Source organism: Glycine max, chromosome 2 (assembly GCF_000004515.6).
Source record: "Glycine max cultivar Williams 82 chromosome 2, Glycine_max_v4.0, whole genome shotgun sequence".
In the NCBI taxonomy this organism is placed as follows: Eukaryota; Viridiplantae; Streptophyta; class Magnoliopsida; order Fabales; family Fabaceae; genus Glycine; species Glycine max.
In genome coordinates this window covers 28,465,924-28,528,058 of record NC_016089.4, presented here as the reverse complement: position 1 = coordinate 28,528,058, position 62,135 = coordinate 28,465,924, and the positions used below count along the sequence as shown (strand labels likewise).

Below are 62,135 nucleotides of genomic sequence, written 5' to 3'. Positions count from 1 at the left end.
AATCAGGTCAAATTGAAGAAGAATAATTTTTTTTCATTCTTCTACATTCAAAGACTATTTTTTGAAAAAATCATCTTAGAATCCTCAAAATATTTTAAAGAATCGTCTTAGAAGAACAACAAAATATTAATAGTTTACGTTGTTATATATTGACATATGTATATTAATTTTATTTCGTTATTGTAATTTTTTTTATTAAAATGAAAATATATTTTCTTAATTTATGTTATTATGCATTGCATTGACATATGTATATTAATTTTAGTTTGTTTTTTTAATACATATTTATATATACAAAATCTCTACAGTGTGATAATATCCTAATTTAATATGTTATTTATGTAGAAGCAAATGACTTTCATGTTTTGATGATGATCATGATGATTTGATGCAAATGCGCTTTTCAAGTTTAATTCAAGACAATGATTCAAGAATAAAAGACACAACATCAAGATGATCACTAGTATTTTAGGAAGGGAATTCCTAATTGAAATAGAAAAAGGTTTGGCCAAGTAATTTAAGTTAAAAAGTGTTTTTCAAGAGATTTACTCTCTGGTAATCGATTACCAGAGGATGTAATCGATTACCAGTGGCCAAAAATGGTTTACAACAACTATTAAAAATTTGAATTCAAATTTTAAACTGTGTAATCGATTACACAATATTGGTAATCGATTACCAGTAGTTAATAAAAGTTTTAATTCAAATTTTAAAACCTGTAATCGATTACACAAATCCTGTAATCGATTACCAGAGGAGATCTTCAGAAAATAACTTCCAAGAGTCACATCTATTCAAATGGTTTATGAATGGCCATCAAAGGTCTATTTATATGTGACTTGGAAACACGAATTGTGAGAGATTTTTCATTGCCCAAAAAGTTTTATCCTTTCAAAAGATTAAGAGGGTTTTTCTGAATTGAAATGTCTTATCCTCTCAAAAATTCCTTGGTCAAACACTTGCATATTCAATAAGGAATTGTGATTGATCTTCATTGTACAAATCTATCTCTTTCAAGAGAGATTTCTTCTTCTCTTCTTCTTACTTCTGAAATGGGATTAAGAGACCGAGGGTCTCTTGTTGTAAAGGATTCCTGAACACAAGGGAAGGGTTGCCCTTGTGTGGTTCAGACTTTGTAAAAGGAGTTTTACAAAGAGAGTGGGAAATCTCAAGTAGGTTGCTTGAGGACTGGACGTAGGCACGGGAAGTAGTCGAACCAGTATAAATCAAGTTTGCATTTCTCTCTTCCCTTAAACTTCTTTTATTTATTGCTATTTATCTTTGGTTTGAAAGAAGTTTATTTTGAATTGTCTTTTGAGTAATTCATGTTAAGGGTGAATTGTTAATCTAAAAAGAGAGAGTGAAATTTTAATTGGGGAATAGTTCTTGTTATCTTAATTCAACCCCCCTTCCCTTAAACTTCTTTTATTTATTGCTATTTATCTTTGGTTTGAAAGAAGTTTATTTTGAATTGTCTTTTGAGTAATTCATGTTAAGGGTGCATTGTTAATCTAAAAGAGAGAGTGAAATTTTAATTGGGGAATAGTTCTTGTTATCTTAATTCAACCCCCCTTCTTAAGATAACTGAGGTCATTTGTCTAACAATTTAAATGTTGAGCACCTGGAATAACTAGTGAATTAGAACTCTATTGCACTGCAATTGGTGCATTGGTCTTTGCAACCTTAATGCTTCTTGCTAGTTGGTTTCATTATCACAAAGCTACTTCAAAATTGGCTATGTTCCAAGATGTAGAATCTATATTGAATCACCATTTGACAGGGCTCCTGGGTTGGAGTCTCTTTCTTGGACAGGACATCAAATACACGTATCTTTATCAATTAACCAATTTCTAAATGCTATAGTAGATCACAAAGAGATTTCACTTCCTCATGAATTTATCTTCAATTGGAATCAATTGGCTCAACTTTATCCAAGTTTTGCCGAGGGAACAATCTTTTTTCACCCTGAATTTGTTAAAATACACACAAAAATTTACTTTTCGTAGAGGATTAGATTCAGTGTGGCTGACCGATATTATAGACCATCATTTAACTATTGCAATACATCAATTCAGATTACTAATGTTTGATAAAAAAGTATGGAACACTACCAAAGAAATATGAAACTAAAACAACCAAATAATAAGGAAAATAAAAACACTAACTTTCTCTTTGATTCGAAATTACAAACTGTATGTTTAGTTAATTAAAAAATATTAATAATAAACTGAAAATAAATAAAATATATCATTAATTAATTACATTTTATAGTTTTCTTTTATTATAATTATTGAATCTTATGATGAATTGAATATCATGAGAAAGAATATAACGTTGGTGGAGAAAGCCATTTATTATTGAAAATGAGAAAAATGAGTTAAAACTACAGAGAGAACTCTATTGAGGTTTTTATACATACAAGAGCATAACATAAATTAACTAACAAACTAACTATAATCCCTATAACTAATTATTATCCCAATACCCCCCTCCCCCCTCAAGATGGGAGGAAGATATTCTCGATGCCAAGCTTGGAGATGATACTAAGAAAAACACTTAGAGGAAAAGACTTTGTGAAAACATCTGCTAGTTGATGATGTTTTCTGACATGAATTTGCTTTAGTGCTCCTCTGTCAACTTGCTCTCTGACATAATGCAGATCTATCTCTAGATGCTTGGTTCTTTCCTGATATGTGGGGTTTGTTGCAATGTGGATTGCTGCTTTGTTGTCACAATAGATAGATGCAAATAATGTCTTGATGTTTAAATCATTTAGCAAGTTTCGTAGCCAAGTAAGCTCACTTGACACAGATGATAAAGCTTTATATTATGCTTCTGCAAATGATTTACTAACTGTCTTCTGTTTCTTTGCCTTCTAGGAAATCAATGAATTTCCTAAGCAAATACAATATCCAGTTGTTGATTTCCGACTGTCAATGCATGAACCCCAATCTGCATCTACATATGCATGGAGGGATGTGTCTAACGTGGCTTTAAAAAGGATCCCTTGTCCAGCTGTGTGCTTGAGGTATCTGAGCAGAATGTTTGCTGCATTTATGTGTCCTGAGCGAGGATCAAATACAAACTGACTTAGTTTGTGAACAGTGTAACAAATATCGGGCCTTGAGATGGTTAGGTATAGAAGTCTTCCTATGAGTCTTCTGTAAGTTCCTGGATCTGCAAGTTGTGATCCTGATTCTGCATTCAATTTGAGATCAGCCTCCATAGGTACCGTAGATGGCTTACAAGCAAGCATTCTAGTATCCTCCAAAATAGACATAGTGTAATGTCTCTGACACATGAATATTCCTACTTGAGATCTTGGGAGTTCTAGGCCAAGGAAGAATTTTAGATCACCCAAATATTTTAATTTGAAGTAGTGCTGAAGCATGAACTTTGCAAAATTAATTGCTATCTTATCAGGGCTGGCAATGACAATGTCATCAACATAGACCAAAATGGCTATGAATGATGAACTTTTTCCTTTGGTGAACAAGGTGTAATCATACTTTGACTGAGTGTAGTTTTGAGATGTCAATGTGGTTCTAAACTTATTGAACCAGCTTCTTGAAGCTTACTTTAGGCCATAAATTGACTTATTCGGCTTGCAATTTGAGGTGCAGATGATCTAGAAGGAGGTTCATGGTTGTAGCCTTGATGTATCTACATGTAGATTTCTTCATCCAAGTTGCCATTAAGGAATGCATTGTTCACATCTAGTTGAGCTAGGTGCCAATGCTGAGAAGCAGCAAGAGACAAAAGGAGTCTGAGAGTAGTAATCTTAGCCACAGGGGAAAATGTCTCTAGTTAATCTAGGCCATATTGTTGTGTGAAGCCACGCGCTACAAGTTTTGCCTTGTGTTTTGCGACAGTTCCATCAGAGTTCAATTTCAGTTTGAATAACCATTTGCAGCTGATAGGCTTCTTGTTAGGCGAGAATTGAGTGATTGTCCAAGTGTTGTTGAGATCCATGGCTGTAAGTTCATCTTGAATAGCTTGTTTCCAGTGAGGAAACCTGACGGCTTGCTTGTATGTCTATGGTTCATGATTTTCAGAAATTTGACAGATATAATGGGTATGAGTTGCTGTAAGTTTTGAGTAATTAATGTAGTTTTGGATAGGATATAGAGGTTTGGAATCTATAGTTACATTGTAACAATGGTAATCAGCAAGGTATCCTGGTGTGCCACATTGTCTAGTTGATCTTCTGAGCTGATTTTTTGAAAGAGGGTTAGGCTGAGGATGGTTTTGTATAATTGGTTGGTTTTCTGGATGTTGTTGTGTGTGTATAGGGTCAGGATCATCACAAATGTCTGGAGTAATCAAATTTGGAGTAATGTGAGGGCAGAATGGATCAGTGGAACTTGTTGTAGAGTCTTTGTCTTTGAAAGGAAAGATGTGTTCATAGAACTTCACGTCCCTTGATATGAAAGTTTCGAAAGTGGTCAATCCAACAACTTGTAGGATTTATATCCATGAGGATATCCTGTGAATACTGTTGCAGTAGCTCTTGGACTGAACTTGTGTCATGTGGACAGAAGAGTTGATGCATAACATAAAGTTCCAAAAGTCCTGAAATCAGAATAGTTAGGTAGTTGTTGATGCAGAATTTCATAAGGAGATTTGTGTTGTAGAATAGGACTTGGTGTTCTATTCATAAAAAATAGTTGTTTTAACATATTCTCCCCACATTTTTATAGGAACATTAGATTGATACAATAAAGTCCTAGCAATGTTTAATATATGTAAGTGCTTTCTTTCCACCACACTATTCTGTTGGGGTCTCTCTACAGGAAAATTGATGTAAGACACCTTTTTGAAGGAAAAATTCTTTAAAAACTAGCTCTCTAGCATTATTAGACCTGAATGCCTTAATAGTAGTTTTGAATTGATTTTCAACATAGGAAAAGAACTGTGGTATGATAGTTATACAATCAGATTTATTTTTAAGCATATATATCCATGTGAACCTACTTTTATCATTAACTAATGTTAAGAACTAACTAAAGCCATCATGAGTGGGTTGCCTAAAAGGTCCCCATATGTTAGCATGAATCAAGTCAAAACAGTGATTACTAAATTATTTATTGGGATTTGGGAAAGAGAGCCTATTTTTTTGGCAATATGGCAAGTACTACAATGATAATTGGAATCGACAGAAGTAAGATCCATTTTATTTGAAATTATTTTGTATACAGAAATGGGAATATGGCCTAATCCTCTATGCCATGTTTCATATGAAACACTATTACATATATTCACATATTTAGAACAAAAGTGTTTTGGGAACTCAAAAACCAGTAATCCTTGGTTTTGCTTAGCAATGCCAATCCTCCTCAAAGTCTTGAGGTCCTGTAGAATAAAGGAGTCAGGTTCCATTGTAAATCGAAAAAGATTAGCATTAATCAGGGTGACAAGGGATAAAAGATTAAATTTGAATGTAGGTATGAACAAAACATTATGAAGAAAAATGGCTTCATTAATCTTAATACTGTATATTCCTTCTACTTTAACTTTCGTGGAATTAGGCAGAAGAACATGAGAGTTAAAAATGGTAGTATATGAATTAAACAGCTCTTTGAGACAACAAATGTGAGAAGTATCCCTAGTGTCAATGATCCAAGTGCGGTAATCATTATTAAAATCAACATTCATACAGATACCTGTAACATTTGTGGCTACTACATCAATGGTGTTTTCGGTTTTCATGTGATTGGTTAAGAAAGAGATCAATTGTTGACACTGAGTAGCAGTTAAAGTTGGTGCCTGAGCATAAGTTGAACTTTCGGGTGTGTCATTTAGTTGATTCACAAAGTTGCTAGTGCGATTTTTGAAGTAATTTGGAGGGTAACCCACAAGCTTGTAGCATTTGTCCTTTGTGTGTCCCAACATGTCACAGTGAGCACATTTGGGTCTTTCTTTCTTGATGTATTTCCCTTTATTGATATCACATTGGTTCTTTGATGCAGAATTAACAGAAAATACTATATTTTCTAAAGTATTGGTGGGTGGGTGAGTAACAACAATCTCCCTTTGAGCTTTTTCTTGAAGGATTAGGGAGAAAACATTACCAATTGAAGGCAAAGGATCAGAGATCAGGATCTGACCTCGTATTTGAGAGAAAGAATCATTCAAACCCATCAAGAATGACATTACATACTCAGATTCGTTGTGAGTTTGGAGTTGTTGAAGACCTTCGCAAGTGCATGGAAAGGTTGGTTTGTAACTGGTCAATTCTTCCCTAATTGACTTAAGTTTTGTGTAATACGTGCTGATATCGTCAGTTCCTTGTTGCAAAGACATTAATTGGTGCTTCAATTGGAAGATTCTAGGGCCATTTTTCCTCGAAAACCTAGTTTTCAAGTCGTCCCAAATTTCTTTCGCGGTGTTTGCAAACAAGATGTTGGTGATGATTTCTTTAGATACCGAATTGTAGAGCCATGAGATGACAACATTGTTTGCATGTGTCCAAGCAACGTAGGTGGGAGCTTTTTCTTCAAGCTTTGAGAGGGTGTCGTCGATGAACGTCGTTTTGTTCTTGATAGAGAGAGCTACCTTCATCACTCTGCTCTAGGTGGTGTAGTTCTTGTGATCAAGGGGTTGAGATGTGAGAACGAGGCAAAGCCCATCTAAATGATGAAGGTGAAGAGGGTTGGTTGGATCTTGACTTGGATCGGTGGTTGGTGTAGTCATTAAAACTAGCAGAATCAAATCATGAATATGTTGTAAGGAAAGGACAGGTTGGATCGATGTTAGAGTGGAATTCTCTAATCTGATACCATATTGAATCTTATGATGAATTGAATATCATGAGAAAGAATCTAAGGTTGCTGGAGAAAGACATCAATTATTGAAAATGAAAAAAATGAGTTAAAACTAGAGAGAGAACTCTATTGAGATTTTTATACATACAAGAAGTATAACAAAAATTAACTAACGAACTAACTATAATCCCTATAACTAATTATTATCCCAATAATAATAATTATTAAATTTTAATACATATTTATGATTGAGCTTGGTTTAGTCAATGTTGTATTTATATACTGAATGATTTGAAATTAGTTTTAAACTATAATTTTAGTTTTTATTTAATTTAAAATGAGTATTATTTTTATTTAATGCAATTTAAAATGAGCATTATAAAGTGCCCAAAAAAGCATAAGCATTATAATAACACACAACATGCTTAAACGAAATGGTTTGAAACATATAATATTGATTTTATCTATACTTGATTGAAGGTATTTTTTTTCTCACCAAAAAAGAAAAGAAGATTGAAGGTTTTTTTTTAAATTTAATGCAGTGGTATGATTCACTTTAATATAGTGATGTTAAATTCGATTAACTTAAAATGGATTGGAATTGGAGAGAGGTAGGAGATGGAAGTTATTATAAAAAAAAAGGTAGGGCGTGAGTGCGAGCGGCGTGACAGGATTAGTTTTGTGACGTGATAGGGGACGAGGCACAACAAAATGGGTAAAATGATATTATGTGATTGACTCATTTTGTATCTTTTGTGTCAAAAATTACTTGATTTAATATTTCATTTTATTTTTATAAATTTCTTTTCATGTAGTTTTATGAATTTTTTTGAACTAATAAGAGTTAATTTGTTCACAAAATTAGTGTTTCAATTATTAAAAAACCTGTGAAATTCTAAAGTACTTTATTTCATTTTAATTATTGTACCTATTTTATTTGTCAGGTTAGTTGTGTTACTTTTTCTTTCCCACTTGATCTCGTATTTTATATAATTCATTTTATTTTTGTTTCATGATTATTTTTTATTTTTTATTTATTATATTTTGTCTTTATGTTTCTTTTTGTTCTTATTCTTTTATTGTTAAGTATTTAAATTTTTCATGTTTTATATCATCCTTTAAACAAAGAAAAATGTTAAAGAAAGAAAAATTTGTAGATGCCTATAAAAAAAGAAATTATTAAAGAATACAAAAAGATAAATAGAATAAGGTTGATAATATATCTGAATCGTATTATGTGTGCAGTTTATAGTAGGGGTTTTGTAGTTAATTGATGGGAAGAATTAAAGAATTACAAGTTTGAGAGAAAAATATAAAATAGAAATAAAAATAAGTAAAAAAAGGTAATATTAAGAGAGGAATAAGATAAAAAAATGACTATAAATTAATTTCTTAAAAATCAAAATTACCCCAAAACTTGATAAATTCCTTTGAATCTGGTGGTTAATCAATTGATTAAAGAACCTCTTTGAAGTTTGTGTGTTGTGATAAATGTAAAATGCACATAAATATTAAAAAAAATAGAAACACAAATAATTAGAAGAAATTATATGATATCGTCCATTTAAAAAAACCTCTCATATTAAAAGGAAGTTTGTGTGTTGTGATAAACCTGAAATGCACATAAATATAAAAAAAATAGAAACACAAACAATTAGAAGAAATTATATGATATTGTCCGTGTAAAAAAACCTCTCCTATTCAAAGGAAGTAACAATACCAGTTGAATGAGATCACAAAGTAGGTGATAGAGGACTGAGATTAGAAAGAAAGAAAGAGAAACTACAATTGAGCTAAGTTCAGACTTATTTCATTTCTTTGTTATTTGTGAATTTATACAAAATGAGATTCTCACTGGAGTTCCACAATTTGTTGTAACAGGATTAACTGCCTAGCTGCCTGAGATCTCTTATACAACAACTCACATATACTCCTGCAGGTATGTGGGTTTTCTAATGACCCTCCTTGGCTTGTTATTGCTGCTAGCTACTACATTGTTCCCTGTTATCTGGTTATCATCTAGCCTATCATTGCTATCAACACTCTCATCCCTGAAAGCAACCTTGTCCTCAAGGTTGTGAGTGTGACGTAACTCATCCCAACGTTCCCATGTGGACTCCTCGGGAGCCAGTCCTTCCCACTAAACGAGCACTTGTGGGACTGGTGGCAAGACTGAATGATCGAGTTTCCAGTCCAGAACATGAAGTGGTGAAGGGAGCGGATGATTATCCATGAATGCAATCGGGAGGCTTGCCGGAGTCAAAGGTAAGGGGCCCTTGTGGAGCTTGAGAAGGGATATATGGAAGATGGGATGGATGCGTGAAGACTCTGGCAAGAGTAGTTTGTAGGCTACTGGCCCAATATGTTCTACGACTTCAAAGGGCCCGTAGAAACGTTTGGCCAGCTTGTGATATGTAGGGGCCAACGAGGTTTGACGATATGGTCGGAGGCACACATAAACCTAATCGCCGATATCAAATACAAGATCCCAGCGATGTTTGTCCGCTGTAGCCTTCATTGACTCCTAGACCTTGCGGAGGAGGCGGCGTTGGAGAGTCTCATGCATGGCCTTCTGAGAAACTAGTAAGTGATCAACGGCCTCGATGGAAGAAGAGCCTTGCAGGTATTGGGCGACCATCAACGGGGGTTTGCTGTAGACCACCTCAAACGGTAACAATCCTGTCCCTGAGTGTGTGGCCGTATTGTATGACCATTCCGCCAAGGACAGGAAATGAAACCATTAGGAGGGAAACTGATGAACGTATGCACGAAGGTACTGTTCCAAGGTCCGATTAAGTACCTCTGTTTGACCATTGGTCTGTGGGTGGTAAGCAGTGCTCATTCAGAGCTTGGTGCCACTCAACTTGAACAATTTGTGCAAAAAATTACTAACAAAATATGATCGCGATCAGATACAAGGCTACAAGGAAATCCATGTAGCTTGCAAATGGTATCGAGGAAAAGGATGGCGACTTTATATGTAGAATAGTGCATTGGAAGAGCACCGAAATGGGCAGCCTTGGAGTAACGATCAACGATGACCATTACTACGGTGAACCCATGGGAGGAGGGAAGGCCCGTGATAAAATCCAGTGCCAAATCTTCCCAAACGTTGACCAGAATGGGTAGGTACTGAAGCAAACCGGCGGGTTTCCTTGTTTCATATTTTGTTTGTTGACAGACTGGACATTAAGCCACGAATCAACAAACGTCTGCTTGGATAATGGGCCAATCGAAGTTCTGGCGCAGGCGATGAAGTGTCTTGGCCACGCCGGTATGGCCCCCAATGGGTGAAGAGTGGAATTCCTCTAGTAATGTGTCTGTAAACGAACAAGGAAAAGGAATCCAGATGCGGCCCTATCTGAGAATAAGGTCCTGGTGAAGACCGAGGTCGGAATGATTCTCCAGCTTTGCCCGGATGTCATTTAGAAGACTGACATACCGAGGATCCTGTAATAATGATTGCCGTAGTTGCTTTAGAAAAATGAAATGTAGCATAGTCAATGCGAGACAGGTGGCATCCGCCGGAACGATGCGTGATAAAGCATCGACAACAACATCGGTGGTGCCAGGCTTATATTTGATAGTGTAATCAAAGCCAAGAAGTTTAGACAGGTATGCCTATTGCTCTGGGGTTTGAATGATTTGTGTCATAAGATCCTTCGAACTCCTATGGTCCATGAGGATTGTGAACAAGGTGCTTAGCAGGTAATGGCACCATTTCTGAACAGAGGATGTAATGGCGTGTAGTTCTCGTATGTAAGCCAAAGCTTTCTATAGTCATGGGCAAAACACTTTGCTATAAAAGGCTATCAGATGATCCCCCTGGAGTAACACAGCTCCCATTGCGGCCACTGACGCATCTGTTTCAATAGTGAAGGGCAAGGAAAAGTTGGGATTGGACAAAACAGGGGCGCTTACCATCGCTTGTTGGAGAGTGGTGAAGGCCTGGTGTGCTTTGGGTGACCAGCAGAACTTATCCTTGCATAAGAGGGAAGTGAGAGGGGAAGCAACGGTGGCGTGCCCTTTGATAAATTTCCGGCAAAACCCTGTTAACCCCAAAAAATCGTGAAGAGCCGTCGGGGACGTTGGTATCGGCCAAGCGAGCATGGTGGAAATTTTGTCAGGGTCTGGGGTGCTAGACAAATGGCCTCAGTTATCTTAAGAAGGGGGGGTTGAATTAAGATAACAAGAACTATTCCCCAATTAAAATTTCGCTCTCTCTTTTTAGATTAACAATGCACCCTTAACATGAATCACTCAAAAGACAATTCAGAATAAACTTCTTTAAAGCAAAAGATAAATGGCAATAAATAAAAGAGGTTTAAGGGAAGAGAGAAATGCAAACTGATTTATACTGGTTCGGCCACTTCCTGTGCCTACGTCCAGTCCTCATGCAACCCACTTGAGATTTTCCACTCTCTTGTAAAATCCTTTTACAAGTTCTGAACACACAAGGACAATCCTTCCTTTGTGTTCATAATTTTTTTACAACAAGAGACCCTTAGTCTCTTAATCCCTTTTCAGAAGTAAGAAGAAGAGAAGAAGAAATCTCTCTTGAAAGAGATAGATTGTACAATGAAGATCAATCACAATTCCTTATTGAATATGCAAGTGTTTGACCAAGGAATCTTTGAGAGGATAAGACATTTCAATTTAGAAAAACTCTCTTAATCTATTGAGAGGATAAAAAATTTTGGGCAATGAAAACTCTCTCACAATTCGTGTTTCCAAGTCACATATAAATAGCCCTTTGATGGCCATTCATAAACCATTTGAATAGATGTGACTCTTGGAAGTTATTTTCTAAAAATCTCCTCTGGTAATCGATTACAGGATTTGTGTAATCGATTACAACTTTTAAAATTTGAATTAGAACGTTTATTAACTGCTGGTAATCGATTACCAATATGTTGTAATCGATTACACAGTCTAAAATTTGAATTCAAATATTTAGTAGTTGTTGTAAATCATTTTTGGCCACTGGTAATCGATTACATCCTCTGGTAATCGATTACCAGAGAGTAAATCTCTTGAAAAACACTTTTTAACATGCATTACTTGGCCAAACCTTTTGCTATATCAATTAGGAATTTCCTTCCTAATGTACTAGTGATCATCGTAATGTTTGTGTCTTGTATTCTTGAATCATTGTCTTGAATTTAAACTTGAAAAGCGCATTTGCATCAAATCATCATGATCATCATCAAAACATCAAAGTCATTTTCTTCTACATAGGGCTATGCCTTTGGCCGAGATTATATGGCCCAAATAATTGAGCTGGTTTTGTGCGAATAGGCACTTTGATTGTCGGAGAAGAAATTGCCAGTCAGATAAGGTGGCTAGCACCGACTCCAAGTGTGTGGCATGTGAGGCCAAGTCTGAGTTGTAGACAAGTATGTCATCAAAGAATATTGCAACATACTTTCTCAAGAAGGGGCGGAGAGTATCATTCATGGCCAATTGGAACGTTGATGGTGCGTTACACAGGCCAAAAGGCATGACCCTGAACTCGTAAACCCTGGTGAGTTCGAAAGGCAGTTTATGTATGTCTTCCTTGGCCATTCTGATTTGGTGGAATCCTTGACGTAAGTCAAGCTTTGAAAACCAAGATGCCTGGCCCAGGTCATCCAGTAGTTCATCTATGGTAGGCATTGAAAAACGGTCTTTAATGGTGACCGCGTTCAAGGCTCAATAGTCTACACAACATCACCAAGAACCATCTTTCTTTTTCACTAAAAGAATGGGTGATGATAATGGGCTATGACTAGGTTGTATGAGGTTAGCATCAAGCATGGCTGAAATCTGCTTCTCAATTTCCATTTTCTGGAAATGTGGATACCGATAGGGGCGGACATTGACTGGGGTGGTCTGGGGAAGAAGATGAATATGGTGTTGAATGTTTCGTGGGGGAGAAAATTGAGTTGATTCTGCAAAAATATTAGGATAACGGGCTAGAACAGTGTTTATCGGAGGTGGAATGGGTGTGATTGATGAAGGGGATGAAGGGGGTAAGGATTGAAGCGGAGTAGTGGTGATATGAAATAGAGCCGAGATGCTCTGGGTCTAGGCAAGTCATTTTATTTGATGGGCTGAGGTTGTGGATGGGGTGGAGGGGGCGTTTGCGCTAAGGGTAATGTGTTGGCCCATATGAACGAAAGTCATGGTCAACGTTTGGTAGTTTTTAGTGATTGGGCCCAAAAGTTTTAACCATTGGACACCCAAAACAATATTTGCACCGCAAAGGGGTAAATGGTACAGATCAAGCGTAAACTCATGGCCTTGAATGAAAATTGGAACCTGAAATGACAACGTGTCACAGTCGAGGGTGTGGCTGTTTCCCACCATGATTCGCAGAGCTGATGTTGGAGTTGATGACAAAGCAAGGAACTTGGCCACGCGCGACTAAATGATGTTATGCATGCTGCCGCCGTCCATGAGAATGACCACTTGGTGGTGGCTCAGAGACCTAAGGAGGCGGAAGGTTTGCAGCTTTGGGGTACCCTCCATAGCATTCAAGCTGATTTATAGAGTCAGAGGGGTGTTAATCGTGGAACCAGTGTGTGAATCGAGGGCCGAGGGACCTGACGAAGGTTCTAGATCTTCGTCCACGATGAGAATGTGTAAGCGCGGCTTGCATCAGTGGCCATGCAACCACTTCTCATCGCAATGATAGCAAAGCCCTTGATCACGGCGGATCGCCATTTCCTCTATCGTGAGTCATTTGAGCGGAATCTTAGAAAGGAGTGTCAGGGAATGCGTTGGTGGTTTATTCGAAAAATTAGGGTTTGGTGGATGTGAAGAGGAACGGTTTCCGCAGCGGCGATCCAACATTTTGTCTTCCTGTAATCGTGCGAGCTTAGTCGCCTGGGGTAAGGATAATGGGCGGAGGGCCTGAACTTCGTGGCGGAGCTCCGGTATCAGTCCTGACACAAAGCAACTCAACAAACATGAAGGAGGAAGGCTTATAGTCCTATTCGCGAGCCTCTCAAAACTGTGCCGGTTTGCTGGAGCTTGAACAGAGCTCCCTGTGGATCGTCATAATATGACGGAGCGAATCGCTATTCTAGCGCCTGCAACATCGCCGCTCAGGAAGGGAAAAATCCATTTCGAGCCATCCACTGGTACCAAGACAACGCCGGTCCATCCATGTAGAAAGACGCAACCGTGAGGCACTCGTGGTCAGGAATCCCCTAATAGTCGAAAAATTGGGATATTTTGAATATCCATCCAAGAGCTTCATGGCCGTCAAAGTGTGGCACATCGAGCCTCATGTGGTGGTAGTGAGCTGGTGCAGGTGGCGGACCGGGGGATGAGGACGGAGACTGTGTAGGTGCTGCTATGGTGGCGAATCGCTCGACGAGGGAATCAAATTTTGTAGTAAGCGAGGTATGAATTGATTCAATTTTGTTGTCGAGGTTGGTTTGGCCAAGGTTGAGGCGACTGATAGCCTCTTTCGAGTTTATCGGTAGTAACTTGGCGAGTGTGGTGTTCAGGCATGGTGGATGTGGTGGTTGTAACCATTGCAGTTGAAGGTGGTGGTGGTGGTAGGTAGGTCGGACTAGTTGATAGAGGACTGAGATTAGAGAGAAAGAAAGAGAAACTACAATTGAGCTAAGTTCAGACTTATTTAATTTTTGTTATTTTTGAATTTATACAAAATGGGATTCTCACTGGAGTTCCACAATTTGTTGTAACAGGATTAACTGCCTAGCTGTCTGAGATCTCTTATACAACCACTCACACATACTCCTACAGGTATGTGGGTTTTCTAATGACCCTCCTTGGCCTGTTATTGCTGCTAGCTACTACATTGTTCACTGTTATCTGATTATCATTTAGCCTATTAATGCAGAGGGAGATGTGGATGAGTATCGAATGTATTGTGGTAGAAGAAACAATTGGGTTGACAAAGACAATTTCATTGCATATTGTAAAACATCTTGTAAATTGCAACTTTTTGTTGTTCTTTGCCAATGAAAAATAGGTAAAAAGAAGAAGTGTAAAAGAATCTACAAAGTGCATGAGATTTTTTCTCTTTGCACATTGTTGCTTCTGTTTTCTCTTTCAAATTTTGTTTTGTTCTTTTTTTCAAGCTCCAAAATGCAATTGTTGCCTCTGTTATCAAGAATTGGGTAATATTGAAAAGAGAAAAAAAACCATTTCTTCAAGAGTTAAGAATGATTACTCAATTTTTTTGAAATATAATTAAAAATTCTAAAAAACCTTTTTAACGACGGTTAAATTAAACTTTCAACGATGGTTGTCAACCGTCATTGTTGGCAACGACGTTAGAAAGTCTGTCAGACCATGCTTTCTAAGATGATTATTACATCATAACCGTCTTAGAAAGCATGTTTTATTAGACTTTCTAAGACGGTAATTACAAAATAACCGTCTTAGAAAGTTTGACATACTATGCTTTCTAATTGTAATAACCGTCTTAGAAGGCATACATTCTAAGATGGTTATTACAACACAATCGTCTTAGAAAGCATAGAATGCCAGACTTTCTAAGACGGTTATTTTGTAATAACCATCTTAGATATTTAATCGCATATAATATTTTATATATACTTATGTCATGTACCGATGCACAAAACATTCAAATTCAGAAACTAAAATAGAGTTGAGATTGAAAGTAAGATATACACACCATAAACCAAACTTTCTAAGATGGTTATCATGTAATAACCGTCTTAGAATGTTGTCAAACAAGCTATTCAAAAGATTCATAAACTATATGTATAACTATTTGTGCACAACTCATCTAAGCAAGCTTGCTTTAATTTAAAACAAAAGTTAGTAGCTGTAAATTTTTAAAAATAATCATTCTTGTGCACTAACCTAAAATAAGTATTAAAAAAATATCTTTTCTTAGATACACTTTCTTGTGCAGTAACCTAAAATACATATTAAAAAAATAAACATGTTTATTCTAAAAAATGTCAATGACGATTAATTTGAAAACTGATTGGTGGTTACTCTTTAATTTTATCTTCACATCATAAATTTTTTTATAATCCAAGTAGACTTTAACCAAATTTAAAATTGTATAAACCCTTGGCCCTCAAGGATGAATACTATTTTAAATAAAAAAACACAAGAAAACAAAAGCACAAATGGACTTAAAAGTGCACCTTGAATCTGTTCAGTTACAAATGCCAAGTTTACCTTTACTAATACTAACAGAGTAACAATGTCTATTATTCACATCCAATAATGGATAGAATCATAAAGATAATAGAAAGCACACATAACACATGCAAACACACGGGAAAGGAGGAAACATTTATATATAGGATCCAAAGATCAACATGCACAAACTTATGTTCTACCTGTATAAAGCACAATAGTGTCCTTAGCACGGCCATCCACAACAATTACTCCACTGGAATTATGACTCCACCTAGTTGAATGGTGGGGAACAATCCAACCAATATCCCCAGTATTCAGCCAGCCATCCCTATCTAAGACTTGATTTGTAGCTGAAGGATTCTGATACAAGAATAAGACATGTAACTGAATATAGAACAAAAAGTTTGCATTCCTACATTTTTATGCTTTTATTTGTGTAAATTTCTTATTATTTTCACACATAACATGCTAGAACAATTAAAGGATTAGTATATTTTCTGCAAAGTAGTTGCACAAGTGAAAATGGATAAACACGAAGTATTTGCAATTTAAAGTGTGGTGAAACCAAAGGGGGAGTACAATCAAATACGGGAGGATTTATATATATATATATATATATATATATATATATATATATATATATATATATAAAGGAAAATGGGAGTATTTTAGCAATTAGGAAGAGTGTAAACAGGAATTGCCTCCATTGAGTACTTCTTCATGCTTGTTGTTTTGTGTTGGGTATGTTGGGTCTTCTAACACCTAAGCAATTGAGATGTGACTCATGCTTATGAGTATCAAGCATCTGTCCAATGAACTCTAGTTTAACTCTAAATCAAGAGTGGTCTGTATTGATTATTGAGAAATTGAATCCTTAGGGAATAAAAATGCAAAAAAAAAATAGCATGCAAATTCACTACAAGGAAATTTAACCAATATGTAAATTAAATGAAAACCATCCAACAATCCTAACCCATCTATTCGACTCAAGTACTCATGAATCGTGACAAAAAACTTTGGAAACTTTATACAAGTTGTCGCAACCTACCCTTCGGCAGGAGGGCGACACGTGACTCACGGGTGCATCTTCCAAGAAAGGAATACGCACGGAGTCGCCACCAACGTTTATTTGAGGAAAACGTCGGAAAAACCGAAAAAGACATGGTCTATGAACTTTAAGTGTGAAAGGTTCGGGAGTTATATTTACGCACGGGGAAGGTATTAGCACCCTACGCGTCCGTCACAAGGGACGACAGCCTTTAATCAAATGTGCAAACATGACTTCAATTTGTTTTATTTTTCCTTTCTTACGTTCTTACGTTCTTATGTCTTTTTATGTCTTTTTTGTATTTTTTATCTTTTTGTGGTCGACAAAGGTGTTTCCCTTGCTCCTACGTATTCCTCAATTGTGATAAGAAAATCAGACCTACGTAGTTCTTTGAGAACTAAACGTTGGTTAAGTTGTTTTTATCTTTTTTGCAAGATATTTTTTTGATTGAATAAAAGGTCATTTAAGGCGTTGGACCATTAAACGATTTTTCGATTCTTTTGAAAGGAGAGAAAACATTAAGGCATTGGACCATTAATTATTTCTTGGTTTTTTTTTAAAGAAGTGACAAAGCTACGTGTTGATTTTAGGCTTTTAAAAATCCACGTTTAACCAATAAAAGCGGAAAAGACCATTTCAAGGCATTGGACCTTAAAAATGGCTCTTTTAGGTGATGACAAAAGCTTGGTTTATGAATTGATTTTAGCCTTAGTTTTACTTTGGTTATTAGTCAATTTGATTAAGGAAGAAAAATCCCAAAGAAAAAAACGTCCAATTGATTTTTTTGATTATTTTATTTAAAAGATATTCTTTTATTATTATATTATTATTTTGCCTCTTTTTGGTTTTAAACGTGGTTACGGCATGACAAAACGGTCGGATTTTATTTTAACAGAAATTAAAAGATGTTACAATTTAAATGATCAGTGGAAATTTATTTTATTTTTGATTAGGCGAGAAAATGACTTAAATAAATGACTAAAGCACGTCAAAATGGGGTACGAAATGTAAATGAAATAAAAATAAAAGCATGAGAAACAAGTGGGGACCACTAAGGGCACATAGAATGAATTGAAAAGTTCGATTTCGGGAACTTACCGGTTGAAGACCGAAGAACGACGAAGAACGAACGAAGAATGGTGGAAAATCTTCGCGAAATCACCCACGGAAACGTCTCGGAAGCGTTACGGAAGCGCCTCGGCTTGGATTTTCTTCATGGAAACAATTTTTCTCATTAATTTTAAGTGATTCTCAGATACCAGGAGGGTTGAACATTTTTGTTCTGCCCTCCTCCCCCTATTTATAGGGAAAAGAGGGTGGTGGTTGCCGCCCAGCTCGCCCAGGCGAGCTGGGTTGCTTCCACCAGAAGGCACCGCCTTCTGTTGGAAGATCCTGGAAGGCCCAAGTGGGCCTAATTGCTATTTGTACCCCCCTGTTTACTAAATACGTCCCCTGCCTTTTTTTGCTGATTCTTTTTCCGTAACATTACGGAACTTTATGAATTACGTAACAATACTTGTTTTCTTTCCGTAATGTCACGAAACCTTACGGATTACGCAATCATCCCTTCTTTGGCTTCCGGAATGTTACAGAACTTTACGGATTGCGCCTTAGCACGTCCTTTCAACTCCCGACATGTCGCAGAACTTCACAGATTGCCTAACGATGGGTGTCAAGTACCTCAAAGTGGTCAAGCGAGGGTCGCATCCCAACAAACAGATGGTCCCTGAACGAAATTAGGGTATGACACAAGTAAATCCAAAAGGGCAAAGTAGAAAGAAACTTAAAATAGAAATAGACCAACGATTTGTCATAATCTTGTCAAAGCTATAATGTAAATGCATCTAGAGGTTTAGAGAGAATTAAGCTCAATCATTGAGAGCTAATAACTACACATCAGAAGCTATTTTTTACATACCAAATCATAATACAAGAAAGTTACAGCAACATTCAGTTTGTATTTTGAAGATGTAATGAAAAAAAAAATAGAGAATATGAGTTAACAGCTTGAATAAAATTGTTTTATATTATTGTATTCTATATCAACTACATATGTCAAATCTCGACATGAGTGTGTTTGTAGTCAAGTGTCAATATTTGCCCATTTACATAAAGAAAGAAGTAGACATGTGCAGAGAAATACTTATTAATCATTCTAGGAAAACATGGCAGTCCTTATGGATCGATCTACATCTATCTCTTGCCAATGTCAGGTTATGTTGTTATGTGATAAAAAAATTGCATCCCAAATTGTGTACACCTTCACTAAATGGAAATAAAAGTTGAAAAATGAAAGTTGTTAAGGGAGTGGTATAAAGTATATAGTAAGAGACTAGACTAGAGTGTGTAGTGCAATGAGTAGTGTCTATAGCATTTTTTATAGTCCTCATGTTTTAGTTGTTAGTTTTTTAATCATGTTCTTCCATGTTGAAATGCAAATTATGCCCCTTCTAGAGGAGTTGCGAGTTCACGATGAATAATGTTTCTAACTATAAAATAATGTTTTATAAAGATAGAGATGTTTCAAACTAACAATGACACGTTTTCTTGCGGTTAGTAGAATCAAATTGTCATTTGAATCAAGTTTAAAAGTTGCTGCAAATTTTTTCACTAGAAGACAAACTAAATTAAGTAAATAATAAGCTTAATATACATATTAATATACGAAAATATTTCAATTTTAATATAGAAAGAGTGATAGTAAAATACAAATATAGACACAAAGACACACAAACATGATAGTACTTGTATTTCCCCTAGTTAATTAATAAAAGTAAAAGAGAACAAATGAATTAGTTACATGAACATAATTTGAGAGTGGTTTACACATGAGCAATTGAGGGCAAGAAGAATAGTTGGTATTTTACTAATTATTTAGGGGCAAAATCAGTCAAATAAAGCATACACCATATGAGTAATTTCCATTATTAATAGTTATAGATAATTAAATTTAAAATAATTTTGAAACACTGATTTCACGATTAATAGTGTGGGTGTTGTTACACACACACACACACACACACACACACACACACACACACACATATATATATATATAATTTATGTGTAAATGGTGTAGAGTTCCAAGCCCAAAGATCATGTGCATTTAATGCATAGTGGGAATTCAATTTTTATCGTTAAGGTTTAGGAGATTTAAATGTAAAATGAAAATATTATATTTTACTAAATGAAACTTATTTGAGTGGATGCATTAGAAGTTATTTTTGTTTCAACTTCCAAGATAACTTATTTATTATAGTTAGTGACAATCTTCACTATAAATAGATAAGAGAATTAGTGGAGAAGAGACGCATAAAGAGAGTGTGTAAGAAGAGAGATTGTGAAACAAAGTCACTTTGTTGAGAGAAAAGTATTTGTGTGTGTGAGTGTTATCATTTCTTGTAACCATTGAGTAGGGTACTCGAGTTTGTAGAGTGATACACTATTTGGGATGGGTTACAATCTTGTAATCATTTTTGTGATAGGGAAATACTTTTGAGATGGTCCTATGGACGAAGGCAAGAGGTTCCGAATCATGTTAAATTCTTGTGTTTGTTATTATTTTTTATACGGTGTAAATTTTCTTGTGTCCTCATGATCCTTTGTGGATGGGGATAATTTTGTTTATGGGAGTGTTGATTACCCAACAGTGGTATCAGAGCTATGGTCGGGAGCACACAAAGGCTCGAGATATCGTTGTTTGATGGAAAAATAAATTTTATGAATTGACATAGTACTATTCAAGACCTTTTGGTGCAACAAGGTCTTGATCATGCGTTAGAACATGAAAGATTGGCTTCTATAAATGAAACCAAGTGGACTAAGATCCAAAAGAGAGTTGTGAGCACGATTCAGTTAGCCCTTGCTCTTGAGATAAAACATAACGTGTTGAAGGAGACAACACCGAAGGCCATGTGGGAGAAGCTCGAAAATATATATGTGTCAAAGTCACTGACCAATCGCCTTTGTTTGAAGATGGAGTTGTATCAACTCAAAATGGAGATGGGAGGAGATCTCCATGACCACATCAACAAGTTTAATCAACTAGTAAGTCAATTGTTAAATGCAGATGATAAACTCTCTAATGAGGAACAAGTTTTGTTGTTGTTGGCCTCACTACCAAGGTCCTTCAAAGCTTTGGTTCAAACGTTGCTTGTGGGAAAGTCAACTTTGAATTTGGATGAGGTGATCGCCACTCTTAGAGAAAATGAGAGAATGATGAGAACTAAAAATGTTGATGATGAACACAATGCAATAGTTGTGGTGGAGTTTGAGCTAGGGAAGAATCAATCAAGGAGACATGATGGGCCAAGAGGAAGATCAAAATCGCAATCGCGTCCGCAACGAGATATGAGTAACCTAAAATGTTACTATTGTGGTGAGAATGGTCATGTGCAAGTGAGGTTCAAAAAAATGAAGGACTTGAAAAAATAGAGACATATGAACAAAGATGGCGCCAACTCCCAAACTAATGTAGTAAAAAGTGTTCAAGATGAAGATGATTTGTTTTTTGGCAACAAACGATGAGGTTGCTAAAATAAAATGGGTGATGGTGGAAAAATGAAGGTTGAAGGCATAGGGAAGCGTGAGGATGAAACTCCATGATGACGTTATTCAAACTTTCTCAAATGTGAGGTTTGTACCTTCTGTTGTTGTCAATATGATTTCTATGGGAGAGATGACATCACAATGGTACAAGTATGTTGGTTCAAAGAGGGGATGCAAGGTGTACAAGGGAAGACACTTGGTGTTGCAAGGATAGAAAAATAAAGGTAACATTTGTTATTTGGATGGACAAGCCTTGAAGAGGAACCATGATAGCAAAGTGAAGAAGAAAGTGAAATTTTCTAATGTTGTAGAAGTGTTAGGAGATACTTCCGTTGGAGGGGGAGTATGTTCATTTTCAAATTGATCGAAGGATATTTCTCTTTTAGCTTGAGGGGGAGAATTGTAAAGTTCCAAGCCAAAAGATAAGGTGCATTTAATGCATAGTGGGAATTGAATTTTTATCCCTAAGGTTTAGGTGGTTTAAATGCAAAGTGCAAGATTGCATTTTACTAAATGAAGCTTATTTGAATGGATGCATTTGAAGTTGTTTTTGTTTCAAATTCCAAGATAACTTATTTATTATAATTGATGACAATCTTCACTATAAATAGAGAAGAGAATTAGTGGAGAAGAGGCACATGAAGAGAGTGTGTGAGAAGAGAGATTCTGAAACAAAGTCACTTTGTTGAGAGAAAAATATTTTTCTGTGAGAGTGTTATCATTTCTTGTAACCATTGAGTATGGTACTCGGATTTGTAGAATGATACACTATTTGGGGTAGGTTACAATATTGTAATCATTTTTGTGATAGGAAAATACTTTTGAGACGGTTCCATGTATATAGGCAAGAGGTGTCGAACCATGTTAAATTCTTGTGTTTATTATTATTTTTCTTACGGTGTAATCTTTATTGTGTTCTCATGATCCTTTGTGAGTGTGGATAATTTTGTTTGTGCAAGTGTTGATTACCTAACAAATAGGATTGGTTTTGAAAATCTTCTGAGTTTATTCAAGAAAAACTCCACATTTCCCATTTGTCACAAGGGTAAGTGATTTCCTTTCCATTCTTTATTTTATTTTTATTGTTTTGAAATTCACTCTTAATTATAGATCTATTTGCGTATATGTCATTCTATAGGTTTCTTTCCTCTAGAAGTTACATATTTTGTTTGAATGTTTTTTCTAGATAAATGGTCTAAATTATTGGTTTCTTTACTGTTATTATTTTCAAGATGAATTTCCTAAGCAATTGTAGATTCAATTGAAATTCTTATTAGAGATATCGTACTCACTGGAATTCTATATTTTCTATAGGTTTTATTTTTGAACTCAGTGTAATTCTTAACATTGTTGTAAGTTCTTACGAGAAAAAAATTATCTAAGATATGTTCTTATGATTTTTTATTTTGTATTTTTTCAGTTGGTGTTCAACAACTACATAAACATTTCAAAAACGTTTGAGTGAGCTTTGTCTATCTCTCCTCTTTTTTCTATTAATTCTGTTTTTTCTTATTAGATTTTTTTTGTCTTCCAATGTTTGCATTAAACTTTTACTATACCACATAGATGAAAGAATATATTAGATTTATCTATTCTTTTTCTCTTATTTATTTTTCTTTTGTTTTTCTTTGATGTTATATTATAGATTAACCTTTTTATTTAAATTTTGACTTTAAGAATGATAATGAAAAAAAACTGAGACAAAAGCTGCAAGGATTTGAACTACATGAAAACAAGAGGCTCGTCAAAAATATATGGTAAAGAATTTTATTCGAGATAGTAAAAGGTTGTCAATTATGTATCCCTTTATTGGATTATAAGTATGATTTCCTTAAGAGACAAGTTGTCATACCAAAGGGTTGAAAGTTGATATATATAATTCTTTGACAACATTTATAATTATGATTTTGTTATTATCATAACCATAATATATTATAAAATTTTATTCTAATTAAATGATTAGATTAAATGTTTCAATGAATATTTTTCCCCTTCCTCTATGTCATCTATCTTAAGAAAGTTTTATATTAAGTATTTAAATTTTTTTAACATTTAAAAAGCATTTGTTATTACTATTAAAATATATATTATTCTTTTTAACCTAATAAAAATTGAATTTTTAAATCAAACTTTTGGGATGAATATTTTTTATTAAATCAAGTAGGGGGAAAAATACATAAAACTATAATAACAATTAAATTATTAGGATTAAATTATTTTTTATTTTGTATACATATATTCAAAAAATGAAAAAATATGTATATTTTATTGAATTTATACATAACAATGATTAAAGCAATACCCCGACATGATACGGCTACAAAAACTAGTAATAAAAAAAATTGTGAATCCTTTCACAGGTATCGAATCCACGTGACACTTCCAGAGTGACTCTCAAGGTGTGGAGTTCACATATCAGACTAAAAAGAGATTCAGATGACATATCATGATATGTTATTTCATCAATATTTGATTCGGTTACGAATCATATTTATTGTGATTGTAATAATCATATTAATGGCTTTTAAATAGCTATATTTGAATCTAATCTAATCTAATATTTGTTGTGATGAAGATCAATATCAATATATACTATACATTTGTGAGTTAATTTTTGAAAGTTGTCATTTGTCTTATTTTTCTTTTGACATTTGACTTCTTGTGTTGTAATTCCTTCATTTGTACTCTTCTTTTTATTTTTATTTTTTAAAATTGTAATTGATTTAAAAGATAATCACACTTACTTTTTAAATCGTAAATGACACATCCTTTTCTTTTAAAAAAAAATAGTTTCATTTGTAACTATCCACTTACAATCACCGACCATAAACTTTCTACGATTGTGGAGTCTCACCCTCAAAATTTTACTTCTCCCACAACGGTACACTCATTCTCTTCCAATACTTACTGTTACAATTTCTTTTTCCATAATTCATTCTCTATTCTCATCATTTGTGTCTTCATTTCTTTATTTCACATATTTTCTATTTTTTTTTTTGAATTCAAATTGCTTTTAGTATTGATTTTATCTTTTATTATGTTTTTGTTCTGATTGATCAAGTATGATTATGTGGTACTTTTTTTATTACTCCTATAAATACTTTTTTAACAAGTAGATAAAATATCTCTATGAGACAATCTTCAGCAAGACCTACATTAGACAATCATAACTAAACAAATTTTTGAGAAATAATTGTTGCCTTTCTTTATATTGATTTTTAAATAGTTAGTTTCTTATATAATATCTAAAAATTATCGTTTGATATAGGATTTGTTTTGGTGACAGAAATTTTTATTACATTTTTTCATTTTTATCATTTGAAATAATGGTTTTATGTGTAAAACCAAAAAAATATTTTTCTGAAAGTTGTTATTTATTAAAATTTGTATATTTAAATAATTATAAAGGGAAAAAAAATCACCCCCTACACATCTCTAGATTCGTCCCTGATTTTGGTTCATCTAAAACAGTTAAATAGTTTACAACAATCCACAAGTGTAGCTAGCGAGTCTAAATGCATTACTAATCTTCATATCTATAGCTATTGCATTATGACGTGTATATACATAGCATTTATTATTTAATGAAGTAAAGAAAAAATTAAATGAGATGAATTATGTGACTTCAAAAACATCAACATTTTCAAAACAAAAAACAAATAAGAATCTCTTTGAAAAATCTTGTTAAGTGTTAAATAGCATTAACTCAGTTTGAATCTATATATTTTTCGATAGTTATAATGAAAATGCATCATTATATATAAAGTATTATTATAATAAGCTTCACAAAACAAAACCATACTCCACTTTTCTTTTTTTTTTTTTTTTTGTTTCCTGTTTCATTATGTGTATGGATGGTTCGTAGTAGGCTTTAGCATTTTCGTTCTTATGTGATTTGTGTTAACAATGGTATTTAGAAGGGGAAATAAATGAAAGGATAGCTAGGGGGGAAGCACACATCATTTGTAGTTACTGGAAACCCTTTCTAGGGATCAATACCAAAAGGCACACTTTCCTGTTAACAATCATTGCACACCTCTCGCTCAAATCCTTCCCACTGAAATCCAATTGTCATAATGGATTAACTTAAATCTACCAATACAATACAAGATCATATCAATGTCAAACATCAGTGTCAGCTCCCTGTGACTTTTTTAGCTTTGCTACAAGAACCCACATGTTGGCAAGCTCATTTTCCAGGTATGCTTCTCTTTGCTTTGATTCTTCAATTCTCCTTTGAAGCTCGGCTTCTTTATGATCCCTATCTAAAAGAGCAGATTCGTATGAAAGTTCCCTTTCTTTACTCGAGGCGAGTTCTCTCTTGATATCAGAGTTTGACCCACCCTGATGATCATTTCGTCTAACATGACTTTCTCTTCGTGCATTTCGGACTGTTCCAGTTCCACTATTTCTAAGTTGAGCGGGAGAATTCTTTGGTGCTGCCAGCTCAGCTGATAATCTCTCATTCTGGTTCATGAGTTTGGCAACTTCTTCTGACAAAGCCTTAAGCTCCACTGCAGCAGCTGAAGCTAGCCCTTTAGCATATGAACTCTCTTCTGCCAGTTTCTGATTCCGAAGTTCTAATTGTTCTTTTGATTCCAATAGTTCCGCCAACTTTTGCTTCATCCCTTCTATCTCGCTTGCCTAATTGAGGGGAACAAGACGCATAATAGCTTAAATATATAGAAAATACTACTTGTAAATGTCACTTGATGATGAAAATATACGACACTGCAGCACTAAAAGGCAAGTACGAGCAATTCAGTTAATACAGTTCTTATCTGTCTAATTGTGTTTTCTTCTCCTTGAGCGTAAAGAAATTTTAAGTAAAAAATTTGAAACAGGATGGGAGCTTTTCGCTTGCTCTTGGATTTTAAAATTCATTCGGCATCACATGATTCATACACAAGGAATTAATTTGGTAAGTATAGTGGTCCAAAGATGACTAATCTGTCGGATGAATTTCATTATTAAACAGAAAGCGGAAAAGGGGAAGAAATAAAAACAACAAATGAAATATAGCAACTACCAAACACAGAACTTGCATGGCAAATTTTAGAAAACTCAAACAAGATTAGGTCCTGATTAAGTGGTTAATATTTCCATTTAAAAAAAATATATTCCAGTTTTAAGATGTTTATGAATGACAGATGATTTTGGATTAATGTGAAATTCCAAGACCTAACAGCAACTGCGTGGTATAAGTATACAACTACTACTATAAAAAGTAGCGCTAATCACCCCTCCTAGAGTGGAATAAAAAATTTAAGAGAAATCACATGGGATTAGCCTGTCTAAATTAAAATAGCACCACTCAATGTAGATCCCACAATGAAAATAAAAAATAAAAATACCTGCTCTTGCAAAAGAATCTTTTCATTGGTATTGGTTATCATGGCACTTTCCTTGTCAAGGTGAGGTTCACCATGGTAGTCTTTGGTTACAGAGAAATGATGAGGACTGAAGTTTCTCAACTCTAATGCGTCTGCCAGCTGCTGTTTCAGAGAGCCAATTGTTTCTTGAAGGCTTTCACATTCATGGATCTGAGAATGCCAAATTACTCGCTTAACTAATAAAAAGATGACAAAAAGAAAAGTACGAAACTTATGCTAAGTGATTTAAGAATTTTCACCTTCTGATTAAGCTGTTCTTGAATTATATGGTTATCTGCTGTTTTAACCTGAATTAGAAAACAGTTAGGTGACACGAGACTCTTTAGAAAACAATCCACAGCAAGGCTATGCTAATAATGTAATAAGAGCATCACCGTCTTGTATGATCAGAGCATAGGTTTTCTTAACAGAAAATCAATTATAACAAATAACTACATTGCTATCTACTTTTGGTTCAAATTGCAAAGTACCACACCAACTCTGTTTATGAACCAAAAATGAATTTAAACACTATCGTAAGCTCCACAAGAAGAGAGATATTGAGTGTTGAATTTCAATTACAGACTTTTTTTTAATGCAATAATTGCTAGGATAATATAGCAAGATTTATATAATGGTCACCTCCAGTTCAAAGGATTTTTCATTTAACTGTGTCATCAGCTCGGTGAGACTCTGCAGCACATAACAATCAGAGCATTAAATGGGAGAACTACCAAGTGAAACAAAGGAACAATGATGTCACGTGAACATACAAGTGATACTCCTGATTTATCCAACTTATTTTTGGCAATGAAAGAATCAGCAATTTTCCTTTCCAGCAAATCTATTTGCTCTTTCTTAGACTTAATTTCATCTTTCAACCTTTCCATCTCCACCTTGGTATGAGTTAACCACAAAAAATGCAAACTCTCAGATATACTGCCAAAATAGTCAAAGTAATCATACTAATCACACATACAAACATCTATTTTGAGATAGTAACCTACATGAATCTGATACTTCTGAGGATTTCTTGCAGCTTCCTGAGACAATCTCTTCAAAGCACTTGAATGAAGAGCAACTTCTTCTGACAGAATCTTTTGTTGCTCTCTCAAAAGATCAATCTCATCAATTGATTTAATGCTTACCTAGAAAATTAAGAGAAAAAAATTGGCATATAGAAAGAAAAAAATATAGATGTCCATACATATACACTCGTCAACTCATCATCACATCTCTAGCAAGAACTCCATATCCATATTTCAGCAATTAAGATTAAAATAAAAAGATATAGGTTCCCACAAATAAAGTGAAACAAAGATCAACAGATAAAAAAATATTACAAATTTACAATACTAGAATTTGGTCACAAACCAAATAGACAAAGTTTGACAGTACTCATCACTCAGGAATAAAAAAAATACTTTGCTTCAAAATTTTCTTTCTTGGTTATACAAGGACATTTTATGGACAAATTTAAAACTAAGTAAAATTTTGGATATATAAAATATATGCATTGCTACAAGAACTGAGATTTGTTATGGTGACTTCTAAAAGCATAAAATTGACTTTTGACATAAATTGCTTAATTGGGTTTTGGCAAAACAGCCAATGAGATTTTTCAAATGCTAGGTTTGTGTTGGTATTAATTTATTTTGTTGCCAAAGCATATTATAATGAAAAGCTCTCAGCAATCATTTTCCCAAAATAATCAAAATCATATATTACATAGAAAATGGCACCTTTTTTCAAAAGCTGCAGTAAGAAACAATAAAAGCAGTCAATAACATACCAAAGGTGTCTCTTGTCCCAATAAACTATCCTCATAAAATTCCTTATCCTCTCTTGCCACTGATATAAGATCCGCTGGAGAGCTTTGTGCAGGTAGAGAATGGGAATGTCTGGACTCCAAATTATTAACAGTTTCTGCTTGAGGAGTAGAAGGGGTGCTAACAGATTTTGCTCCACATGATTTATCACTGGTGCCTGACAAGGCACTTAACCCAGTATCTCGTTTCTGATTAAAAAGAAATAATAGTGAAATACAAAAACTTAAAGAAACAGAAATTTAACATGAGAAGAATACCCCAAAATAAATAATCCATCATACCACTTGAAAAATATCAGATGTTTCAAAGCACTTCAGATTGTAACAAAAGAAATGTTGAGTTAAATCATGAAAAAAAATGCTAGAAAGTTGAACTCTGCTGACAAATGCATGGCTGTACAGAAGGCTTAAACTCTTACATAATTAAATGCAGTCAACAAAGTTTTGAAATGATGATTAAAATTATCAATTGTGAAGCATTACCTATAGAATGAATTAACTTACAACAATTCCTCATAAAGAAGAAACTGATTTCAAATTTTCAATTAGAAAAGGAAAAATTCAAGAGGACCCAAGTAGGATATCACAACTGAGGGGAAACCAAAATAAAAAAACAATAGGAGTGTATTATCAACTAAAGTAAAGAAATAATAAATCTGAATGAATCTGATTTAAAACGAAATATGCTAAAGTACATCTACATCAACACAAACAAAAGGCTGTAGGAGATCTCACCAAAATATGTAAAGGAATCAATATACCTTTGACTCCTTGGTAAAAGGAATTTCACACTATGTTGATGGTCGTAAGTTCAAACAGGAACAATCAAATACACATTTTAAATTTTCATAGAAAAATTCAGCACAACACTTAACTAGAATAAAACAATATCTCAGAATTGACTTTGCCATTAAACCAAATTGCACCACCAAATTACAAATACATAAAAGACCATCATTACATGAACCTGATAGATTAATTATTTCATGGTAAAATATGTTTGGAGTCCCTATAAAATTTAAAAAGTATTATTTTGGTCCTCGTAAAACTTAATACAGGAATCTCTTCTAAAAATTATCTTCATTTATTCTTTATTTTCTTTAGCTTAATTATTTTATATATATTTTCTTTATTTAGTCTTTATATAACATATTTATATTTATATAGTTAACTTAATACAAGAATCAATGGATAACTTACCCGTATCTTCAACCAATTTAGTAACCCATGTTTCTTTGTCTTTTTCTCCTCCTTAAAAGAATCATCAGCTGTTTCAGTATTTCCCTCTAAATTAACATGCATATCAGGGTTTTCGTCATCTGAGATTAAATCCCTCCTTTTGTAGGGAAGGTATGCCAACTGTAAACAAAATTGTTTATTAGAAAAATGTATATACAAGGAAAGAAGTAAGCAGAGTATTGTCATCTTGAGACATTAATATGTAAAACGGCAATTTAAATTTCTTGATATTAGAGAAGAAAACCATGATGGTAGAAAGAAAAATACCTCTTCTTCCCCAAAGGAATGTCTTCTACGAGGACCAGGACGGTTAGAAAATCTAGTTGTGTGTGGCGCTTTAGTGGAGACCAAAATTAACTTAGTCAACCGTTGAATTCTTCCTAATAAAGCAGCTTTAGCTTCTTCTTCTTCTTCCAATCTTGATTGCAACTTGACTTGACCATCTTCTAGCTTTACATATTACACAAAACAATTGATAACCATTTAAATTCAGAATGTTGAATTTCATAGAATAACAATGAACTCAATGTGCAGGGAATTTACTTCAAAATAGTTTTCCATAATTAATTACACTCACTTCCCACTCCACGCATAATATTGTGTAGAGGCAAAACAATTGAAAAATAATTATCTATATTGCCTTTATACTCAATATCTAGAAAAGCATTTAGAGAAAATTAAAATTTTGAAAACCATTTTTAAGCCAACAAAAGATCCTAAGAAAAAGTCTGATATAAATCTTATAATATAACATTATCTACCTTTTGTTTTAGAAGCACAAAGTCAACTTCACCAGTTTCTTTTGGCTGAACTGAGACAATACCCCGCTTCATTTGTTCCAATTCTTCCTTTAAGCACTGAATCTCATGTTGGTATTTCTTGATAAGTGACTTTTCATCAATTATCTGTAGGTTCAATTTAGCATGTAAATTAATTAATAAGGGAGCAGAGATGCTACAAGATTACTGGATCAGATCTTCATTAAAACAGGGTATAATTACTCAAGAAACGCCAGAGGCAAGTCAACAAAGTGAACTCAAGAACATGCTCTTCCCAGACTGCATAAATGATTTGTATACTGAATTTAAAGCATCTCATTCCAACTAGACACTCCATCTAACTACTAACATAGAAAATCTTCAAAAATACCTTCCCATATAAATTCTTCATGTTCAAATTACTTGCTACCAATTTAAATTAAGCATTGCATGATGCAGCTAGACAAATCTAGAAGGGATAAGGTTCTCTGGAACCACGGGCACTGGACAGTAGGTAATACATGTAATTTTCAATTATCCACTATTATGGATGCCCTACAGGTAAATTTTCAATATGCTACTTGACAGAAACTTAATGAAATTATTTTCCTTTTTCTCAAGAATAACATCATCTTAAGGTTGGCTTTAAATCAAAGATTGATCACCAAGAGGAGAGGTAACACAACAGGGTTACAAGTGGAGTTTGTTGCGTGTGTGTGAGTGTGAGTGTTTACTTAGTAGGCTGATTGAATAAAGAGTATATGTTGTACTTTGCATTTTGTACAAGGGGAGCATGCTAGTAATTCCCTAATTAGGAGCAGCATTTGTATTTTGTACTCTGATCTGTGCAGGTTGTATAGAAATAAAATAAAATTCTAACAAAAAAAATAAAACTTCAACATACTGTGTTCTGGGCTGCTTGTATTTCAATGTGCTTTGTCCGGTGGGCAAACTTCAATGTATTATGTGTCTCTTCAGCATTACTAGATGAAGGTGTTACTGTGCAAATGAGCTGTATTTTAAATGAAAGCAAACTATCAGAATTGCCAAGTTATGTTTCAACTTTTGTGCCACAAAGATCAGTATAATAAAATTATTTTTAATAAAGAAATGAATGTAATCGCATTTCAGAAAATCTATACACAAGTCTTACAGATATACGTCCATGACCACTGAGCGAAGACTGAAGTAATCTAGTCAATTTGGAGTCCCTATAAGGTATGTGACTAGCTCTGCCTTCAGTCAACTTTGAAATAACCTGTGCAACAAAAACAATCACACTTCAAAAAGATATAAAGAACTCCACACATTCACGTAAACAATATGTATGTACAGGTAATCATTGGATGACAAACATGTACCGAGTAAACTTATCTAAGAAAGAGAAAGTCCAAGCCCTAGAAGAATATAGAAAAAGGAAGAGTATGAAGGTAACGTATCGATGGTAAAAGAAAGAAAGGAGGGTGTATGAACATGTCAGACTCAGAATTTAGAAAATAGAAACTTCATTCTTGAATAACACATCAACTGGTGAGCTATATACACAAGAACCCCAAGCAAAAAAGGAATAGAAGTAAATGTCAAATCCCATTATTTGTGGCTAGTGATAATTGACTAAGGAATACAATTAAACGGATTTAATTCTAGGGTTACAGTCTTTATCTGTTATAATTAGAATCTGAGTGAAAGAGAAATTGAAAAACTGAAGGAATTCTTTATACAAAAATGTATTCATTAATTACAAATCTGATATGAGATAGCTCATAATTTGTATACATGATAGAAGACTCAGAGGAGTCTGGAGCAAGTTATTAGCTGTGCTGACTGAATACAGTTATAACAGAAAGAAAGATAACTACCCTTACTAGCTAAGAGTGAAAGAGATACACTGCTCCAGAGACTAGAGTAATTATAATATAGGCTTTTACAAGGGAGGGTGGAAAGGTATTGAAACACTAGACCTATATATGATTTTGATTGACATGGAAAAAGCATATGATTGGGTTCCAAGAGAAATGTTATAGAAAGACTTTGGAAAAAGAAAGCTGTTCATGTAGCTTATATCTAGATTAATATAAGATATGTATCATGAAATAACTATTAATGAGAGAAACCCAAGAGGCAAGACTACGGATTTTACTATAAGGATAGGATTACATTAGGGCTCAGCCTTGAGTCCTTACTTGTTTAACCTAGTATTGGAAACCAAGGGCATTCAAAAGATTATCCCTAATTGCATGCTTTTTGTAAATGATATAGTTTTAAATTGAGGAATTCAGCAAAGAGATTAACTCTAAACATGAGATTTGGAGACAGAATTTGAAATCAAGGGAATTTCACTTGAGAAGACAGTAAATGCATTACAATTTTAGTCCTGTCCAGGTTAGTTCATCCGGACTGTATTGACAATGATATATAAATAACTAGACAGCCTAAAAGATATAAATCCAACTAATACAGAACATCTTGCAAAAGCTTGTGAAAAGACACATCACAAATAAAAAACAGAATCTGATAGGAATGAGGAAGAGCTAACAAAGTTTGAGATCTCACAGTTCCAAGAGTTAGAAGACTTTTATTGATGTAAGATCCTTCTCTCCTTCTCATGCCAGTTGTTTCAGCCCTTGAGCTCTCAGAACCTGCCAGATCGATGAGGTTCTGCATATATAAGTAAAATATTTTTTAAAAAAATTGCAACAATAGTAAAATGTAAAGCATGAATAATAAAATCATTACCCAAGTTAAATCTTGGAATAGATCACATGCAAAGAAAAGGAAGTGGAAAAAGATTCTACAACACAATTCAATAATTACCAGTTGAGACAGTGTTACTGCTTCTCCTTCATTATTTTTACCACATGGACTACTCTCTATAGTCTGTCACAAGATAGCCAAAAGTTAGAAAAAAATACAATTACATCACATCAAAAACAAAAAACTCTTGGAATGAATTACTAATTACGGGGCTGTGCTACATGCTTATTACATATAACTACACATAAGTTTGTGTCAAGATGTGAACACACAGAATTTAGTATAAACATCAATATAGTAAGGACATAATAAAAGAACCACGATGCCAATTAAATAAAAAATATTACTATTCCTTTAATGCCTTGTAAACCCACCAGGGAAAATATTGTATGGCTCCTGCTGCTGAGTAGGTTGAAATTTGTGGACCCAACATGTCTGTGCTCTGTTATCAAATTAAAATTTGGACAATAGTGAAAGCAGTACATTAAATAACATAACTCAGCAGTGGGGCACCAAATAGTGCTGTAGAGAAATCCAATTCTCATGATCATCGAGAGGACAAGTTATGCAGGTTTATTTCGGAGTTACAAACCATCCACTCATAACCATGATAAATGCAGTGTGCAGATACTTTGTGAGAATATCATATTAAAAATTGATCAATATGCTTAGTATTTTAAATGCATAATAAATTTCCCATAAAAATTCCAAAGTGAAAGGAACTGAATATACTAAGCAATTAATAGGGAAAATTCCAAAGAACAGTGTTCAGGTTACAAAGGGAAAATGCATTAGAAAGAGAGTTAGGAAGTAAGAAATTATAGAAGAAAAACTTTTCTGCCCATTTGCAAGAGCCACCCAAAACTACCCAATTGGTTGCCAACCTCATTTTTTCCCTCTTCACGTAAAAATCCGTTTCAGTCTCTAAATTTATTTCACTGCTTTTCACACTTCTTGCCACATATGAAACTTTGTTACAACCTATGTAAGTCCCTCTTTTGCACGTATCCGTATAGAAGTGCATAGCACAAAGCATTGAAGAAATGACTGGGATGTGTTCTCTCACATGATCTTAACAGTGACACTGAGTTAAAATTACATAAACTACAATAACTATTTACTAAAGGCACAAGCAGAAAACAAAATATGACACATTATATAATAATTCAGCATTAGCTGGCATATTTACCTTCTCCGGCAGCTATAAGGGACAGAGCATGCGCAGGGGAGAGTACAACCTCTTCCTTTATTCCCTCAACAAAGGTTCCCTACAAATTAATCAATATATTGAATTTAGAGGGTGAGATTTAGACAAAGAGAGAACAGAATCTTTTTAGAAGGAATTTAAAGAATAGGAATGATTTTCTTCGAATATATGAAAATAACCAATAATATCTTGATTGCTTCTTAAAATATATTAGATTAACTTTTAAAATTAGTTTCCCTATTTCCTCATTATCTCTTAGGACTGCTTACCAAATTTACATATCTCATTATTTGGTTCCTATATAGTTAGGATTATCATTAATATAAATAAGGGTTGGTGCTCCTGTTTCCGTTATTTCTGTGATTTGTGCAGGGGATCTCCATCATTTCCATCATGTATCACTTGGTCCGACAGACCTTTGTGGAGGGGGAGAGGGTGTCAGAAAATCCCACATAGCATGTCTCAATTTCTAGGGTGCAGTGTACACCTATTGGGCAACTTATTGTCATCTGACAAAGGGGGAATGTTAGAAATATAAATATAAAATCATTTATGTATCCCCACTTAACAGCCTAAGATTTTGGGATAGATGGTTTATGACATGATATCAAAGCCTCTATATCCAAGTGATCTAGAGTTGAATGCATCAACCCCAAAGGACTATTGCATGAAGGAGTGTTAGAAATATTAATATAAAATCTTAAGATAAGACACAAGAATAAGTTAAAAAAAACTAATCCTTCTCCCTTTCCTCTTGGTAATGGTGATGTTTGGAGATGCTTACTACAGTTTCAAGTCCAATACCATCATGGAAGTTTATTGAAAGTCTTCAGTTACAAACAATCAAGAAAATAATTCAGTGTTTTATCACTAAAGTTATAGAAAAAGAATCTGATGTGACAATGAAACAAGCCATTGATATTTAATGCACGCTAGTTATTTGATAAAACTGAGTGATAAAGTGTTTGAGAAGGTGATAAAGTGTTTGAGAAGATGAGAAAATTGAGAGAAAAGACTGATATTGTTATTAGACTGAAAAGTTAATCTGAGTTGGTTACAATGAGAGGTATATATAGACCTCTGATTCTGAACCTTTACACTAGCAGTAACAGAATCTAACTAACTAACAGGAAAGGCTAACTGAATTAACTAACAAACTAACTGAACTAACTAACAGACTAACTGAACTAACTAATCTGTTATCAGATATCTAATGCTAGAGAAGTGTTGTTAGCAAAGGCTAACAGCCCTTACAAGTACACAAAATTACAAAACTGTTTATACAGTTATACAACACGTGCTCTAATATTCTAATACTAGTTAATCCAAGTGCCTAAAGTCCATGATTTTATATAGCATTCATCTACATAAATTGATGTCAGTGTCTGATCCACATTCAAGTCACTGAACCACATGAATTGATCCCTAAATCACCATGGTTAATGTACTTTATAATCAAAATTTTGGACTAGAGGGAACTAACGGCATGTCAAAGAGGGTAAAAAATAACCTAATCCAATCTTTACTCTCAATTTAGTTATCAAGATTTATAAAGACAGAACATATTAAAACTTGGTAAGAAAAAAATATAATGAGCACCTGAGCATCCTCTCTGATTCTCAAGTTCTGTCCAGCTGGATTTAACAAGTCATTAACTACCTGAAATAAAAACAAAGCTTTAGGGGTAGCAGTACAAAGAACAAAGCAACATTTACTAAATCTCATTTGATGCACAGTCTAGAGCAAAATAATTAAGTTTGTGGAAGACAATATCAGCATGAATGTCACAAGCAAGTAGCTAGAGAGCAGGAAGCATCCTACCTCATTGTAGATCTCCAGGTACGAAACTCGAAGAAGAAACTCTCTGTTCGGAGTCTGGTGTAAGGAAACATCTAATTTTATAATTTATATGGTAAGAAATACAATAAACAGAAGCAACAGAAAACCGGTATTCAACATACCTCTTGAATAATGCTAAAAGCATCCTTCACAGCAAGAGGTATGATTCCCGGAGATCTTTGATCACCCTGCAAATATGAGTTTTATAAGCACATAATGTTATATTCAATGACCCAAATCCCTAGTTACACTTGAATAGTGAATTTTGCTGTACCTCCTCTAGTTGCATGAATATTTTCATTGTATGAAGTTGATTTTAGTTTATAAATTTATTTGATTCTTCCGCAGCACTCTTAGGTTTTGTAGTTCAAATAATAATTCAATTTGTGAAATGGATACTGAATTTACGATCCTCGTGGGTGGAAATGATACTGACTCTCTACGACTTCAAATGACTTGGTATACTTGTCAATGTTTCATCGTCATGATAATTACAACATACATGAAATCATTTCTAATTAATTATTTTGTGAGTCAATAATTATGCAAAATTTGAATATTAATTGGCTAAAATATTACATAAATAGCTTTTATTTTTGTATTTTCTTGAGGCCAGATTAGCTTTGACTATGCATGAAAGGAGAATAAGAAGTAGAATAAAGGCAAGCAGGAAAGAGACGGATATTGGAACTTGAAATCTTTAGAAATTACAAAACCTCGTACCAACAGTAATTTTTAAAAGTTTAAATGATGATGAACCATTGATATGAACACTTTCCAGGATGCTATGTTATCAGGTAATACACACACACACACAGATATATATATTTCATAATATAACAAGGCTAAAAGATGTTGCTGCAGTTTAAACAAAGTTGCAAGTCTATTTGGAAAGTACATCAAGGAATTCAGTGTTACATCTAAATACCATGAAACTTGAAAAAGAGAAATGACCTCAAGAATGGCAAGTATCAAAACCATCAACAATTTCATTTTGTAATTTAGATATGGTTTAATGATGACAAGCACCTTTCCATGGAAAGACCTTTAAAAACTAAATGCGTAGGTAAATTTATTATAAATTCCTTTTTCTTTGTAGAGACCACAGGTATCCTCTTCTGGAGACAATCCTGCTTGTGAAAATGTGAAAAGAGAGAAAGAGTCTAAGAGATACAAAGACTATTTTCTGAATATGCTGTTGGCTTATTCGTCCACCCAGTAGATTGATCTATTTATAATCAGAATGATTACATAGATAATAAATAGCTATTTTCAAGAGAACAATTAAAATATCACAACTTCCTAAGATACATTGAACCCAGCTAAATATTAACTAAGCTACTTGGAAAGGAAATAAACATTAAATGCTCCTATTTCCAACACTGCTCAATCCTAATAGTGATCCTACCTGACTAAAGTAGGATTGCCTCCAATGCAAGACACTTGTGGTCTTTATTTTAAAAAAATCAACAATGACAAGAGAAAAAATTTTAAGTGTGGTCTTACATGCATTGTATGAGTCTTCCCACTGCTTGTTACACCATATGCAAATATTGTACCTGAAACAAAAACCAAAGACGGTTCATTTGTAAGTTACTCAATATGCCAATATGCAATTGAAAAAATCTAGTTCCTTGGAGACATAGGTCACTACACATGATCACTTTTAATTGAAATGACCAACTTCAAGATGAAAGAGCAACAAATAAATAGGCAGTTAGATAAAGGAAATTGCATGTGTATCACCCATAAGGGAAATGTTCCATGGTCCAAATCATCAAGTTACCTCTCTTTCTTCATTGATCATGTGAAGGTCCAAGCCAACTGGTTATTGTATGCAACGACAACATTATGTGAAACCAGTTGCTAAGATCTTGAATCTCAAACCTCTAGAGGTTACATCATGATCTGGCCTACCTCCCTAAACAAGCATCTGAGCAGTTTGCAATCTTATTTTATCAGCAATCGTAAGGTAAGTGAACAGTGAAGCCAAAAACATGTGGCTTCTACACATATTGATCAAAATTTTGTGGATGGCTATCCTTAGTTAAGTTTTGTCAATGGTCCATCAAGTGTCAATACCATTGATAACAACCTTGATTTTCAATGAGCATTAAAATCAAACAAAGAGCAGACTGGTAATATCAAACTAAATAAATCAAATTACAGACTCTAATTTAGTTGACATACTACTCGGGTTTAGTGTTATTTTACAACAAAAATTCACAAACCCATCTGCATATTAAGAATAATTTGATAATAGCAAGACTAGATTTTACACTTGAACCTAGCCAAACAGATAGTAAGCAGTAAGTTCACTCTGTCAATTACCATTGATGCCCTCCATAGCACCACTAATAATATGTTGAGCAGCAACATCATAGACCTGCCGAGTTGTAGTTGTGGGACCAAAGACACGGTCTGCAAGTAACAGGAAAAAATTAATCACACAACAATGACAAATGAAATGACGAGAGGGGCAGAAACATTATTTCCTACGAAATAAATGCAAGTGATAAACAATTTTATTTCTAATAAATGTATAATGTATAATATCATGACATTTTGAATCTTCTCTCAAAGAGGACCGTGATAGGTTTATTATATCATTACTCTTTAAATTATATTAACTTTTTGTTAGTTAAAATTAACAGAACCAAAAGTGGGTCAGTTAGAATAAAAGTAGAGAATCAGTTTCTCGATTCTATGACTACTTTGGTTGGGTCCCACTGCTAAGTCTGCAATTGGACTCATTTACATATTTAAGGATTCTAAGGGATAAAATCAAAACAAAAAGATCTGAAAGACCAAAAAACTGGATAGGTGCCTTTGTAACCATTAGGAATTCAGATTAAGCTGATTCAGGCGTGTTTGTGCAGCTCCCCTCCCTACTTCTAACATCTTTTCATAATTCCAGTAGGGATAACGTGGGATTAAGATGACCAATGAGTTTCTTTGGTTGGGTGCAGAAGATAAAGGAAGAGATCATCTGGCCAGACAGAAAATCTGTTAAAGGTCCAAAAAGAATGGGGGATTTGGTCTAGGAAAGTTAAGGCATGTTTGGTTTTACTGTTTAAAAAAACATTTTTTGTTTTCACTAATAATTAGAAAAATGCTACTTTGTTTTCACTTTATTTCTTATTTTCCAAAATTAGTACAAAAAATGGTGAAAACGGTAAGCAACAATGAAACCACAATAGATTTTAGGAAGAACCTAGAGGTAGAGTATATTTCTTTCTGGCGCTTTTCTTTGCCTCTTCAATATTGCTTGGTTGCATCATCACATTATCATAGCAATTCAGAGTAGTCTGGTCTCCATTTCTTGGAAGTGCATTTATCTAGGATACGGCAGCATGGTTATCAAACTCGCAAGTTAACTCATAAACTCGAAAGAGTCCAAATTTATGGGTTTATGGGTTCACAAGCACATTCTGAGTTAACTCGTTAACAAACTAGTTTTTTTGTAGACTCGAAGTACACTCAATAAACTCAGAGCAGACTTGATAGACTCAGAGTAGACTTGGTAGACTCAGAGCAGACTCGGTAGACTCACGAGTTTAAGTTTGAGTTTGCTGGATTTAAAAAATTAACCCAAAATGTTCATGTAATGTACTGCATTTTATTAATTTAAGTCATTTTATGGATTATTTAAGTGTCATTTGTCCTGTTTTAGTTATTTAAGTGTTATCATTTTAAGAATTTATGTTTTGTAATTGTGTGAACTTATTATTTATGTTTTCTTTAGTGTAGTTTGAACTTATCTAGTAGTGATGTACTACTAGACTTAGTTATTTAAGTATTGTGGAATTTGTGGTTTACTATTTGGCTTTATTATGGTGTTGAAATGTTGAATTGATAAGTTATTTATAGGTATTTTATCATTTTTTATATGAAGTAGACTCTTGGGAGTCAAGTTTCCGGATCTATGTAAACTCTCGAGTTTGATAACCTTGTACAACAAGATGTTTCGAAATTGGAGTCCTGTTTTAGTTTACTTCTAGATCCTTCAACCAATATTGCCCCATTCTCATAACCTAGAAAAAAAAAATCTTTCTTGAGAAACCCTCTGGAAATCCAAAACTTCTTCTTAGGTCAAGTCCTTTATTTGGCCAGTACTCAACAAGATAAATACTAAAGGTATGCTGCAGACTCATAAGTCTGACAAGGCCCTATCACATGGTATGTGTCTGATTTGTTGTTCTAATTCAAAAAAGGTGGAAAATATTTATTACATTGTCCAACAGCACGCTAAATTTGGAGCCTTGTTTTGGAGTATATGCTGATAATTGAGCATGTGATGTGTCCTCACTCCTAAAAACTTGGATCATTTCCCAATCATTAATTTCAGAGGTTTCAACAGCAGTAAGGAGGGAAAAGTTATAACACAATGTCCTATGCTCACAGTACTTTGGTACCTGTAGTTCATAAGCAACGCTCAGAATTTTAATGCTTAACCTTTATTGGGTGTTCAGTACACGGATTATTTAGAGGAGTCCCCATTAAAGATTTCCAAAGGAATTAGAGAGCTATTTTGCATCATTAGTTGCTTTGTTTTTGTTTAGTGTCTAACTTACCTATTAACTTCCTTACTCCTATCCTCCCTCTCCTCTTATTCCTTCCTTTCCGCTAATAAAAGTGTATTCTTCTTATCCAAAAAAAGACACTAATACTTCTGGCTTTGGTTTCATCAATTAAATCAATATGATAACAATAATCTCGCCATTTATTTCATCTATCACTTTCACAAGCATTCTCAAAAGGACAAAACTTTGGTATAGTTCTTTAGGTAATGTTGGTGCTATTCTCCAATCAGAATTAGAGTTTCACATCATCATCTATGTTCACATTTAACACAAATTTTAATATTTAGATTAACAAGGTGAAACTCCATTTCTGACAAGAAAATAACACCTAAAGAACTGCATGAATGCTTTTTCCTTCTCAAAAAATAAATGTTGTACAAGTGTGCATTCAACCTCAAAAGCACTATACTCGCAAATTCCAAACATATATATTTTAATTTCACAGTCCATATCAATCAAACAAAAGTAAACGACAAAAACCCTATTCACAAACATCAAACTTGCATATACATACCATAAGCATACGCTAGGGATGGGTTGTACTCGTTCCGCACCACGGTTTCTCCATCAGCATACCACGCTATCTCTTCTCCCTGACGAATCTCCCTGGGACTACCAATGCCACATATAAACCTCGGTCAAATTAACAGCCACAAAACTCTAAACGAAGACGTTAAGATACACGACACTTACTTCAGAGGACGAAACCGCACTGTCACGGCCACGTTCTCCTTCGCATCCAAAGGCACGCTCTCGGAAAACGAATACGGCGTCTTGCTCCTAGCGGAAGACGACGCCGGCGAGCTCAGACCGTCGACGGAAGTTTCTAGAAACTGCATGGAAGACGACGTCGTTGAGGAAGATGGAGAATTCGCAGCTTTGGTGCTCAATCCTAATCCTTTCGACTTCGCGCTTCGCTTCGATGCCATCGCCAACCCTTCTAAACCACAAACAGTGCAAACAAAAAACACGTTAACTATGCGAAAACAAGGTGAATTAGGGGGAACAAAGAAGTGTTGAAGAAAAAACAAGGTGAATTACTTTAATCTGTTCAGTTACAGTTAGCAGAAGAAGAAGCGGAAATTTCGAACAAGAAAAAACACGTTAACTAAGCGAAAACGCTAATTTCATGTGAATTTGTAGGGAAACAGAAAGAAAAAAACGAAAAAATGTTGAAGAAAAAATGAGGTGAATAACTCTAATCAGTTACAGTTAGTAAGAAGAAGCAGAAAAGAAAATTCGAAGAAACGATTACGCGGAATTTGAGAGAGAGAGAGAGAGAGAAGATAAGAATTCTGACCTGAGAGGAGAGAAAATTTTACTAATCAGAGGCGCATTGTGAGGAGACGGAGAATTGGAGACAGATCCGAAACGGAAATAAATACGGAAAGTGCTTTTTAGAGTTTAGAGTGTGAGAGAGTGGAGAAGGAAGAAAAAATATAGTGCATTCAACTATACATGCATCAATTAGAACGAGACACGGAGAGGAAAAGTGCTTTTGGGAACTAGAAAGGGGTAAGAATAAGTGCGTTTTTTGGAATGGTGGGTTTAATTTTGTCTTGGCTTGGAAGGGATGGGGTGATCAAAGGGAAAACGGCATTGACATTGGCTTAAGGTTGGGTCAGCAAAGGGTGGTAAGAAGTCAACGTCAGAGGTTTCGCATTAGAAGGGAGGAAGGGGAGAATCTATTTAACAAATGTTTTTTTTTCCTCTCTTTGCTGTTTTTTCTGACAGATGGGAAATGAGTGTATTTTGTAGCCAAGAAAAAAATGTGGAGCCGCACTGGCGGCACAATGGAAAGTGGAGACGGAAAAGATGCGAGTGGTGGGGCTTTGTTTTGGTTTTGGTAGAAAGTGGTGTACCTGTGACACTTTTTGTCAATAATTAATTGATTTAATGTTATTTTAATTTATTATATTTTTTAATATAGTACATTTTAAAAGGTTTATTTTAATATTTTATATTTTTAAAATATATCATTTTATTTTTTTATTTTCTGTCTAAAACGTTAATATTTAATTAGCATTTGAATTTAATATAATAACGAGTAAAAATCAACAACTGTCAGTATTTTTGTTTTTTGGCAACTAAACCCAACATCAGAGCTCGCATATTTTCCACGTTCAGTTTGAATTAGTAATCAAGGGGTGCAATGACAGAATTTGTTGGAATTGGATCTTGGTGGCTCCAGAATTAGGGGTGTGGTATACAATGGGAGATAATAATTGGTTTTGATTTACAAATTCACGAGAACAAGGGGGCGGTAGTTGTGGGGATTAAACCTTGATTTTGGTTCATTGTTTTCGGAGGTTGAGTGACGATATTTGTGGGTTGTAAATTTCCAAAATCTTCGCCTTCCGAACAAATCCCATATTCAAGTCCGGGAGGCTGGTGTCGGAGTACCAGCAAGCGGCAAGCCCAACGTTCGTATTGACGAAGCATTTAAATTCGCATCGGAAGGTTTTGGAATTGAGGCGGCAGAAGAAGCTGCAGCGACTCAACGGTTGAAGAAAAGGTGTTCCTTCCCCTTCCCCTTCCCCTTCTCCTTCCCCTAAGATCTGAAAATCACTTTTCCTTTTCCCTTCCCATCCGATCCAAAAATTGCATTCCTTTAGTTTTGATTTGAATATGTTTGCTTCCATTTTTATGTTGATTTGATTTAGTTTTGAAATGGTGTTATTTGGCTTGGGTTGGTGCGTCGGAATAAGGGCCATGCGTGTGGGTTTGGAGGGTGGTGGTGAAGGTATTGGTGGCGTACGTTGGCACACTACGGTGATTTTGGGGTTTTGCAAATTAGGCATGGCAGTTAGGAGTGGTGGTGTGTTTGGTTCGAAGGTGTTGGATTGTCGTGTGATTATGGGGGTGATGCCATGATGTTGTTTGGTGTATGGAGATTGCATATTTGGACGAATTGTTAATGATGACTCGGTAGGTTTGTTGATGAAATTGGTCAATCCCAGTGGTAGTAGATATGGAGGTTTGATAATTTTGTAAAATTCAATAAATTTATTATAAATGGTGGATAATAGTATAAAATTATTTTAAATGTATAGCTTTTTTCTCTATTATTTACTCATAGTACTTCTCTTTGAAGTATGTTATTTTTATTTTTATTTGAAAACGTAGCTTGTTATAACCTTAATAGGAAAAATTTCATGGGATAAAAAAAATTAGTGAAGAGAAAAGAGTACACAATCATTCAACACATTATCATTTGTCTCACTAAAAAACTAATGAAAAAAAGGATGACTCTTGACTATGTTTGAGAAAACTAAAACCATGACTCTTGATTATGTTTGAGAAAATTAACTGATAAGTTAGCTGAAAGGTTATCAGGTTATGTTTAGAAAAACAAATTGGAAGTTGAAAACTAGAAAGTTAATTGGTGACTGAAAGCTAAAAAATTAGTTTAGTAAATTATAAGTATTCGATAAAATTAACCGTTGAAATAGCTAAAAAATATAAAATGACAGAAAAATAATAAAACTGTGATTTATTTAAAAAGATTAATAAAGAAATTTTTGACATTTGAATACTTTATTAATAATATTATTTCAAAACAAAAAATAAAGTGTTTTTTCTTTATAATTTTCTTAAACATTATTTTTCTATTTATACAAGAAAAATTTGGATGTATACGCCTCTCACTTGCATGACTACGAAACATGATACAAATCATATCTTCAATTTAAAACTAATCATAATTTCAAATAAAATAGTAAAGATAAAATTAAGAGAGAAAAATAAAGCTAGTAGCTCTTAAGGTAACTTATTTTCCATAAGTTACTTCAAGCTTATCAAAATAAGCTTCTTGAGGTAGCTTATTGAAAATAAGCTATTAAAGTAAGTTTGTGTACTGAACAAGCTTAATTTTGGTCAAAGCATGCTACAAGCTAGTAAAAAGAGCTTATAAGTTCCTCAAAAGCCTTACCAAAGATAGTCAAGGGATAAAAAAAAGTGCAAAACATCCCATGCAGACAATCATCCTTAAGACAATGAAGTCCAATCTTGTGTACCACTTACTCAAAAGTTCTCCTTGACAAAAATATTGCAAAAGATATATAAGATTCTCACTTGAACGAACATGTTGAATGTTTATAGAGTAAATTACACATAACTCCCCTAAGGTTTAAGGAAATTACACATGTCTTCTCTCCTTTTAAAAAACATTCACGTCTCCCCTGAGGTTTAAAGATATTACATATGTCTTTCCTAAGGTTTAAGGAAATTAATTAAACATGTGTCCCTTTTGTTTTTAAAACATACACAAAATCCATAAATGTCGTCTAAGCATTTGACAGTAGTAGATCATGTGTGTTGACAATTTTGATCAAAAAAGGTTAAAAAATGATGTAAAAAGTTTTAAAAAACCTGACACTTTCTACAACAACGTACATGTAGGTTCATATGTACTTAAACCTAACTTCGGGTAAAATGTAACAGATTTAAATTTTACAAGTACGAAAAATTGATAAATTTTATGCAATGATAGATTTCAAACATTTACATATTTTTTAGAAGGAAAAATATATTTATCTTTTTTAATCAAAATTGTTAACACACATGACTTGTTATTGTCAAATGTTTAGAGAACATTTAAGGGATTTGTGTAGGTTTTAAAAATAGAAAGGAGACATGTGCAATTTACTCATGTTTATATCATCATTCATTTAAAGATTATGAGTGAAAAAATTTGGAAGAATATGTTTTGTTCTATCTCTTCATGGATTAATTACCAATTTGGTCCCTAAATTATTTAAAATGACTTAATTTGGTCCTTAAATTTCTAAACACTCTAATTAGGTTCTCAAATTTTTAAAAATGCTTCAATTAGGTCCTTTCCATCAAATTGAAATTAACACTCTTATGTTGAGATTTCTTGTGGTTTTTATTCACAAATAGAAGTGGTTAAAAACCACCACTATAATTATATTTTAACTTAAAGAATATGAAAAATAAATATAATTTTCAAAGCCTTTATTTTCATTTTCCACATACATAGACAAAAAATCACAAAACCCTTAGACACTAGGGTCACATGGCTAGCGAATGCCAAGTGCACGAGGTGGTTCGGTTCACGAATGGAGAAACAAGAGGTGGGGGACGGAGCAAACAATGGCAATGAAGGAAACGACAAAGAAGATTGGGAACCACACAAGGATGATGCTCACGAGGCGTTGAAACAACGAGAAAGAAGATCTTCTCTTCATTGCATCGCTTTCTAAAACGTCAATTTCATGCTCTGCATCCTCTCTATTACCATCGTTGTCAAGAATGATGTCTCTTCATTTTTCAAATCTGGTTGTTGTGGATTCTAGATTTGATTATTATGGTTTTTTTATTTTAATTCTTTGATTCTCTTCTATTCTTGGTCTAATTTTGATCGAAAGTTAGGTGTTAGATTTGAATTCGTGCAGTGATGGTTGGTTAGGTGTTGTTGTAACGGCCCGCCTCGTCGCTACGGTATCCACACTCTAATATTCGATAATTTCAATTTTTATAAAAAGAAATCCCTTAATTTTTGCTTATGAAAATAGAAGTGATTTTGTCATACATAAATTCATCCAACAACATGTCATTTCTTAAGTGAATATACATAATTATATAGAAACAAAAACTCGGTACATGTCATACACATAAACGAAAATTAAATCTGTTCATAAGTATAATTAAAATCCAAGTTTTACATCTTTGATTCAATAAAATAAAACTTCAAAACCAACTACGGAGGAGTTGATCACAAAACACAACTCCCTCCCAAAATAATGCCAACGTCATCACGTCGGCTCGGCGGCTCCTCACCAGAATTTCACTTCTTGCACCCTGCTACTGTCATTCTGCTCCCACGAACAATGTTCGTGATCGTCACAGGTATCAACCACATGATACAAAATTGCAAGGGTGAGTTCATTATAAAAAGAACAAATACCAATTCCAAATAACCACAAATAGCAAGGAACATAGGCAAACATGATGAGCATACACGACATCCATTATTCAACACTCATATCCAACAAATATTCATCATCCACATCCAACAATTACTCATCATCCATCCATGGACCTAATGAAGACTGCATAGAATGATGCATGCACCTGACTCAACACTCAGATGCAATGTGGTACATACCAACAACAACCAAATCTCAAGAAATAGCCTAAGTGTGTCCACACAACACTCTCGCTTAGGGAATTGTGCTGAGTTTGTCAAGATCACCCGGTTGTGCACGTAACAGCCCCCCTCCCATAGGTGATCAGCCTGGGAGCCCAAAGGTGTTCCCTACCAGGTGACAGCCCCCTAGTACAAAGTACACTTGACCACAGTTACTCTATTTCCTGTGTCGTATGAGCTATGATCACAGCCAAAAGTAAGTGCCAAAGAACATGAACCAATTAAAGCATCTAAGCATCCCCTCAAAAATTCTTAGATTCTCTAACTACGCTAGTTACCCACGTCTGAGCCATCCGACAAGGTCAGTGCACTCTGCCCCCCATGACATACATTCCATACGATGTATGATCGTGAAAGACCCTGGAAGGTCAGTGCACAGTGCCCCCCACGAACATACACAACATGCATATGCCAATGCATTTCTAACATCAATCAACATTCCATTTCCATGTCATTCACAACATAAATATCATCTCATCTCAATGACGTTATCAACAACAACAACAACCTCATTTCATATTCACATATTCATCAATAATAACAATTCATGTTGACATGGTCTTTATTAACAATGTCATCTCAAATCAATATCATTATAATTATCATTATCATCACATATCAATTAAAAATCCTCAATAGCAACATCAACAACAAATCACATTTCGCACACACACACACACACGCACACACACACACACACACACACACACACACACACACACACACACACACACACACACATATATATATATATATATTTCTTTCATGCCTGAGATTCACACTCACAGGTCTTCAAACAACACAATTCAAACAAACACAACAATATCATTCATCTCAACACACACACACACACATATATATCACATCCCATTCGTCAAAACATAATTTCTCTTGAAAAACCAGCATGCATATCAATAACAATTTTATCGCATCCCATTAGTTAAAACATAATTTTCTTGAAAGAAAAATCAGCATGCAACAGGGACAGGCAGATATCCTCATAGCTAGGTTCCCTGACCCTAACTATGGTGTTAAAATGGTAAATTTTATAATAAACTCCCCTCACCAATTGTGAGCTACCCGCGGGTTCCTCGTCGTGTCACTTCCAGATTCCTTTTCGTCCTTGCTCGTCGATTCCACACAAGCCTCTACCATACCAAAATGAAGGAGACTTAATATAGATTTCAGAAACAAAGCTACAACAATGCTCTGGGTCAAACACCCACGTCACTACATGAAAGAGCTGAGAGCATTTCGGGTTTTACAAAGGAAGCGTAAAACATACAATGGTGGTTCCAAGGTCAGAAAAGATGCAAAGATAAGCTGAAACTAACAAGGAACAAACATGGAATCATGGTTACCTCAAAGGAAATGAAAGGTCAGATTAGGGTTTCGTTCTCTACCGAAATCGCAAGTCAAGTTGGAAGATTCCGCTCCAATCGACGGGTTCCTCTCGTTGTGGAGTTTCAACGAAGAACAACAACGGTTTATGGTGGCTAATGGTGGCTGTGGGTGATGGAGAAAGTGCTTGGGACGTTAGAAATGTCTTTGGAAGAAAGAAAGGAGAAGAAATGGCGTTTTTCCTAAGCTACACGAAAACAAAGGCTGGAATGCTTAAATAAGAAATGCTCTCGGGAACGGAAGCTTCGAGCACACTCCAGACATCTTCTCAAAGATCCCAACGGTCAGATCATGGAGCATTGTCTTGTGAAGCTGCAGACCAAATTTCGAGAAGATCCAACGGTTAACAAAGGCTGGGAAGCATTTTTACCGAGGCAGCTCATGTAGCTTCCTCAAGAAGCTTCATTAAGAGGCTTCCTCAAGAAGCTTCCTCGTGGTTTCTTTGAGAAGCTTTCTCAAGAGGCTTCTTTGAGAAGCTAGATCCTTATCTACTCACACTCCTCTATTAACTAAATTAACCTCCTTAAAAATAATTACGGATAAAAATAATGCAACAAATAATCAAACATCAAACATAATTACTAATAATATATAGATATATATATCAAGGTGTTACAGTTGTGGTGGCACGATCGACGGGTGGCAGATTTGGCGCTACTAAAAAAACATTTTTTTACAAAGAACATTCGAAGATGATTCTCAAAAACCATCTTGGAAAGTCAGATGGTGGCAATTATTTGAAGATGAGGTTTTTCAATGAAGACGGTTTTATGAAAAGCGTCCTAGAAACTACCATTTCATGACTTTGTAAGATGGTTTTTACTAAACCGTCTTATAAGGGAGTGTGCTTTTAATGTCTCTCATTCTACTCTTTTCTCACTCTCTGACTCCCATTCTTCATTGATTTTGTTACTTTCCCTTTCCTTATCCATGCTCCTTCTTCCTCTACTTACTCCCCTTCTTTTAGATCTGACATCGCACCCTCTTCCATCACCACCTCAGCACCCACCTCTTCCTCTTCCTCCCATAATATCATTCTCAAGCGCAAAAAATCCATCACCACGTCATGAAGAAACCACTCCTTGGTCGACGATGACGAGGAGTTGGTCATTAGGGGTTTTAGTCCCAGGAAGAGAAATGACTTCTGCGTATGCTTCTTCTTTTGAGTGCAAGGTTTCGAGATCTAGATCTATTGGGTGTGGCAGCAATAGCTTCTCTAGGGACTTCTTCAACTGCATCTCTATTGGGTTTGGAGATTGTACTCTCAGGAGGGTATAGTCTCAGCATAAAGGTAAGCTTAAGGGGACTGATGGCGGCTCATCCACCGTGAACTAGGGTGGCGAACACCACCACCACCATTGCATGAAAGAGAGGGAAATTGTGGCTAAGCTTGTTCTTTGGCCTTCTAAAAACATGCAATTGCTCAGTTCTTTGTCTATCTGTTTCACTACTACTATTCAATCAAATGTAGTTTGAACTGCAATGATTCAGAATACTAATTGCCATTTTAACAGGTGATTCTAAGGAAATTGAAGAAGTAGCAAAAGCAAAGCATGAGTTTCACTGGCTAAAGTTATCATTTGCAACCAACTTTTTCACTATGGCTAAAGTTACAACAAAGGAAAAGTTTCACTAGCTACGTTCCATGGATACATGTAAAATATTGGTAAGGGTATGGGATTTTGAAAAAATCTAGGGTACGACTTTGGTAATATAAATTATGCTTGTTTGTATATATGCTTTTTTTATTATTTATATAACATTTTTATATATATGTATATTTTTTTGAAGTTTATATTAACATACTCATACCTTAGATTTTTCAAAAATCCCATATCTCATTCCTGGTACCATACTTGTATTCAAATGCGTGCAATGTAGCTAGTTAATTTATCCTAACTTGGAATTGAGGGAGAAAAATATATGATAGGTTATTGATTCTCTTATAATATTGTCTTGCATTATCAATTAGTTCCCAACCCTTCTTATAAAAAAATGGATGCTTGTATTATAAATCGTCAATGTTGTTCTCTTCTTAGTTTGCTTTATATTGTAGTTTTTAAATTTTATGTCATTTTGTGAAAATGTCATCTAAGATCAGTGAAGCTCATTCTAATTAATAGAAATGATAAGCAATACTATGATCATAGATTTACTTGTTAACGGTGGAGTATGGAGTGGTGGACTAACCTGGTAAGTTGGTAAAAGGAAGCATGCATATAACTATATAAGCCTAAGATGTTCCCATGATTATTAATCAAATATTTTTGTACTATCCCTTGTTCTTGGAGTTACTAAGGTGTGATGAACTTCCAACAAATTGATTATCATTTCATAATAATTTTTTATTTCACATTCTTACTTTTGTAATGCATTTCCATTGCAGATTATAGGGGACTGATGACTCGAGCTGATTATGTAGAAGCAAGTGAAAAAACATTATCCTTGTTTGAATATGGGCAGGTAATTATGATGTCCAGATCATTTTCAAATTTGGGAAATAAAGCACACAACGAAGTGCCTTGTCATTGTAGCCAGTAATATTGCACTTGTAAAATATGATATATTTTTTCTCTTGCACTGAAATAGAAATCATGTGTGCCTTGTCCAGATCATTTTTTCTCTTGCACTTGTAAAATATGATATATTTTGTCATTGTAGCCAGATCATTTTTTCTCTTGCACTGGGAGTTGGAGACTAAGATAATTAGAAAAGGAGGCATATTGCCTAAAAGCCTATAAATAATAAAAAGGTTGAGAGGGAGAGAGTGGAGTCTTGTGAATTATGAAAAAAAATTCAGATTGTTGTGGGAGAGTTTAGGCCTCTTGAAAGTCCTGGGAATCATTTGTACTTTTTTCTGTTAATAGAAACTTTTTTTTTCTTTCTATAATTCTAATTCTGATCCATAGTGTTATATATTCTACATGAAAGGACCATAATTTCTAAAAGCTTCTATTTTATTTTTAAAAGTAGAAGGTAAAAGGATAATCCCATTACTTAAGCCTTTCTAGATCTCTTAGGAAACACACAGGGTACATGGATGCCTGATGTTGGATGTAGCATTCTCAAAAATATAGAATATGCTGTATGCCACAATATGTTGAATAGTTAGATAGGTATGTCCCCATGTTTCCTGATTTTTGTTTTTTCCATGCACAGTAGAGAAGAAATGTTAGAAACAAGAACATCATTCCTTAATTTTAAAATTAGATGGCTTTGTTCACAAAATTTGTGTAAGCATGTTATCAAGGAAGGAAATGTGTCTCTGTAAAAGATTATTTGGTAAAAAAATAAACACATTATACAACTTGTATTCATCATTTGATGAAGGATCTTTGTTGTACACAACAAAATATGTCCAAGGCAAGTTTTCAATTAAAAAATCTGCATATGTATGATGTAACTTGTTTCAAACTTTCAGTTATCCTTAAGTCAAACCACTTGTAAAAACATTATTCAATCACTGAAGTCATCATCATAATCCAACAATGCTAATACCAATTCAATCATTGTCATCATTGCGATAATTAAGTAATACTAGTCTGGAGAAAATTTTGCAACTTCAAGAGCTGCAACCCACTCCAACAACTTCCATGATTTCTACCAATCTCACCTACATAAAAATATCACTTTTAAGTAATGGAGATTTGTGTGTAAATCATCGTTGACTAGTGACCAAATCTTGATTATATGATCAGTTTCATCCAAGGTGAATAGTGTTCTCAAACCATTTATTTGATACTTGATAGTCTCACTAAGAATATAGGTGGTTGATCCATCGATCGGTTACTTAATCCTGTGTGTGACACCCTCTACCCATACATATATGTACTATTAATAAAAGGAATAAGAATTCAGAATTAATTAAAAGTTTTTAAAATACATTTAAATAAAAGTCTTTCAAAAGGATAAAAGGCTCACATTCACTTTTCTAACATCATAATAGAACTTGTCCAATAAATAATAAAATCATCTCGGCTCAAAAACAAGTTTGTTCAAGAATTCATGCAATCAATATAGACATCTATGCCCCTAATATCACATCCTATCAGAGCATTGTGTTCCAGTGCCCTCTAACATGAGGTTCTCCATAGCCTTCCACCTAACCATCTGCTCTCATGAACATAAGGTTCGAGATCATCACAGGATCCAAACACAAATAACACACGGGGAGTGAGTTATCACATTCCTAACTAGTAGAGAGAAACAAGACAACATATAGATATACATATCATATAAATGAAATACAACTTACTTAGGCATATTTCATATTATTTTACTACTTTGTCGTGCAACATCACATCACAACACAACACGTCTTATTCATTTTCACAGCATTCACTTACTCAAGGATCAAAACACAATATCACTAAATCAATCAATATCGATTAATACACAAGCGTTATGCAACAAATACACTAAGACTCAATCATATATGCAATGGGTACCATGTCAGTGAAAAACCTCGTCGGGCGCCTAGGAGTACATGACAAGACAAACCACATACTAGTAAGTCAGTTCACTCTCACTAGGTAAAATCATAGGGAGTCCAGTCAGGATCACACTGTTTTGTGAGAATGCTCCAACCATGTGGGATCGGCACAGGCTTAAAGGAGCACTCAAACCGGGTGAATTTACCCCCAAGGCCTACACTTCGAAGAGTCCATCAGTGTCTCTCCCTCCTGATTCAGGTCCAACCCAAAAAAAATTTTAGCACACAGACTCTATCTATGAACTGTACAAAACACACAACTCCTCAATTGTTCTCAAAACAATTTTATCTCATTGCGCTTGTGATTAAACTCGTTGGGTCCCCTCAATGGTTCCCATCATAATACTCGTCGCGCATTAACTCGTCACCCTTAAAGGGTCTTATAGTCGTATAATTATACAATTCATAGCTCACAACTTAGTGCACACAACATCTCAGTGAACATATATATTACAAGTCAATACATACTCAATTTATTACATACACTCGGTCTCAATCATATACACTTTACCTATGAACTATGCAATACACACGACTCTTCAATTATTTTCAAAATAATTTTATCTCATCGTGCTTGTGATTAAACTCGTCAGGTCCGCATAATGGATCCCATCATAATACTCGTCGCGCAAAAACTCGTCACCCTTAAAGGGTCTTACAATTGTGTGATTGCACAGTTCATAGCTCACAACTCAATAAATACATCTCAGTACACATGTATTTCACCATTCATCACAGCTTCAATTTATCACATACTCACAATTTGAATCACCATTTCATAATCTCAATATAACAATTTATACAAAAGGTTTATCACAACATTGAGAGTAAAACCCCTCAAATAATTTCACACAATTATATCAAAATCAATTAATCATAATCATAGGTATAAAAAATGAAAACACCAAGAGCACTCTATTTTATCAACCAATTTGCATCAAGACATCAATATTGTATTTATTATCATAAAGGAAAAATTACAATTTAATAAGCATCCCAATATAAACCCAATTCAATCATCTAAGGATCCTTACACATGTTCATTATAACCCCAATTTCGATAAATTCATCCCTTACATCTAAGCAGGCTCACGTGTGTATTGTGACAATGATAGCGGCATCTCTAGAAGTTTCCTAAGATTCCTTAAGTTTTTCCTCTGATTTCTTTGATTGAGTTCCCAAACGTTAGAGAGAAGGAGAAGGGATTGGAGCCTCCATTCCATTGTCTACATGTGATGAGTATTTCTCCCTACACAAACATTATTTTGCAAATCCCAACGGTGAAGATATAAGGAAGTAAATTTTGAACCTGATGTCCTAATTTCACAAAGATCCAACGGTTAACGAGACCGAGTTCACAGTTTTACTGAGATAATTTTGGGTTTCTATAGGAAAAGAAAAAGCTATGATGCAAAGGGTATTTCTCTCAGCCCCAACATGTTTTCGTCATTGCAACAATGAGAATGCTTGGAATTGAGTTTTTAAGCTGGTTTTGAAATATCACGACAATCCAACAGTTAACGAGTCCGAGATCGTCATTTTACTAAGACAGATTTGGGTGTATGTGGGAAAAAGAGAAGGTTTTGTGAGGGAAAAAGAGAAAACAAAATTGAGAGGAAGAGGAGGCGTAGAAGCTATCGTTTGACCTAAAATGTCTCTATTTATACCTATGGTACTCACAACCTATTATTTACTCTATTTATTTATTTTTATTTTATAAAAAGAAACTTTATTTTATTCTCTATCAAATGAATAAATCAAACATCTTTTTTTCCTTCAAACCATTATTTTAATACAATTATTTATCCTTATTTATTTAATTATAAAAACCTTGCCATTTTCTAAAACTATTTTTTTAACTAAAAAAAATCTTTTTATTTTATTTACAAAAAATGGGATGTTACAATGTGTGCAATATATATTTTTACAATTGTTAAGTTATTTCCCCTTGCTTTGCTTCACTTTTCCATTTGATTGATTTTGCAGCAAGTGGCTTTGGAGCATGGCCTCATATTGGTAGACACTAAGTATGAGTTTGGGAATATTGATATATTGGTACCTATTGATATTGATATTGGTAATATTGATAACATGGATGAAACTCATTGTAGCCCGAGAAGGGAATTTGATTCTATTGTTGCCATTGTGTTTGTTATTTTCACTTATTTTCTGGTCAGCTTTACTGGTTGGTGATCTCATAAGTGTTTTTTAGTATTTTCGAATCTATATAAAAAATTTGGTTAAGGGTGGGCATGGATTGGATTTTTAAGAATCTAATACATATCCAATCCACATCTACCTAAATGGATTGAATCTTAAATCTATATCCATATTTTTTTAAAAAACAATTTGGATTCAAAATCCAATCCATTTAAGTGGATATGGATTTGGTCATATCCACTTAAATGTTACAAGGATTTTTTTTATTTATAAATTTTAGTAATTAAACACTAAAAAGTGAAAACTTAACACTTGTTCACTTAAACTTGATAAAAATTAATCATACACTAGAACTTGACCAAGTTCTATCATAATCATACTCAAGTTATTAAAATAAAATGCAATATAAACTCTCAAAATAACAAACAATTTGAAGTCAAAAGGCTAAAATACAATAACAACTAATATCTTTAAAGTAGTAAATCAAACCAAATATGATTTGGAACAATTCATCCATCTAATCCCCATTGTTCAGAGTATATTATTCTATAAAAAATACTGAAGCTATATTTATGAAATTTTAAAAGTAACATCAAAATCCAAGAGTTCATCCATCCATCCATCCATCCATCCAATGGCCTACCAGTTTCACTGATATGTATCCTACGTAGCCAACAATAGAATGCTTGCCTTTCACCAACCTCAACGCTACCTATGCCTAAAACCAAAATCAACACTTTATACACAAAATCCAAAAAAAAAAAAAGAATTCACATGCAAAGTGTAACATTAGAGTACCTTTCTAGTTGTAGAGTGTAGGAATTAGTACTAATCTCAAACACTAATCTTCAAGAGAAATAGTCACAATACTTGCATTGAACTCTCTTATGACTTTGGCTCTAGTTGATTGAAATAATCACAAACATCACAATACCTAACTGATGTTTTTTTTGGATTCTCTTGACCTCTACTGGTACTAGACTTGCTGACATTTGGTTGGTTCATTCCCTGATTCCACTAATGCAAATGTACATGTAAGTATTGTTTTCTGTACCTTATGAGTTAATGAGGCAAGTTGGCCTAGTAAAAGTAAGATTGACATGTTTCTCAAATTTCATGATTTTATATACTGTCTTGGATATGTATAGGTTTGTGAAGGAATGAATCAAACTTTACCTGAATTTTAAAAAAGGAATCCTTATTAACAATTTAGATTAACAAATTCTGCCTCTCTAGCCAAGGCTCTAGAGTAATTTTCCTCTCTAAACTATCAGAAAATAGGCCTGTCTTTGCTGCTAAACTGCATGTCTATTTATACAAAATAGAAATCTAGGTAGTTTAATTGTAAATTTGGGAGGGACTAAGATGAAAAAACATCTTCATGAAATTTTTTGTTTTGGAAATGTTGATGTTGTTGGATCTCCATATTAATGTTTTTGTTTTTTTTTTGCCTTGTGTGTTGAATGGTGGTCTTATTGTCTCTAAACTTTGACTTGCACTTACAAATTGATGGAGTTCAAGTTTTACCTGGGAGCATTGTTCTCTCTCTCACTCTTTCATCAAGAGACTCAGATGCACTTATGACTTTTAATATTCTAAGTCAATGAGCCATTGGAAATATATAATCATAAAGAATCTCCATAGCTGATTAAACATTGACTTCAAATTAGATGTAGTGTGTTACTAAATAGATAGCTTTGACTGCATATAGAACCTATTTTTTCCTTTGATCAGAATCGCCCTACTTTTTAGTGCTTGCTACTTTTACATTTGGCTGGCCAAACATATCATGAAACAAGAAAGCACCAAGTAGGAATTTCTTTCAAGCAGTGAAAAAACAAATCACAAAACATGGTACTTAGATGATGTGTATTTAGTAATCTTTCACATCAATATTCACGCAAGATTTATTTATTTTGTTCTGATGATTGCTAAATATGAGCTGATTGATTTTCTTGGCTTACCTAAATGTATGATCAAATAAATATCCTAATGCAAGCTCGGAAATAGATCTTAATATCTTATTCTGAACATTCGTGGTTATTAGTTAATAATTTCCACATGTATTTTGTAAATTAGCTTTCTAACTTAAGCACAACTAAATCATGAAACCAAACTTTGATCCTAAAGTGGAGGCATGTGCAGAAGATGAATATAAGGTTGCTTCCAATGTATCTATTCAAGAAACCTCTACAGGTCCATGTAGTGACAGCCTCATTAACATTTCCAACGTCACAAATCCAATAGGGACTCATCATCCTAATTTAGAAGCTATTTCACTTGACTCAACTCTCAACTCCAATAATAGTGAGCTAGGGGAAAGAGATTCAATATGATTCTCATTCTCAAGCACTGGTGATAGCAACAATGAATCTGCCTCTGAAACTACAACAGCAGCAACACTACAGTGTTGAATTGAATGAGATATTGGTATGCCTCTAACTAAAGTTTCATAATGTAGCTCATGAGTAATGACAAATCAAGCTCTGATCCCAAAGAAATTGATTGGATATGGCATACTACTAGCATGCAGTGAGCAGGAGAAATATCAATATTAAACAAGTCAAATATATATCCACCGGGGAAGACTATAAAAAAATTATATCATCGCATAATCACAAATGTCATATACAATAATTTATTACTTTGTATAATATTTATCTTAAAATTATATCAATAATAATTTCTAAATAATTGTTAAACTCATTAAAAAGGAAGTACATAAGAGTTATATTATTAGTACTTAGTTGTATTTAATTGTGTTATGCATTAATAAATCAGGTGCATTTTCCATTTTCCAGAAAGAACAAAAAAAGAGAAATCTACTTATAAGATCTGATATAATCAGATGTTCAAGCTAAAATGCTAAAAGACAGTTGTTTGTTTTTTAATAAAACATTGCATCATGCTTTCTTGATTGATTGAATGACAGAGTGATTCAACATCCAATTGCAACTAAAAAAATGAATCTGGCTAAAAAAAAGAGTGAAAGACTATATAGTCTTTGGGTTTAATTATCTTGAGTGATATGATAGTTACCTTTTCCAAGTGCTGAATCGAATAAACACACCCATTAGCGTATCCAGTTTGGGAGCAGCAAGCTGCATAATTAAATGAACATGTCATCGCTGTTAACAAAGTATATATAGCATACAAATGAATATTACAAATCCCATTAAGGAATTTCATCGAATAGGTTTGGAGTAGCAAAGCAAAGGCATATAGAAAAAGAGCTAGTGAAAAAAAACTCATTCCTAGAAATTACAAAAATACATGAGAATGATAAAAGATAGAAGGAATGACGATTTTACCAATTGAGATGAGAGCTCATTGAGAGAACTACACAAAAGGTGGGTGGAGAAAAAAGGCATGTCTTGTGGTGATTTGTTGGTGGAGATGAAGCAGTGGTTTGAACTACATAGAGCGTGATTATGATTTATAAAGATGGTTGTTGTCTTGCTAAAGAAAGAGATATTGTATGGGGCTATGGGGAGTTTAGAAGATGTCCAAAATGGAATTTGGATTTTCAACTTTAAAACTATTTAAAAAGAAAGTGGGTTTTAGATTTTATAAGTGGGTATAAATTATGGATGTGGTAAAAGATATGATCCATTAAAAATAGTTAAAATGGATTGGACCAGATCAATTGTTGGATCAAATTTGGATATTGGATTTTTTGGCCTAGGCCTAGTTATGGTTCTTGTGGTTTTGTCAAGTATTGTAATGGGGCTTGACATTGACTTCTAGAATTTGAGACTTTCTTTATTTTGTTGGCAGGGGGCACTTGTTCTTTATACTGCTTTTGAAGACTATTAGCAAGAATGTGTTCTTAGAGTCTAGTTTACTTGTTTTGTAAGAAGGGAGTCATGCTTGCATTTTGGTCAGTTGATGTGGCAACTTATTATTATTTTTAAGTGTAATAAGTAATAATGACTTGGTTTTTTAAATGTAACAATTGTTGGTCACCCTCTAGGAGGATGTCGTGTCTCACCATGTGGTTATTCTTTTATGTTGGAGAAGGTTACTTTTGGTTGAATTTTCATGATTACTTTTTTATATGTTTATGGTAATTCTAGTATGCTACTTGTAAAAACAATATTGTTATATTTGAAGATAAAATTAGTTATCAGCAAAACTAAATTAAATATGTAGGTTTATAAGTATGTGTATTGATTATTTTCTTGTTTCATCATTATCGCTAAACTATTTTTCTTCAATTATTCTCCCATTTTTTTAATGTTTATATAATATATAGTAATTCTAATTAAATTTAAATTTTGAAAAAAAAGTGATAGGATTAATATGCTGATCACCATATTTGTAACTGTTTATGTATGTTTTTTCCTTTCTATATTTCAATTGATGAATTTTGTTGAAGGTAGGATTGTATTGATTCTAGAAGGTGGACATAATCTTGATTCAATCTCAAAATCAATATTATGGCTATAGTGTTTTATCATCTATAGATTTTATCTGTCTCTGATATTTTTTATATGAATAACATTCAAAGGGAATGAAATGGAGTTATGCTATCTTAAATTGTTGGAACTCTAGAATTTTTCTTGCACACTACAATTTGTTACATTGTATTATTGTATGGGACTTGGAAAGTAAACATGTTTCCCTATCCATTGGGCAAGTCAGTTGTACTATCCAGGGTCCACAAAATATACATGACACTCTGAGACACGTGTCAACCCTCCACGTCAGTCCTGCAACAGGAACGCAGACACTTAGCTCTTAGCAGTCGGGCTCCCTAACTAACAAGTTATCTCTAACCTATTAATACTTGAATATATTTATCTATTGGTAGGTAGTTAATTATCTATAGAGCCACACATTATCTACAAGGTACAATCATCTTCTAGCTTTTATCTATAAGCTATAGTTTATTTCTAACTTTATCTGCAAGCTACAGACTATTATTTATAAACTGGAAATTATTTTGCAAAGGCTATAACAACTCATACAAACAAGGACCCGCAGCTACACTCCACTCCTATAAATATCAGGTTCCATCGAACCCTCAACACATTCCACACACACCAACACACGAGCAACAAGCCTGTGCACATCTCTCTTTATCGCTTACACGAGCCTACATTTAAGCATATACTTGTTTTATCTCCTAACTCATATACTAACTTAAGCATCAGAGTCCTTTGTTTTACAGGTCCCCCCTCCCATCCTCATAATAAATGTACCTCTCAAAGCCGATGTGTGAAGTCCGGGAGCCCACTTTTGCCACGTCCACCCTGACGTATGTCAACTCCAAATTTTGGTAAGTACATCATTTATGAATAATGGCATGGCTAAGCTGAGTTTCTCTACCTTTATTATGCATTAGAACAAAGCTTCTTAATATTTGAAAGTTGTAGTTTTAATTTAAATATTTTGGTACCATTTTCTTTTATGAGATAATTAGTGATGCAATCCTACCCCCCAAGGGTATTGGATAGAAGACTCCAAGAGGATTGGGCTAGAGCTGCTAAAGAAGGCCCTGGGGTTCTCATGAACCTAAGGGTAGATTTTTTGAGCCCATGGGCCAAGGTTGGGTCCACTATTCTTTGTAAATATTAGAATATGTTTTTCCTTCTTTTGGGCCTTGTATTTTGGTCATTCTAGTAGTATAGGGTTTTAGCCTTGTATTTCAGGGCATTTTGAGTAGTCTTTGTAGTAGGGACTTTTTTTTTGTATTTTCATGTATTTTTGGAATGGGGGTGAGCTTAGCTATTATAGGGGGTGTGTAGCTAAGCTCTAGCTTCTCATCTCAAGGAGGTGAGCTTAGCTATTAGAGAGGTGTGTGTAGCTAAGCTCTAGCTTCTTTAGGAATCTTCTCAAGGAAGCTTCTCAAGGAGGTGAGCTTAGTTATTAGAGGGGTGTGTATGGCTAAGATCTAGCTTCTCAAGGAAGTTTTCTCAAAGAAGCTTCTCAAGGAAGCTACCTAGTCTATAAATAGAAGCATGTGTAACACTTGTTGTAACTTTGATGAATGAGAGTCTTGTGAGACAAACCTCAAAGTTCAACTTCTCTTCCTCTTTTCTTCCTTCAATTTCGTGCTCCCCCCTCTCTCTTTCTTTTCCTCCATTGAAGCATCCTCTCCAAGCTTCTTATCCAAGGCACATTCTTGGTGGTGAAGCTCCTTCTTCCATGGCTTATTCCCTAGTGGATGGCGCCTCCTCTCACCTCTTCTCCTTTGTCTTCCGCTGCATCTCCATGGTGAAAAATCACCATTGAAGGACCTCATTGAAGCTCAAAGATCCAGCCTCCATAGAAGCTCCACAAGCAAGCTTCCATCAATTAGATCTCATTATTTTTTTCTTTTCCAGATTCTAAACCTTGTACAAACCAAAAAAATGTAAAGCAAACGATAATCGTTGGAGTTGGATTTGGAGTTACCGATCTATGCATTGTCATTATCATAGTTGGAATCTTTTGGGGGAAGGGCTACTTCAAAGGAATAATTTAAAAAATAAAAGGTAAATACTATCATGTTCTTACCAATCTGAAATTAGTTCACTTGATTTGCTTCTTAAATATTTCCAAGTTCAAACTTCCACGTTTAACTTACTACGTAAAATGAAACTGGTTGTTCCTCTATAACACTTATTTTAAGGCTGACAAATTGAATAGGAACTAAAAGACAAGATTGTTTAATGGGGACATTTACTTTAAAACAAATTAGAGATGCCACGAACGATTTCAGTCCTCATAAAAAGATTGGAGAAGTTGGAGATATTTTGGAACTTCTACAAAACTCAAAGAATATGAACTTTAGTACATACTTCAGGTTCTAGATGTTTCTTGCTTTTTTTAAATTTTTGAATTAAAC

General features: G+C 34.2%; 1 protein-coding gene across 4 annotated transcripts; it reads right to left on the bottom strand.

Annotated features, from left to right (window-relative positions):
- Positions 1-25,460: 25,460 nt before the first annotated feature.
- On the bottom strand, positions 25,461-42,805 carry LOC100809643 (kinesin-like protein KIN-7K, chloroplastic). Of its 4 annotated transcripts, none has more exons than XM_006575131.4 (24): positions 42,379-42,805; positions 41,772-42,018; positions 41,593-41,690; positions 38,827-38,916; positions 38,002-38,054; positions 36,618-36,683; positions 36,478-36,531; positions 36,256-36,315; positions 34,639-34,717; positions 33,824-33,891; positions 33,510-33,572; positions 33,249-33,353; positions 31,849-31,953; positions 31,600-31,707; positions 30,699-30,842; positions 30,205-30,387; positions 29,899-30,057; positions 28,663-28,887; positions 27,878-28,018; positions 27,644-27,766; positions 27,513-27,563; positions 27,131-27,178; positions 26,853-27,041; positions 25,461-26,142 (listed from the first exon to the last, which is right to left on the bottom strand). In XM_006575131.4, exons 2-24 carry the CDS (start codon positions 42,005-42,007, stop codon positions 25,621-25,623), a joined length of 2,970 nt encoding a protein of 989 aa, XP_006575194.1. In that variant the 5' UTR covers positions 42,008-42,018; positions 42,379-42,805; the 3' UTR covers positions 25,461-25,620. The 4 variants fall into 4 exon arrangements, with proteins under 4 accessions (XP_006575194.1, XP_003519030.1, XP_014623301.1 ...); XM_003518982.5 differs by having other exon boundaries at positions 41,772-42,015; XM_014767815.3 differs by lacking the exon at positions 42,379-42,805 and adding an exon at positions 42,120-42,310.
- Positions 42,806-62,135: the final 19,330 nt, after the last annotated feature.

Bases quoted from the DNA above. Each gene is read 5' to 3' on its own strand.
- LOC100809643 (XM_006575131.4), bottom strand. From the start codon at position 42,007: ATGGCATCGAAGCGAAGCGCGAAGTCGAAAGGATTAGGATTGAGCACC. The intron at 33,573-33,823 runs GTGGGTTTACAA...ATCTTGTGACAG, and splicing joins GCCATACAATATTTTCCCTG to ACTATAGAGAGTAGTCCATG. The intron at 30,843-31,599 runs GTATGTTGAAGT...TTGAACCTACAG, and splicing joins TACAAGCAGCCCAGAACACA to ATAATTGATGAAAAGTCACT.